Source organism: Prionailurus viverrinus, chromosome X (genome assembly GCF_022837055.1).
Source record: "Prionailurus viverrinus isolate Anna chromosome X, UM_Priviv_1.0, whole genome shotgun sequence".
Classification (NCBI taxonomy): domain Eukaryota; kingdom Metazoa; phylum Chordata; class Mammalia; order Carnivora; family Felidae; genus Prionailurus; species Prionailurus viverrinus.
In genome coordinates, this window is record NC_062579.1 from 20,182,636 (window position 1) to 20,254,724 (window position 72,089).

A 72,089-nucleotide genomic window follows, 5' to 3' on the forward strand; every position below is an offset into this window, starting at 1 on the left:
GAGTGGGGTAGGGGCAAAAAGCGAGGGAGACACAGAATCTGAAGCAAGCTCCAGGCTCTGAGCTGTCAGCACAGAGCCTGACGTGGGGCTTGAACTCACGTACCATGAGATCATAACCTGAGCCGAAGTTGGATGCTTAACCGACTGAGCCACCCAGGTGCCCCAGGTATTGTTTTTGAATGGAAGGAATACTGTTTTGTCTGTAAAAGATCAAATAAAAGGAAACGGGCTTAAATGAAATAGAGAAAGATTCAGTCATACATGAAGAACTTGTTAATCGTCTAACTGATGAACAGTACAATGGGCTCATCATGTAAGGTTTAGAATAGTTTTTTTAGCAGCTACATTTATAAATACTAGAACTTCAAGGGAACATATGACCACCCAATCTCTGCTCTTCTTTTTTTAGATCAGGAAAATAACACACATAGAAATTAAATTGCTTAACTCACTTTAGCAAGTCAGCAAGGACTAGAGCTCACAGTTCTTAACTTCTAGGCTAGCTCTGTCACCTTGCAAAAGGTACTTAAAACTTTTGTTTATAAGTTAATTTTTTTGTTTTTCATTTGTATAATGGAAATATTAATGCATAACTCAAAAGGACAACTATGAATATCAAATAAATGTGTGGAAACTACTTAGCATGATGATCATTTATAATAACTGCTCAAAAAGCAATAGGTTTTTTGTTGTACTGTTATCACCTTGTGCTTTTTCTTCTAAAAAATTCATCCAACAATAAAAAAGGAAAATCTACACCAATCTTATGGAAAGTCTAGGTCAGGACACTTTATTTTTTAAAGTTATTTATTTATTTATTTTGAAAGAGACAGAGAGAGCAAGCAGGGGAGGGTCAGAGAGAGAGAGAGAGAGAGAGAGAGAGAGAGAGAGAGAGAGAGACAGACAGACAGACAGACAGACAGACAGACAGACAGAGAGGCTCCACTCTGTCAGCGTGGAGCCCGATGCAGGACTCGAAGAAGATCATGACCTGAGCTAAAACCAAGAGTCAGATGCTTAACGAACTGAGCCACACAGGTGCCCCTAGGTCAGGACACTTTAAAATGTTAAAACTATATAGTTTTTCCTATGGGGGAAAATGTATGGTTTTAAATTATGCCAATGAAAAAACTGCCACTAAAATATTAGTGTATTCCATAAGTTACTACATGGAGGCCATTTCTCATTTTCATTTATTATTTCTTTCAAATCCAAAGACAAATTTCTCTCCTTGAAACCATACTCAAAGTAGGTTTTATTATCATCTCTACTTTATAGATAAATAAACCCAAATCTCCAAAAAGTGAAACAATCTTACTACTATTCTCTCTGATGTGTTCAGTTTACTCCTGGCATCTGAGGCCCTAGGCTGGTGATGAGAAAGGATAAGGAAAAACACATTGTTTTGATATATTCTAAATTGGCTCCCCCTTTTAGGAGTACAATTTGGGCCTATCTATCCAATTTAAAAGCACACACCCTTTGACTGAACAATTTCCCTTTTAAGGATTCTTTAATAAATGTACTCAAAATACATATGCAACAGATGTACTTATATACAAATAAAGATATCTGTGGAAAAATATGTTGCCACATTACAGCCTTTATAAGCTACAACTGAAAGATGGTTACATAAATTAGTGCTACTTGTACAATGGAATGCCATGTACTCATTAAGAAGAATGTGATGGCAGAATAGGGGTGAAAACAAGACAATATAAACGATTCATTCATTTGTATGTTCAGCAAATACTTGAGCTAATACTAAGTTCCAGGCTAGTGATGCAGCCATGAATAAGACAAAGTCTTTGCTTTATAAATTTTACAACATAGTGAAAGAAGCAAGTGTTAAACAGACAAACAAGCAAATATACAATGTATGTCATATAATGTAGTGATAAGTTTCATAAAGAAAACTTAAAAATAGAAACAAAAAGTATATACTGCTCAGAAAAATAAACAGAATTACATATGTGTATATACATATATAGTTACACATACGCATATATGCCTGAGATATTTTTTTTTTTTTTAATTTTTTTTTTTTTTTCAACGTTTATTTATTTTTGGGACAGAGAGAGACAGAGCATGAACGGGGGAGGGGCAGAGAGAGAGGGAGACACAGAATTGGAAACAGGCTCCAGGCTCTGAGCCATCAGCCCAGAGCCCGACGCGGGGCTCGAACTCACGGACCGCGAGATCGTGACCTGGCTGAAGTCGGACGCTTAACCAACTACGCCACCCAGGCGCCCCTATGCCTGAGATATTTTTGGGAGATAACATAAAACACTGTTGATAGTGGATACTTCTGCAGATAGGCCGAGGGATTAAATTATGACAGAAAAAAAAAATTAAAGTATTAATGCTTTGAAATTATAAATTTCTGTGGTATAAATTGTATACATATGACTTTTATCACACAGATATATTATTTTCCCAATAATAAGACAAGATAGATTAGAAGAGGTCAGGAGCTTGGATGCATACAAGCAATGAGCAATAGAATGGTCGTCACAGGTTTGAATATTTATCCAGGTTGCAAGCTCAAATGCCAGCAGAAACCTTCCAATAATACAAACTTGTGAATCAAGCTGGCAAAAATCTATGGGGAATTATAGAGCATGTGATGATCTGAGAACGCAGGAGTTAGCTACAGCCATTAAAATTTTTTTTTCAGACAAATTTAATAGTGTGGAAAGAGATAAAATTTTTAAATTCTCTGTCCTCATCTTACTAGAATTGTCAGGACTAGTTGGCACCCTTGCCTACCAAGGTTCACCCATCAGATCTTTGTAGGATGATCTGGCTGACACGTCAATTACATTAAATTGCTCATTGCTAAAGGGCAAAAAGACTTGATCATCTTTTTACTACAAGCACAATAAAATGCTATATTGTTACAATGATTTACAGAATCATCTGTGATCTTGCCCTGCCCACCTCTCTTTCCCCAGTTTTTCCACTCTGCCCTTTACTGTCACACAACAAACTGAGTGTTGCTCTTCTTCTCTCTTGAACCTGCACATTAGTGTCCTCTCTGATATAGAACAGCTAATATCCCTAAAATGTAACTACTTTGAAGTTTCTCTTGACTTAGATGGGAGCTACCAATTGAAAGCATAAAGGCTCATGCCCATTAATATCCCCATGTGTCATCAAGTACCACTGAAATAAGCATTTTTTTAAATGAAGGACAAAAACGCATTTCCCTGTGCCAAGCAATTTTTCTGTGTTTCTCTGCACATTTACCTGAAACTTCTTTAGATATATGCACATTTATCATTCTATCTGAATGACATTTAATATATTAAAGGAAAAAGCTAAAAAAAATCACATTTAAGATCCAAATCAAATTGTAGCGATTCATTAACTTTATGAATCAAACAAGCTTGTAGCTCTTCATAAAGCAGCTGATTTTATGCTATAAATTATTTGTATGTTAAATAGATGTGTTTTTTCTTTTTGCTTCATTTATTTCGGGAAAGTTGTTTTAAGATAAATATGGCTATTATACTGCAGGTTTCCTAAGCACATATAGAGTGAATTTAAGTCCATGTCAGGAAGAGCAAAAATAGACGTAATTGGATTTCATTAAGAAATAAAATAACACTTCAAATGTCTATATAAATCGTTAATATACACCAAAACTAGAGTATTGGTTGTTGAAATGGAAAGATGTAGCATTTCTGTGACAGATATATAAAAAAAATGAATAAATATTGATAGCTGATCTTCGTTGAGCCATCTATTTGCTTCTTTGTCCTGTTTTTTATTAAAATTATAAATGTTATTATCAAGATATTGGGTAAGGGAATATCCAAAGAATTTGCATGTGATAATCCTCAGAACAAGCTCATGATAAAGGTACTATTATCTTTATCTTACAAACAAGGACGTTCTCAGGAAGCTGTGTCCATAATTTGCCAAAAACTGCATGCCAACAAATGACAGAAATTGAACTCACTCTCAGACTGTCAAAATCTAAAACCCATGCTACTATGGGAACAGAGTGAAAAAGGGTAGGTCGTGAGAGAAAGTGAGTGAAATTCTCTTTTTAGACTTGAAACCTAGGAGATTGAAATATGGAGCTGTCATTAGTAGAAATAAGATTATTTAGAAGAAGAGAGGTCTGGATCTGAGTTTGGAGAAATGTTGATTTCATCATCAACATTCTGTTTGTAATGAGCTTCTGTTGAAGATATAGTTAATATAGTTTATATAGTTTAAGATATTTTCAAACAGCTGGAAATATAAGAGTATTGATTTAGAATATCATTCTGGGGGGAATGAGAGGTGTAGTTTATTTTAAGAACTAACATCTTCCAAATATCTTCCAAATAACATAGCTCTTCTCTTTACTTTATTTGTATGGACATACCTAGGTTTACTACAAAATTGCTTGTCACTGAAGGTGTTACAGTCAGATTTCTGGTTTCTGGCAGGTATATACTTAAAGTTGAACGTTAATATGAATGTTGAGGCAAAAAAAAATAACAGCCTGACATAGGACTTTCCACAGTATAGTGAGAAAGACAGGATGTATTTACCTAAAGACATGTAGGATGTTGACTTGATTGGCAGTTAAAATGAATCCTTGATGTACCAAGGTGTTTTATAAGAGGATTTAATGTATGAAGTGCCGAAAAAGTTTTCATTTTCTCAATTTGTTGTTTGTTTTCATTCAAATGTATTATTGAGAAATATTGTACAGACTAGATATTTTAAACAAAAGAGCACAGATGGATATGAAGGGTCCTTATCACCAAGATGTCATACAAAAAATGCTGTTTCTGCATGAAATTTTTCCTAGGACAGTTAGATTCTTAAATGGGTCCATGACCTAAACAATAAAGAATCAGAAGCATAGAGAAAAGTTTACTTCGGTGAGATATTTTATATCCCTAACCCAGTAGTCTCAACCAGGAGAGATTATGTCCACTATGGGTCATTTGGCAAGTCTGTCCAGACAACTGTCAGGACAGCAATAAGGGAAAGGGAGTTGTACTGGCATTTAGTGAGTGGAGGCCAGGGAGGCTGGCTAAGCATCCTACAGTGTGCAGGATGGTCCCCAATGACAGCGCTATCCAGCCTCAAATGTCAAGAGTGCTGAGGCTGAGAAACCTTGCTTTAACCATGCCAGGTCCTAGGATAATATAAAAGAGATGGGACTTCAATACTTCATTATGTAACATACGTGCCAGTTGTAGGAAGTAATTATTTTAACTAGATCATCGATAGTTATACTTCATGTGTGAGTTGAATTATGAGCCAGAAATGAGAAACCTATCATTTTACTAGAATCTTCTGGCACCAAATGACCCTCTCCCTTTAAAGACACCATGTACACAAAAGATATTTGAGAGGATCTTCTTGAATCTGTTTAAAATATATGGAAATTAAACTTCCATGTGCTTTGCTTCATCAGTAAAACTGTGGAACCCATTAACAAATCACTACAGAAACCTAGCTCTATAAATCAGGAAATTTATCAAGTGTAGTTACTACTGCATGTCTGTAAGTGTCTGAATTAACTAAAGAATTAAAGATTAAAACCAGCTTTTCATAAATTATTCATTTCTTATTCCAGTCTTCACATTAGGATCATTTAGATTGTTACCTGATGTATAAGCTCTACTTCCTTCTATTCTACCCTAATTAAGTAATATAATTTAAAAATAATTATTTTTCTTTGTTTGCTATGCTCCTGCACACACATGAACCTGTCCTACAACTTTATCATTATATTTTTTAATAATTTCAGTTATATTTATATTTAAATATCTCAATTTAGTTATGCTTAAATTTATTTGAAAACTTTAAAAATATTAACATTTCTGTCAAACTAATCTTTTTGTAAGATAAGTAAACTCAAATTTTAAAATAATATTCTACAGATAAATCTCAGGAAAGGCCACTTCACAGAGTTGGATTTTGCCTATGAAATGGGTTTTAAGTTGCTCTTTTTTTCCCCTTTCCTTCCTGGACCACACATTTGCATAGCACACAGGGCACAGAGAAGAGTCTGGAGATGTCGTTTTCAGACCAGGCTTTCTGTGTGAGCACTCAAACTTCTGAAACTTAAATGGCTTCCTGATCCTTCACATTAATAGGTCTCAGTTTCCCCCTGTGAAAATTACTGGTTTACATTTGATAAACTCTAAGGATCTTTCTGGCTCTAAAATTCTATGTTTACTTAAGAGAAGACTAAAGGGTGAACTTATTTTCTATGAAAGTTACTATTATTTTTGCTGGTTGGATTTATGTCATACATAAAAGTTTACTGCAGAGCAACTTTATTTTCCAATAGAAAATAAAATTATATAAACAAATTTTAAATTAAATAGAAGAAAAATAATTTTGAATCACTATTAGCATGGACTACAGAGAATAACTTTTTGGGAGTTATCAAAATGGATACAAGCTTAGGCTTTGAAATCAAACAAATCTGAAATGGAATCAGTCCTCTGTCATTAATTAACTAGGAATCCTTGAGAAGTCCTTTACCTTTTGGAGTGCCAATGTCCTCATCTAAAATATGGGTATAGGGGCGCCTGGGTGGTGCAGTTGGTTAAGCGTCCGACTTCAGCCAGGTCACGATCTCGCGGTCCGTGAGTTCAAGCCCCGCGTCAGGCTCTGGGCTGATGGCTCAGAGCCTGGAGCCTGTTTCCGATTCTGTGTCTCCCTCTCTCTCTGCCCCTCCCCCGTTCATGCTCTGTCTCTCTGTCCCAAAAATAAATAAACGTTGAAAAAAAAATTTTAAAATATGGGTATAACAGTACCTACTTGCAAGATCAAATGTGTTTAGTGCCTGGCATGTAATATAATCGTAGTAAATAACACTTATAAATATTATAAACTTTCTGTAATTAAGACAGTCATCAACATTTATGTCCTGATTAATATAGATGTTTTCATGCTTACTAGTAAGACTTTAGATAAAGGAAGCTCTGCAGCTTATTTTCAGTGTGCCAGGAACTATTATTCAAATTTGAAATACTGCATTTTAAAATTTACCTTTGAATTTGCATGTAAATGTAAATTTTTGTAATTCAATATTAAGCTAATATTGCCATCAAAAACTAAAAGGTAGGGCATGGTGGGGGGGGGCATACTACAAAGATTATAACCAAGACTGACTCTAGCTGTGGAGCCTTGAACAAAAGGCTTCACCTGTATATTTTTCAATAGAAGATGGTTTAGACTGGATATCTAAAAAAACCACTTTCTGTTTTAACTCATCATACTTAGTCTCCATATTTACTATTTGAGAAATAGTGTCAGTTTACCAAAATCTATATGGAAATGTTTCCTTAACAAGAAGAAATACTTTAAGGCACATAAGCTTAGACAAGTTATGAGCAAATAGCCCTCAAGATTTGCTTTACTTTTCTTCCTAGTTTTCCAAACAAAAGACCTCCAGATGATTGATAAGCCATTTCCTGTCAAGTGCAACAGCAAATCTTTTTGAGAGACTGTCAGTGGGTTTGATTCTTGAATCTCTCTTTAAATAGACTCCATAGGGGAAGCTTACACAAAGAACACAATGGCAGGGAAGACGTTTAGAGTCAAGTTGGAAAGCTTTGTGTCCTTTAGAAGTAGTAGCATTTTTTTTTTCAGTGTAAAATTAACAATTTCCCAAAAAGAAGATTTCCACAAGTAAACTGAGAAGCTCAATCTGGCATTATCAGTTTGTTGGGTCATAAGGGGTTGAGGAGGGCACCACTGCATGTGCTATGAAGAGTTTGAAAATATTTTCTTTTAAAAAACATATACAATATTCTTTTAACCTGACCTAACCCCCAATACTCAGTTAAAAGCTGAATGGCACTTCTTTTTGGGTAAAAATTTCCATCAAAATAAACTGAGGTCACATCTTGCACTAGTCTGATTGACAGGAAAAAGGCGTAGTAAGAACTTTATAGAGGTGAAAAAATATGCAGTGGCTCAGTTATTACATAAATGCTCAAGCAAATCTACTTATGTCAACTTTAATATTTGTATTGTATAACATTTTCCACTATTAATATAATTCTCTCCCTGAAAACCAGAGGTGTGGATATATGTAGTCTTTATGTTTCCTGATAGTTTTGGGGGCTGAGAAAATGACAATAATGTCCAATATATATGATAAAATTAGATACACACATATTCTATATACTTTTCAGAAAGTGTTCTTAGCGTTCACTTAAATTTGTAAACTAAGTGCAGAGTTGGAGGATTGTAATATTTTTCAGAAACTCTATAAAACAGCTGAATGGAAACAGACCAAAAACAGGTAAATTTTACACTAGTTTACCAACTATTCTGTTTTTTACTTATCCTTTACTAAACACAACTAAATATTTGCTATCAATTTGTCAGTTTCTACCAAAAACAAAAAACAAAAAACTTTTCTTACTAATAGATGAGAGGCAGGATTTGGATTGTGGGCCACATATTGGCCTCTAATGTAGAATGGAAAGGATAATATAAAAACTTAAGTTCTTGAGTAGGCAAGCCTTGATAGGATTCATTGTATAAGCATGTAGATTATCATTTGATAAAAACAGAATATTCACCCCACTTAATCAAATGTAAAGTGGAATATGGTTTCTGATGAAAACAGAATGGAGGATCTTGGTTGTAAAAGCATGTAGAACTTTTCTGATTGCTCCTATTTTTGCATTAAGGAAATAATTATTAAATAATTATTTCCTTATTATAAATAATATAATATTATAAATAATATTATAATATTATATAATATATATAATATTAATTATATAATTATAATATTATATAATATAATAAATAAAATTATAAATAATAATATAAAATAATATTATAAATAATATTAAATAATTATTTTGCATTAAGGAAATGTTATGCCATCCACCTGACCTCAATTATCCAATCCGCCTCTGGATTGAACATCTTCAGCTTTACTTACCCCAATTCTGTACACTGCTACCAGTTACATAATCACTACTTTCTACTTAAAAATGTCTTTTCTTTACCTATAAAGATGTTAATCATGAGTATGGCTTTATGAAAATGATGAATGAGTACCTTTTCCTCTACATCTAAGCTCTAATTTCCTTTGTATTAGTTTCAATATTAGGCAGGGAATAAATAGCAGCAAACATGGCCAATGGCAAGTAGATCTGACTTATATCATCGATAAAGGAAGTGCTTTAAAAAATTAATGTCTCTTTCCTTCTGTCTCAAAAAGAAATCCAGGATGGGGAATGAGTGGCTTGTCTTCAGGCCTGATGATGGAGTACACATATTTCTTGCTTGGGTCCTATGACTCTGTAATTTTTTAACTGATATTAATTGATGCAAATTTTTTTGGCACATGCTTCACACATTGCTAATTAAGCAGTTTATAATTAATGTATATGCTAATTTTAGTTGATTAAGACAGTTTACAAGTATGTACTTTGATATTGACACTTATGTGTATTTCAATAAAATGACAGTGACTTGGCCATTTCTGGCCTGGAAACCTATTATGTGCCTGAGTAGTCAAGGGGAAACATGGATGGTGATCCACTGATTGTATTTAATGCAATTGATATGTGAAAACTACACTTTTCTGTTTGTTACCTCCTAGAAAGCACATTCATTTTTTACCAGGTGAAAGAGAGAAAAATGCAAAATAATGCCTTTCCTTGGGTTCTGCTATAGCCCTAATTCTGCTTTTTATTGATTAGATACTTAAAAAGATAGATTGGACTAAGAAATCAAGCTGTTAGAATTATTTTGAACCCCTAATTGTACCAAACCAGGTTCTAAATATATGCTAATTCACTGTTTTTTCCCCACTTGAGATTGTTCTAAAAGTGTGCTTACCACTTCTTTTTCCCAGGTTTGTATATCCTAAGAGGACAAAGAAGCCTGCTTAGCAATTCCTTTCCCAGCCATTTTTTTCCCAGCTCTGAAGAACTGTTCTCTATGTATGCTTAGTTTAGTAGAGAAATGTTTATTTCCTTTGTATAAAGTGACTGTATTTCAACATGACCAAGATTTAGAAAGCATTTTGTTTTGGCAAAGGAGTACTTTTTTGGCAGCCAACATCATTAGAAAAGGTGCTGTAAGCTATGCAGATGATAAAACTAATAGCAGGGAGGATATAAACATTTAAGAAAAACCATGTTTTCTGAGAGATTGAATATAATGACAAGTGATTTCCAACCTGCCCATCTTACCTATTTCTCCAAATTTTGCAGTAACTGCAAATGTTGACAGCCTGAATTCTATTGGGTTTCAGGCATATTACCTCAGTCTTATTGGTAAAAAGCCTTCAGCCACCTTACAAAGCATGTTTAAAGTAGAGAAACATAGATAAAAAAACTTCAAAGGCATATATTTCTGGGTACAGACAGAATTTTCTGAAAATAGCTCTTCACCTGCATCCTGGGGACTTAAAGTGTTTTTACTGTGGTACCAATATTTTTCCCCTCCATAAGGCATGATGCTTCATAATTGCTGAGGAAAATAACATCTATGGGGGGAAATGGGAGTCATAAGTAACTAATATCAGAGGTGTTCTTGGTGAAATTTGGAAAAAGTAATAAAACATCAGGGCACATTAACTCAAAGGTTAAGAGTACAGATGCAGGATCCAGACTCACAAGCAGGGCAAAGGTACCTAATGTCTCTGGATGTCTGGTTTCTCACGTTTGAAACAGAGACATCAATAATAGCCACTCTACTATTATAGAGGTTATTATAAGGAGTGATGTTTTAGTATTTGTCACAAACGTAGAACACAGCGACAGTTAAACCAAAAAGAATGTGTGAGGGGAAGTTGGTGATACAAAAGAACAAGGCAGAGGAAAAGAGCTTGGGGGCATTGCTGCCTCAAGCTACAGCATAAGAAGAGTAGGAAACTCACAATTGTATTTTTGCTCCCAGGTCATTTCTGCCTCAATTTAACTACAAGTATAACCAGCCCTTCTCAGGTGCCTAATGCTACGTTAATTATATACTTTTCTTCAGGATGGATAGAAACATTTCCACTTTCTGTATCAGAGATTTATTATTAAACATTTTTAAACCACATATTACATAACCTTAAATGTTATGTTAAATGTGTTATGTTCCTTCTTTATTGGTATGATAAACTGGGATGCCAATAACTCAGTTACTTCTTATCTTCATTAAGAAATCTGATTAGACTTGCACTGAAACAATTTATTTTATCCTGTTAGGAAGTTGCACTATTAGAAAGGTCCATTAACTCTTTCATGATGTTGTGAAATCAGTGGGGAAATCTCTAATTGCTACAGGCACAGGTGAGTGCCATGAGTGCCAAATTATGCATGGCAGCAGCAATTTCCTAAAAGACTCGTGATTTCTTAGTGGTTAAAAGCTTTAATGTGCCTCCAGTGCCTAAGTCATTAACAGAGAATGATTTCGGCACAGGGAGAATCTAACTAAAATGTAAAACTTGTGAGGGCATTACAAATAATAGTGTACCAAATAAAAGTGCTTGAATATTGGTGTCAGATGCAAGCATTTTTCCCATTAATTCTGATGTCATGAAAGATACAAAGCACCTGAAAAGCACAGAGAGAAAACTTGTCATAAAATGGGACAAGAATGATCAGAAATAAATCAAAAACCTTTTCCTTATATATTAGCATCTTCTACACACTTATAAAATCTTTACTTTGAAAGAATTTAAAATAATACCATAGTTTCTATATTATTTTCTTTCCTCCTGTTACTATAAGCTCCTTTGGGAAATGTGCCATTCAGTTTTTAAAGTGGGAGAAAGTGAAATGAGATGTATTTCTGTGGCTATGGGACTTTTGATATCTGATTATCTTATTTTTATTTAGACTGAATTTATTCTTATAAAAATGTAAATGAAAATTTGAAATATATCCTTTTTTATTGCCTGTTATTTCTAAATGCCCATGTTCTCCTTTTAGTGTCTGTTGTAATGTGATTTTTTTGAATAGTCTCAGTCATAGTATACTAACCATGTATGATTCAAAATATATTTTCAATTCCATTCTTTTCATGAGAGCATAATATTTCATTCAATTGAAATGTCATAACTTAATCATTTCTAGATTTTAAAATATTCTATTTTTAGTCTCATAATAATGCTGTAATTAACATCTCTTTTTCCCAGATTCACTGGGAAACATTTACATACAATAAAATCAATCCATATTAAGTGTACAGTTTGATGAGTTGGGGCAATTGTATGTATTTGTGTAGCCATCCCCATGAACATGATATAGAACTTCTAAATCATCTCTCAAAATTCCCTAGCGACTCTTTGCCTTTATTACCCTTGTTCTTTTCCCCAGGCAACCATGGCTTTGCTTTATGTCACCATAATTTAACCTTTCTAAATACAAACAGGATGAAATACTATGTAGTCTTTTGTGTTTCACTTTCTAACTTAGCATCATGTTTTTGAGATTCATCCATGTTATTGTGTATATCAGTAATTTTTCTTTTTTATTACTGAGTAGTATTCCATAATATGGATATAGCACAATTTGTTTATTCATTCACCAGTTATGGGACACTTAGGTTTTTTCTCCCAATTTGGGGCTAATATAAATAATGCTACTTTGGAAATGTGTATATAACTCTGTGGTAGTTAATTTTGTGTGTCAATCTGACTAGGCAATGGGGTGCCCTTATTTTTGGTGAAACATTCTGACTGTGTCTGTGAAGGTAGTTTTAGATGAGATTAACATTTGAGTCAGTAGGCTGAGCAAACCAGATTGGTCTCCCTGATGGCAGGGGTCCTCATGCAATCAGTAAAGGCCTAATGTAACAAAAACCCTGACCTTCTTTCTCTTTTTTTCATTTTAGAGAGAGAGAGAGCACAAGCAGGGGAGAGGGGCAGAAGTAGGAGGGGGGACAGAGAGAGATAGAGAGAGAGAGAGAAAGAGAGAGAGAGAGAATGAATATTAAGCAGGCTTGAACCCATGACACTGAGATCATGACCTGAGCTGAAATCAAGAGTCAGACACTCAATGCACTGAGCCATCCAGGTGCCCCTTTTCTTTTCTTTTTCTTTTTCTTTTTTTTCTGATCCTCTTTTAAATAAGAGGGAATTCTAGCTGCCTGGCTGATTGAGCTGGAACAAAGACCTTTTCTAGCCTTCAGATTCAGACTGAAACATCCACTTTTCTTGGGCCTCAAGCCTGCCAACTTTCCAAATGAAACACACCATTGGCTTTACTGGGTCTCTAGCTTGCTGACTACAGATCTGGGGACTTTTCAGCCTCTGTAATTATATGAGCCAATTCCTCATAATATCTTTACACACACACACACACACACACACACACACACACACACACACATCCTAATGGTTCATTTTCTCTGGAGAACCCTGACTAATACAAAGTCTTTGTGTGAACCTATTTTAAAATTTATGTTGTGTGAATACCTAGAAATGGGTTTGCTAGGTCACCAGATAAGTGCATGTTTAATCCTAAGGTTTAAGTGACAAATTGTTTTCAAAATGGCTGCACCATTTTGCATCTCCATGAGCAATGTAATAAGAAATGCAGTTGCTTCATATCCTTGTCAAAACTTAGTATTTCAGGTTTTTGTTTTTAGGTTTTAGCAATTCTAGTGTGTGAGTGTGCTTTTAATTTGAATTTCTCTGATGACTAGTGATCTTGAATATCTTTTCAAGTGATTATTGGCTACACAGATATCTTCTTTGGTTGAATATCTCTTTAAACATTTTGCCCAGCTAAAAAAATTGTTTTTTTTTCTTAATATTGACTTAAATTTGTTCTTTATATACCTTCTAGATACATGACCTTTGTCAAAAAGAAGACTTAAAATATTTTCTCCCATTTTGTGGCTGGCAATTTCATTTTCTTAATCATGTTTGTCAAAGAACAAGAGTCTATTTTGTCTTTTATTTTCTTTTATGGATTATGTTTCTTTGTCCTGTTTCAGAAACTCTGTCAAAGCCAATATGACAAAAATTTCATCCTGTTTTCTTCCAGAAGTCTTATATCTTTATCTCATAGTTAGGTCTATAATTCTGTTGATACTCAATTTCATATATGATATGAAGCATCAGTTATATATTTTTTTCACCATACAGATGACCAATTATTCCAGTAACATTTATTTAAAAAAGTAAACTTCGGGGCGCCTGGGTGGCTCAGTTGGTTAAGCAGAGGACTTCGGCTCAGGTCATGATCTCGCAGTCCGTGAGTTCGAGCCCCGCGTCAGGCTCTGTGCTGACAGCTCAGAGCCTGGAGCCTGTTTCAGATTCTGTGTCTCCCTCTCTCTGACCCTCCCCCGTTCATGCTCTGTCTCTCTCTGTCTCAAAAATAAATAAATGTTATGGGGTGCCTGGGTGGCGCAGTCGGTTAAGCGTCCGACTTCAGCCAGGTCACGATCTCGCGGTCCCTGAGTTTGAGCCCCGCGTCGGGCTCTGGGCTGATGGCTCAGAGCCTGGAGCCTGTTTCAGATTCTGTGTCTCCCTCTCTCTGACCCTCCCCCGTTCATGCTCTGTCTCTCTCTGTCCCAAAAATAAATAAATGTTGAAAAAAAAATTAAAAAATAAATAAATAAATGTTAAAAATTTTTTTTTAAAAATTAACCTTCCCTGATTCAATTGCCTTCACGCCTATGCCAAGAACCAACTGACCTATGTATTTGGGTCTGTTTTGGAAATTTTCAATTTGTTTAATTAATCTAGATCTTCTATTATGTCAGTACCACACTATATTAGTTATTTCAGCATTATCGTATATTTTGAGTCAGGTGATATAAGTTTCCCAATGTTATTCTTCTTTATCAAAGGTGTTTTGACTATAGTAGATTCTTTTTATTTTCATATAGTTGTTATAATCAATCTATAAATTTGACAAGAATTTCATTGAATCTATAGATCAGTGAAGAACTGACATCTTACTGAGCATCCTAATTAATTAATATCTATGTGTGTTCTTTAAATTCAACAATGAATGTTTTGCAATTTTTCAGTATTCAGACCTTGCATACATTTATTAAATGTGTTTCTAGGGGCACCTGGGTGGCTTAGTCAGTTAAGCATCTGACTTCAATCAGGTCATTATCTCACAGTTCTTGAGTTTGAGCTCCACGTCGAGCTCTGTGCTGGCAGCTCAGAGCCTGGAGCCTGCTTCAGATTCTGTGACCCTCTCTTGCTCTGCCCTCCCCCATTTATGCTCTGTCTCCGTCTCTGTCTCTCTCTCTTTCTCTCAAGATTAAACATTAGAAAAAATTTTTTAACAGATTTCTAAATAGTTTATATTTTTACATGATTTAAGATGGAGTTTAAATATTATTTCTTAAATATTCATTTTCATTTTATAGAAATACAATTAATTTTTGTCAACTGGCCTTCTAAACTGCAGCCTTTGTTATAGGTACTCATTAATTATTGTAACTTTTTAAAGTTTTTTCCAGTTTTCCACATCCATAATCAGATAATGTGCAAATATAGTTTTGCTTCTTTATTTCCCAGTCAAAAGGTGTGGCTTTTATTTTTTATTCAATCATTCAATTTCATGTTTTTGTACTGTCCGTGTCTTACAGTATAATGCTGAACATAATGGTGGTAAATATTATAAAAGGTAATACTGTTGAACAAATTGGACATGGGAGAGAGGAAAAAGGAGAATTTATAAGCTAGTTAATTTCACTATTGCTCATAATAAGGTACCAACAGATAACATCTAAAGAAAAAGAAGACTAAGGATATTACAAAAGGTATGCAATTCATGGTAAACACTAGAACAAAGATTTTTTAAAAAATTCCAAATACTAAGAGGAACTGCAAAACACTAAATGTATGAAAAATATATACAAGAAGACATAATTGCAGATCAAATAACAAAGCAAAAAAAATCAGCAGCACCCTTAGTAAACACAAAGTAAAGATTAAAACAAAAAATGAGAAGTAATATGAAAAATAATCAAAGTAAGGGAATTTATTTTTATTTTTTTTAACTTTATTTATTTTGAGAGAGAGAGTGTGCATGAATGAGTGGAAGAGAGGCAGAGAGAGGGAGAGAGAGAATCCCAAGCAGGGTCCATGCAGTCAGCACACAGCCAGACAAGAGGCTTGATTTAACAAACCATGGGGCCGTGACCTGAGCCGAAACCAACAATCAGATGTTTAACTTACTGAGCCACCCTGGGTGCTCTGACTAAGGGAATTTAAAACTCATTTACAAGCTACTTAGGTAGTACTATGTTAAAAAAAAAAAACTAAACTAAACTAAACTAAATGAAATAGACAATTATCTACAAAAATAAAATCTACCAGAATCATTACAGAAGAGAAAGTTGAAACAGACAAATTTCCTTACAGAAGTAGAGAAATTTGTAAGTTTTATAATACCCCTTCTCTGCAAATAACAATAAACTCAGATAGTTTTTTTAATGTTTATTTATTCTTGAGAGAGACAGAAACAGAATACGAGTGGGTTAGGGGCAGAGAGAGGGAGACACAGAATCCAAAGCAGGCTCCAGGCTCTGAGCTGTCAGCACAGAGCCCGACGTGGGGCTCGAACTCACAAACTGCCAGATCATGACCTGAGCCGAAATCGGACACTCAACCGACTGAGCCACCCAGGAGCCCCTAAACTCAGATAGTTTAACATGAAATTGTACCAAATCCATAAAGAACATATCATTCTGATTGTAATTCACCTATTCAAGAGTACATAAAAAGACAGAATTATTTAAAATTATTTTCATAAAATGTTAGTAATATTTTATCCATAACTAGACAAAATGACAAAAATAAAAACTATGGAGTAAATTCTCATTTATCTCTCACTAATGCATCTCACTGATGCAATTCAACACAAATTCATGACTGCTTTCTAAAAATGTTGAAAGGGGATTTTTGACTTGATTTAAAAACAAAACAAAACCACTGTGATAAAACAGAATTCAACAGATATTTCATTAAAATGAACACATAGATATAAATATATTATGTTTTTGCACTGTCTGGATCCTCCAGTATAATGCTGACCATATACATATATATATGTTATATATATAACATTAAATATGTAAACTATTTTATTTAATTATGATACATTTCAGGTGATCCAATTGAAATCAGGAAGAGAACAAAATGCTCACTGTCACAACTGTTACTTAAGATAATATAAGATGCTTCAGCCAGTGGGGCATCTGGGTGGCTCAATCCTTTAAGCGTCTGACTCTTGATTTCAGCTCAGGTCATGATCTCATCGTTTGTGAGTTTGAATCCCGCAATGGGCTCTGTGCTGACAGTGTGGAGCCTGCTTAAGATTCTCTTTCTTTTTCTCTCTCTGCCCCTCCCTCCCTCACTTGCTCTCTCTGTCTGTTTCTCTCAAAAATAAATAAACATTAAAAAAAAAGATGGTTCAGACAGTGAGATTAACAAGAGAAAGAAATTAGAGGTTAACAATGTAAAATGAAAATATAAATGTATTTCAGATGACAGATGACAAGAAAGTGTTCCTGTAGTTCCAGGATAATGATCTGAAAATCTATTAGAAACAAGTTATTGGGATATAAAATTAGTATTGAGAAATCAATAGATAACTTCTGCATAAACAAAATCCATTAAAAATTTTTTAAAAGACTCCATTCTTTAAAATAGCAACAAAAAAGAGAATACATCTAAAAACAAATCTGAAGTGAAACCTATATGTTTTCTGAAGGACCTACATAGAGTTGAACAAATAGAAAACTATGCTATGCTTTAGCTAGGGAGATTCAAAAATAAAAACACATCTATTCCCCCTAAAATAAATTTACATATTATAAAATTTATAAGTGGCAAATTAATGTAATCCCTAGTATCAACAGTTTTGTTGTTGCTGTGTTTGTTTTGTTTTCTAAAATTAAGAAAATATTGCTCAAAGTTTATATGGGAAAAAAACTAGTCAAAAGTAGATAGCAAAACATTGTTTAAAAAAGTAAACTAAGGGGTATTAGCCAGACAAAATTTAAAGTATATTATAAGATGTTAATAGTTAAAACCATGTTATATTTGCATATAAATACAGAAAAGAATGGAAGAAAATGGAAAGTTCAAAAATTGACTGGAATGAACATGGAAATTAGTATATGACAAAGGTGGCATCTAAAAATCAGTTGGTAAAACTGAATTTTTAAAATAAATCTTTGGACAAATGGGAGAAATTTAGGAGAAAAAAGATAATTTTTAGATCTCTTTCTCACAGTATACAACAGGGTTAATTCCAATTGGATCAAAGATTAAAAAAAAATAAAAGAAACCCAGCAAGTATTAGAAATAAATATAGAAATAAATAACTCAGGCTACATCTACACAGTAGAATATTATGCATTTGTAATAAGAATGAGTATAGTCTTTATGCACCAAGATAGAGTGATCTCCAATAAAATTTTATCTTTTTCCAATAAAATATTAAAGTGAAAAAACAAGATGAAATACTATATATGCTACTAGTTTCCTAAGAAATAAAGCTAGTCAATATACTTTCATATTTACACATATTTGTAGAAAATACTGATGAGATAAAACAAATCTAATAAAAATATTTATCAGTACAGTGGAGTAGAATGGGTTGGAGACTTGGGATGGTAAGAAGACTTCTGAGCATGTAGTTTATGCTATTTTGACTTTTGAATCATGTACATATAGTACATAGTAAAAAAAATTAAATGATAAAAAAGTAATCAATAGGTGTATGTCCCTGCTCTCTACATTTGAAGTACCTTTTAAATAATAGTTTACATGGACATTTCTACTTTATTTTCAGTCATATGGTTACATGGGGAAAGAAGTTACTGATAAATTTGATATTACAGCATTTATATATCTCCCAAATAGAAGACAAAAGAGTTCTATTAAAGATCGTGTCTCACCTTTTTGTGAGGAACAGTGTCCCTTGTGTACTTCACTGGGATAAACTGAGAAACTGAGTTTGTGCCAGTTTGGAATACAGAAATTATTTAATTTTCTGCTAGGAAGAGCAAGGAAAAAAAAAAAACTTTTTACTCCAACGGTAATTGCAGTATAATTCAATAGGTCACCTGTCTAATAACTCTGTTAGGATCTATTAAATTAATCAGGAAGCAGAAAAGCAGGTTATAAAAACTCATTTCATCAGTTCAATTTTAAAAACACAAAACATGTAGGCATGTTTAATTCTTCACTGTTATGGAATGGATTTTCCAAATAACAGAACTATATTCACATTTATTACCAACATGATAGTTCATTGCCTGATTTTAACAAATACAGTTGATCTGCTTGCATATTCTATGTATATTTCTATTTTTAAATTAACCCATCTCACAGATACTATAAAATAGGAGGAAAACAAGTAACAGTTTAGCCAAGAGGATCTGTCTTGGAAATAAATAAGTTTATATACTGTATTTCTGAGAAAATGTAGTAACACTTTGTATATTTACACATATTTAACACTAAGTAATTAGTAAGGGAAACAAACAAAATATTAATGCTGTTGTTGGATTCAAACAAATACTGCAATCAGATTCCATTTTTGAAATTCCACATTTTAAAAAATAAGACATTGAAGGCATCATGATTCTGGATCTCAAGCTATATTACAAAGCTGTAGTCATCAAGACAGTATGGTACTGGAACAAAGACACACAGATCAATGGAACAGAATAAAAAACAGAGAAATGGATCCACAAATGTATGGCCAACTAATCTTTGACAAAGCAGGAAAGAATATCTAATGGAAAAAAGACAGTTTCTTCAGCTAATGCTGTTGGGAAAACTGGACAGCAACATCCAGAAGAATGAAACTGGACCACTTTCTTATACCATAGGCAAAAATAAATTCAAAATGGATGAAAGGCCTAAATTTAAAACAGGATACCATCAACATCCTAGAGGAAAAACAGGCAACAACCTCGTTAACCTTGGCACCATCAACTTCTTACTAGACAAGTCACCAAAGGCAAGGGAAATAAAAGCAAACATGAACTACTGGGACTTCATCAAGATAAAAAGCTTCTGCACAGCAAAGGAAACAATCAACAGAACTAAAAGTCAACAGATGGAATTGGAGAAAATATTTGCAAATGACATAGCAGATAAAGGGTTAGTATCCAAAATCTATAAAGAACTTACCAAACTCAACACCCAAAAACCAGATAACCCAGTTAAGAAATAGGCAGAAGACATGAACAGACACTTTTTCAAAGAAGACATCCAGATGGCTAACAGATACAGGAACAGATGCGCAACATCACTCAACATCAGGTAAATACAAACCAAAATCACAATGAGATATCACCTCACACCTGTCAGAATGGCGAAAATGAATAGCACAAGAAACAACAGGTGTTGGCAAGGATGCAGAGAAGGGGGAACCTTGTTGAAATGTTGGTGTGAACGCAAACTGGTGCAGCCACTCTGGAGGTTCCTCAAACAGTCTGGAGGTTCCTCAAAAAACTAAAAATAGAACTACCCTATCCAGTAATTGCACTAGTAGGTATTTACCCAAAGGGTACAAAAATACAGATTCAAAGGGGTAGATGTACCCCAATGCTTACAGCAGCATTATCAACAATAGCCATACTATGGAGAGAGCCCAAGTGTCCACCGACTGATGAATGGGTAAAGAAGATGTGGTATATATACACAATGGAATATTACTCAGCCATCAAAAAGAATGAAATTTTGCAATTTGCAATGACGTGGATAGGGCTAGAATGTATTATGCTAAGGGAAATAAGTCAGTCAGAGAAAGACAAATACCATATCATTTCACTCCTATGTGGAATTTAAGAAAGAAAACCGATATGGGAAGGGGGGGAGGAGAGAGGGAAATAAGCCACAAGAGACTCTAAATGCTGGAGAACAAACTATGGGTTGATGGAGGGAGGTGGGGGGGAATGGGCTAGGTGGGTGATGGGTACTAAGGAGGACACTTGTTATGATGAGCACTGGGTGTTGTATGTAAGTGATGAATCACTGAATTCTACTATTGAAGCCAATATTGCACTATATGTTGGCTAACTACAATTTAAATAAAAATAAGATACATGATAATAAGTTGTACTACATGTAACTTGCAGGACAGAAGGACTCCATTCACAAGGACAAACTGCCTGGATCAAGTCTGAATCTTCAGCTGCATCTTTCAGTAGCCTTGTAAGATTCATCCTCTGACAGTTAAATTTGTAATATGTAGGAAAATGCAATCAAATACTAACCTCATTTCTAAAGGACATGCAAAATGTCTAAGGGATGCATTTCCTTCTAAAATACTTCAAAATGCTCTTTAGTATTAAGATAAAGGCTCAGATGAGCAATCCTCAAATGAAGACTACAGTGAGAGTAAATAGCAACTGGGACTGAAATTTCTTTCTCCACCCAAAACCAGACTTCTCTGCATTAATTATAAATAATAAATTTGACCTGCTGCATGTAGATGCTGGCATTTTAACAAGATAATATGTTTACATTTTAACTCTTTATTTTCAGATTTTATGTTTTATAAAGATCAAACATTGCGTTTTAAATGCCACTGAAAACACAGACACACGCATACACACTGGTAGGGTGACAGATAGAATAATAGAACTTTCAAATTAAAAGTATTATAAATGAACTAAATTTAATGCCAGAATATTAATTTCTTGGAATAATACAAAGTATATTATGAAATTGCTCAAAACGGAATGTTGCCAATATTTTAAGTGTAAATATATAAGATAAAGTCAATATCTATAAATATTAATAAATATAAATCAGAACCTCTGTGGAAAAATAAAATACTGCAAATATGAATGTCATTTCCATTAATTTTCCATCTATCCCATAGCTACTTTTGAAAAGAACAAGAAGAATGAGTTAGCAGCCTAGCTTAGCAGTTTTGTATCACCTAACTCGATATAGTGCTATCCTCTACTTGTGTACTCTACTCAGTCTAACCAAAGCTTGGTAACTTCTATATCACCACAAAGACCAAAGGCTACCCTCTATTATCACGTGCCAGCGGCCTTTAGGACATCCCTCTCCACTCCCTCCCTCTATAATATATTTTCTCAGGGGTAGCTAAATGATATTATCTCCTTTATCAGTTGTCATAACCTTTACTTTCTTTTTAACCTGAATGAAATCTGGGAGATGAGTTCTTAACAACTCTCTTTTTCCAGACTAATTCACAGTCTTACTTAAGATCAAATATTATGCACTTCCTTTCTTTATATCATTGGCTAAAATCAATTATGTACTTACTACTTACTTTGTGCCAGTCATGAGACATAGATTGTCTCATGAATTTCTAGGAATACATTTAGGTAGGCACGAATTTTTAAAGAAAATTAAAAATTTTAAGTATTACTTGCACAAAACTGAACAAATCCTATGTGAACAACATTCATTATTTACAAAGTGAACACATCAACATAAAACTTACAGACCCAGAAATAGTAAGTTTCCATCACTCAGAAGCCCCATCATATCCCCGGCCTTTTCCTAAAAGATAATGAGTATCCTGACTTTCAAGCAAACGATTATTTACCTATTTTGGAACATTTTACAAATGAAATCACATAGTATGTATTCTTTTATATCTAGCTTCTTCTTTGCTCATGGGTTTGTTATATTTATCTGTGATGTTTTATATAGCAGCAGTCCCTTTTTCTTTGTCACATAGCATGTCATTGTTTGAAAAGATGACTAATTTATCCATTTTCTTGTTGGGTGATATTTGGGTTGTTTCCAAATTTGTGATATGAGTAATACTTCTATGAACTTTCTTTCCTATGTCTTTTAATGAACATATATGTCCTTTTCCATTGGGTATATACACAAGAGTGTTATTGTTGGATCAGAGGATACGCATATCTGTAAATTTAGACTGCCAAATAATTTTCCAAAATAATACTATTAACATATACCCTAATAAGAAGTATATGTAAGTTCCATTTATCCACATCCTTGCCAATAATATTGGGCATTTTCAGTCTTTTCAATTGTATTCATTCTAGTGAACTAAACATTGTAGATTTAATTTGAATCTCCCTAGTTACTAATGAAATTGAGAATCTTTCTATAGGATTTTAAGCTATTTTTGTATTCTTCTTTAGGGAGGTTATTAAAAAATCTCTTGTCTCATTTTTCACTTGGATTTTCCATCTGTTTTCATTAATTTTGTGTATTGTGGATACATTGCTTTGTAGTTACATAGGATTTAAATGTACTGGCTTCTTAAGTCTTGAATGGTGTCTTTTGATGAAGAGAATTTCCTACTTCTAAAATAGTCCAGAGATGCCTGGGTAGCTCAGCCAGTTAAGCATCAACTTTGGCTCAGGTCATGATCTCACGGTTCGTGGGTTCAAGCCTGGCATCAGGCTCTGCACTGACAGCCCAGAGCCTGGAGCCTGCTCCAGATTCTGTGTCTCCCTCTCTCTCTGCCCCTCCCTGGCTTGTGCTCTGCCTTTCTCTCTCCGTCTCGCCTTCCCTCTCCCTCCCTCCCTCTCTCTCTCTCTCAAAAATAAACATTAAAAAACATAGTCCAACATGTCAATCTTTTCCTTTATTATTGGAAGAATCTTCCCCTTTCCCCAAACACATGAAGATAGTCTCCTATGACACATTTAGTGACACCTTTTTCATAATTTGAGGCTTATGTGTGTGGTTATGCTTCTTGCCTTTCTGTTTTGTTCCACTGATTTATTTGTCTCTGTACCAACATCACAATATCTTAATCATAATATTGATATCTATGGGTATAAATCTTCCAACTTTTTCCTTCTTCAAAGTTGTCTTAGCTATACTTGAATTCTTCATAAATTTTAGAATCATTCCTCAGTTTCCACATTCCCCTTAGCCCCTACACATACATATACACACTTCGCTTGGAATTTTATTTTGACTGTATTTATTTTAGACATCAAAATTGGGAAAACTGACATATTTTCAATGATAAATTTTCCAGTCTATGAACATGTATGTTCTTTCATTGATTGCCTGACTTTAAAAAATCTCCATTGACAGTGTTTCATTCAGTTATGGTTTTCTGTGTAGAGATTTTGGATATCTTAGTTATATTTAGTAGTAGGTATTTGGTGTATTTTGTCTTTTTTTGGAATTTGGTGTCTTTTGATGTCATCATAAATTTTATCATTAAAGTATTTCACATTCTAATTGTCACTTGCATATAGAAACACACTCGTAATGACCTGTTTTACCTGGGCTCTCACCAACTTCATGGAGTAGTAATCTGTTAGCATTTCATTTCAGATTCACTCAGCATGTCTCACATCTCCTGCCTTGGGCTTCTCTACTAACTCCAAACATAGGGTGCAACAGAAATACACAACACAGAAATGTAGATGAGTTATTACCCTTTAGGGAGGTTTAACCAAAGAGTGGTGGAATCTCAAGGATAAAAGCTTCTCAGTTTGATACCCCAGGGGAACACCTCTGAGGAACATTGAATACAGTCTCCCAGATGATCCCCTGGATGGAGCAACCAGTCACTTGTAGTAGTGGCCAGCTGAATAATACATTTTTTTAAAGATTTCCCCCCCTCTCCTTCCTTCTCTGCTTGGATTCCTTTGTTCCTCACTTCTGCTTCCTGAGGTACATTCCCCAATGCAGAACTCACACATAAGCCTTTTCTCCAGTCTGCTTTCTTGCCAAGAAATCTCACCATTATGCTTAAGGGAAAGTCACAGACCTTTCAAATGGGCCATATTGTTCTAAATAGTCTCGCATCTGGCTACCTGGCTGACCTCATTTCTATCTACTCTGAATTTTTTGTAGAACGGCTGCTGCAGCCATTCTGACTCCTGTGCTTCCTCAACTATTCCAAGCACCTCTCTTCTCAGCAAAGTCATACTTGATGCTTTCCCTGGAATATATATCTATATATCTATATACCTATCTATCTCTCTCTCTATATATATATACACACATACATAACATACATGTGCCCTACTTCTTTTCCTCCTTGAAGTCTATGTCCAATCAATACATCTCATGATGTCTTCTTTTGTCCAGACTTTGCAAAAAACATAACCCCTATCCCAGCATTCCTATCCTCATCTCCTGCTTAAGTTTCTGACTTAGCATATCACCTAATATTAATATATCAGGACATGGTGTTTTGTCTTCCTCACGCTTTTATCTGTTGCATCTATAACACTGCCTGACATTTAGTAGGCATTTGATAAATCATCAAGTGAAATATTTTGAAAAAAGTGTGAAGAGCATGCTTCCATTTATGTAGAGGGTACGGTAAGAAAATGTCCGAGTTAATAACTATTGAAAGAGTAATTTATTAAATTTAAATTAAAACATCAATTTTGAAATACGTAGAATATAAATTCCTTAGATGCAGAAAGACAGGTCTATAATGCACCTCAGGTTTAGCAAGATAAAAATAGGAAGGTTTCAATTCTCTAGGTTGAGAGAATAAAGGAGAATAGGAGGAAGTGGCTTTAGGGAGGTAGAACTTATATGCGATATAACTCACCCATTTTAAGTCTATGGTGTGATGAGTTTTAACAATACTTAGTCATATAACCACCACAGAAACCATGCTATAGATTATTTCCATCATCTTCTGAAATTTCCTTCATGCTACTTGGTGTTCAACCCTGTCCCATGACCCTGGCTCCAGGCAAGCGATGACTGATATTTTTTTATTATTTCTTTTCAATCACTGTCCTAAACCAATTTTGCTGTACTCCTAGCTGGATGTGAGATGAAAAATACCAAGTCTTAAGAAGTATATCCAAGGGTACCCAAAACAGAGGACTTCATGTTTGGGCTAAGCACTGCAGGAATGGATCAGCCTCCCTTGACGATTCTCACTGGTGACTTTTGTAGGGATTAGCTATAAGATTGTAAGATTAGTTGTCAAAAATGTCTCTATATGGCAGTGGTAAAACAAACATTAAGGAACTTATCAGATAATCCTTATTTGGATTTAGAAGTTGGACTGACCTTCCCTCCCCATGACACCTGGCAGCATTTAGGTTTTTATAAGCAATATGTTTCCAACAAATTGGACATGGGGGTTGGTTAGGGCAGGAAAGAAGATACTGGATGTTCTGTCAATTTAGTCCCATGATATATGAAACTGCACATTTTATTTTCGAAAAAACCTTAAAGTTTAACTGTATTTGCAATTCAAGCCATGGAACATGATCACAATATGATATTCATATATTTAAAGTAAATATATCATGATGAGGGCGTATATTTGGGATGTAAACCTTTGGTTTTTAAGCCTTAATATATTTCATTCCATTGACTTTAGCCTGGCTTTAGATTTTAGCTCTCAGTTTTACATCACAGGTTTTTTAATGTCATTATTCAAACAGTTGATACAAATGCTGAAATGTTTAGAATCCAGTACAGAGGCTTGAACCTTGTGAGCATAAAATTTACTTTAATAATAATGACAACTAACCTTTACATAGTGCTATGTGCTGTGAAATATTCTGAGCATTTCAAAAGTATTAATTTATGTAACAATTAATTAATATAAATTGTATTATTTTTTAATCACACAATGCTCTTTTGAGATAGTTGCAATAATTAATCCCACTTTACATCTAGGGTTGCAGAGGCACAGAAATGTTCAATAGCTTGCCCAAGATTATATAACCAGAAAAGGGCACAGTCAAGATTCAAGCCCAGTCCCTGGATTCCACATTTTTCAATACCGTATTTTGAGCATATCTATTGTGGCAATTTCAGATCTGATAGCACACATTATTGCATAGTCTTAACTTCACCTTGGCTCAGAAATATTTTAAAGGTGCTGTGAAGCACCTTGCTTAGCTTAATATACACATGCGTCCCCATATTACTTTTCTAACACTGCTGTAATAAATGACCACAAATTCAGGGGCTTAAAACAACACAAATTTATTATCTTATAGTTCTGCAAGTTAAAAGCCTTAAGTGGGTAGGCAGGGCTGCATTCTTTCTGGAGGCCCTAGGAGAGAGTATATTTCTTGTCCGTTTCTAGCTTCTAGAGGCCGACTACATCCCTTGCCTCAAGGCCCAGCACTGCTCCAACCTGTGCTTCCATCATCACATCTTTTTCTCTGACTCGGACTCTCCTGCCTGTCTTTTATTATAAGGATCCTATGATTACATTGGGCCTATCTGGATAATTCAGGACAATCTCCCCATCTCAAGATCCTGAACTTAATCGCATCTGCAAGTTCCTTTTTGCCATGTAAGCTAATATATTCACAGGTTGGTGGGGAGGGGTATTATTCTGCCTACCACAATTCCCCTGTTCATATGAAGAGGGAACTCATCACTTGGAACAATCATGTTCCATGGTCATGTGCTTAAAACATTTGTGTCAAATAACAGCCGTGCATTGTGTCCCCACAGCTTCAAGATTATTTAACAAACCTTGGACAATCTCATCTTCAAATGCTTTTTATTACTGCCCTTATACATAAATCATCAGCCTGATGAAAATGTGTCTGTTCATGTTTTAAACGAAACAACAAGCTTTGTGTATTTTCAATCCTGAAACTTTTTAACCTTTGCCAAGAGGACTCTTCCCCTTCCTCTTGCCAGTTGTTTTGTCTCTTTTTTTTTTCACACTTTTAAGTTGTTTCCCTAACTGCCCACACATTTTGGGACCCATCTATTCTGAACCTCTTTGATTATAACTGTCTTTACAGCTCGCTTGGTGAGCCGTAATGAACACATGCTATTTGAGTGACTTCCCTTTGGAATGTAAGTGGTGTAACTAAAATGAATGACAATATGTACTATTTATTTTTTTAAACAAACTCACTAAATCTTTCCTGTTCCAAATGAGCTCTATCTTTAAAAGTAGTCACCGTAGGGGCGCCTGGGTGGCTCAGTCGGTTAAGCGGCCGACTTCGGCTCAGGTCATGATCTCTCGGTCCGTGAGTTCGAGCCCCACGTCGGGCTTTGTGCTGACAGCTCAGAGCCTGGAGCCTGTTTCAGATTCTGTGTGTCTCTCTGTCTGACTCTCCCCTGTTCATGCTCTGTCTCTCCCGGTCTCAAAAATAAATAAAACGTTAAAAAAAAATTTTAAAAAATAAATAAAAGTAGTCACCGTGGAGAGTGATGCATTTGTTCCAAAGAATAGGACATCACGCTACATTTGTAGTCTCATTTTTTAAAACTGACTTTAGGGTTTATTTAGAAGCCATATAAGAAAATCAGCTATAATGCTTCACAGCTTCAGCTTGTATTTGACTAAAATTGGCCATAGAAATCATGTGCCCTCTCATTTGCATTTTTTAAACTGAATCAAAGCAACCAAATACTACCACTCACCTTTTTTCCCATCAAGTGGATTCTTTCATTTTTCAAGTACTTTATAACCCCTGTTTTCCCCAACCCCGCACAACATTCTCCAGTAAAAGTTGAACTCAAAAACATGATTAATGTCAGAAGCTAAAGTGGGGATCACCGAACTCACCCCAAATCTAAATCTTGAAGTTGAATATTAATGGAAAGTGAGTCAGTCAGGGAGATGATAAAAGAAAGAAAAAAAAAAAACAACTTATAAACAGAGACTTGATGTGAACTGCCCTGCAGCGAGTCTATGTATCCCAACAGTGCATAGAAAATAATGCCGGGTCCAACTAACACACAGATTCAGTGGTGAAAGCCAACACCAACAAGAAGGAAGGCCACCACTTCTACAGAAGGCAGGCCCTGATCACTGTGCAAGCATGCTTACTGCATGTTGACAAGAAGCCCAAGGCTACTCACTATGTCTGAGCATCAAGGCAAAAGCATGGGCAAGAAGGCAAGAGAGCCAGACTGTTTTGTTACCTTCTGAAGTCATTTTAAGTTGTCATAATACATTCTTTGTATAATGTTTCTTTATTTTCAATCACATGATGTCTATTTAATGAATTGTGAATTGCAAAAATGCATGCTTGCCGAGAAGCATTATTCTGAATTTGTCATCAACTCTGGTTGGGGCTTGTAAAGTGGGAGGATGTGACAGGAGATTTGGTCAGTTTCTGTGAATAAGTCAAAAGCTGTATCTCCTACTTTCTACCACACATTCACATTAAGAGCGGGTTCACCAGATTCCCTCAGAATGGTGGAAGTAATTCAACTTCCCACATTATGGATGGAATTTAGAAGTAGTGAATTTGAAAACAAGCCACTGTGCAACAGCCAAATTAATAGCACTTGGTTGGCAGTAAATTGGCATCCACTAAAAGAGCCTTACATTTAGGACAGCAAAAATCCAAGAATTCTGTTTAATTATTTAAACTACTAAGACATTAAAAATGAACACTAAGACATCAAAAGTATTAAAAACAAATACTAAAATATTAAGGCATTGAAAACAAATATTAGGATATACTGTGATCTCAGCTTAATTAGAAAAGACACTATGTAACTTTAAAACCGCCTAAGGCCCTAGAAGAGGCTCAGATCCCACAAGCATTTGAAATTTATCATATTCAAAATGAAACCAGAAATCACCCCTTCAAACCTCACCCCTTTCTATCTCTCCTATCCACCGTGAATCGGGGTCACATAAGGTAGATGACCAAATTCCTGGTGTTCCTTTTCTTTCTTTCACAGTCCTTGTCCAGTAAGTAGGTCAACAGCATTTCAGTCAGTCAACAGTGCATTCAGAACATCTCTTGAATCTGTGTTTCCACTGCCTTTAAGTTCAAGACTAGATCAGCACTTATCTGCAATATACTGATAACCATTTACTTAGTTCTTTCATTTATTCTCAACAAATCTTTACTGGGTACCTATTTTGCACACTCTACCAAAAGCTGTAGTTATAAAGAATCAAAAGCTGTACCTCCTTTCAAGTAACTTACTCTTCAGAAGAGGAAACTAGACACATAAAAAAATTATAACTGGTATTATATATATTGGCCGAACAGTCTTCTAGATAGAATGTGAGAGACTGTTCAAATTAGTTTCCAAACATTTAAACTTGCCTCCGTCCAACTTTTTTCCCACCCTGAGATTAATGATTATAAAGTGCATATCCAATTCTTGCTTAAATTATTTAAGTATCTATGCATCACCTACTAGATGGAATCCAGCCTGCTCCCCATAAGTTTTAATGAGAAAGTAGCAGTTCTCAAAGTGTGTTTGGGGACGCTTTTGAGGGTGTGTGTGTCCCTGAGACCCTTTTAGTAAGTCTGAAAGGTCAAAATTATGTTCATGATAATCCAAACTGTTATTTACCTTTGTTGCCCTCATTCTTTCACAAATGTACAGTTGAGATTTCCAGACACTGTGATATTGCAAAATTGCAACAGATTGCTTGAAGAAGTACAAAGGAGAATCCAGAAGTTTTTTATTAAGCCAGACAATAAAAAAAATACATGATATTGTGAAACAATGCCAATTGTCTCATTAAATTTGTTTTCCTTGGGAAAAATTATCTTTTATAAAAATATATTATTTATGTTAGTATGTAATGAGTTTGTTATTCTTGTTTTAAATAAAGAAATTAATAGATATTTAAATATTTCTAAACTTTCATTTCTAGAATGGCAAATATCAGATGTAAATCACATAAATACAAGTGCTTTGGGATTCTCAATAATTTTTAAGAATACAAAGAGGTCCTGAGGGCAAAAAGTTTAACTGCTACAATAAAGCATTCCAAGTTCTACGCTGGCCTTGCCTCATACTGTTGCTTACACTTACTCGGTGCTCCAATCATACCAAAGCTTTTCCATTTTCCTGAATCTATCATGATGTCTCCTCTCCCTCGTCAAAGACCGTGTGTTCATCTTCAACTGCTTCCCGTGTCTTCCCACCTTGCAGCATCCCACACAGAAAAGTGACGGAGGCAGAAGGAGGAGGAGGCAGAGGAGCTTGGACATGAATACAGGACTCAGAAGAAAATTCATGTTAGGTGGCTGTGTACTCTTCTGTTGTTCTTCCTTCAATGTTATGCTCAAATATCTTTCCTGGAGCCCATCTAAGCCCTATGTCTACCTCCAAACAGTCTCCCTTGTCACTCTACTTTCACAGGACCCTCAGTTAATAATTTCATTAATATACATTTTGCTATTTTAATTATTTGTTTATAATGGAGATTTTTCTAGGATATAGGATTTTTTTTCTCTCTTGATTCCAAACAGCATCTTGAAGTTTCTTGGCTTCCTAATCATTTGAACAGGTATTAGTAAAATCTAGGAAGCACGTGCAAATGTAAGTTTTGCCAATACCTTATGAAATCTTCACAGAAACATTTCTACTAATCTTAGTATGCGCTTCACTTCATGACACTGGTTTACAAGTTTGTCCCTCGATGGGACGTTATTTCTATGAGTATAGAAAACGAGACAAACCCATTACATGAGGGAGGTAATATGGCATTTTAGAAATGACTGTCTCTTGAATCCCCAAACCCATTGAGGTAATCAGATAAAGTCTCCTCTTAGATTTCCACTTTCAGAATCATATTGATTCTGCCATATTGCTGGTCTGTAAGAGTGGTTATAGTAATGCCCTGGGGTATTCAAATGACTCTGGAAGGTTTCTTCTAAAAAATATTTCTCCTAGAGTAGGAAGTCCTCTTAGATTTAGGAAATAGCTTCTGGGAAAATTAAGCTTATCAGTCAGCCATGTCTTAGAGTGAGTTACTTTAATCTTTTAATCAAATTGCCTTTGCTTTAATAGCACAGATTATAGTGCTCTGGGTCATCCTGTCCTCCTAAGCTTCATATATACTTACAGGCCATAAGGTACTGAAGCAAAAGTGAACTCTAGTCCTCTCTGGTTGAACACACTTGCTGATGACAGCAAAAGTTGGCTCCACTGGGGCTCCCAGTCTGCTGACCATATCAAATTTGTCCTCTTTATCTTCCCTTGCCTTGTCCTTATTTCCCTTTTTTTTAAATAAATTCTGTGGTCCATTATAATAATTTCATTATGTAGAATCTAAGCTCCCTTGCCCTTCCCCTCACTTTCCCTTATCCTCAACTAGCAAAAGAATTCATAAATTTTAGTTTGAATCCAAGTATCTGCCTACTCTACTCCTCGACTGTCTGAAATAGAGAAAAACAAATAACTATGCTGTCTCATTTTACCTTTACGGTATAAAACCACAGGTGAACCCACTCTGTTTACAGGGAATAATTCTTTATTCCTCTGCTGGACATTCTCCCATTCTTGGAGTTGACTATTGCACACCTTCTGCCTTAAAGATCAGCACAGCTTTAATGTTCCTCATTCATAGCTGACACCCTTCTTTCCTTATTCGCTGGGAGAACAGCAGCAATTAGAAGAGCATATGCACATTCTTCCACCACGAAATCTAACAACCCACTTGTCTCTGTCCTAAATATTTTGTCTCTCCTCCTATTACAATTTCTTCTACCTGTACATTGAATCCTACTCCTTCTCTCTGATTCAAGACCTCCCTCCTGAAAATTCTCCCATCTCCCCTGCATTAGCAGTTTTCACCCTACTACTAAGTCACTGTTACTAGCATATAACATTCTGTGATAAGTTAGGTTTAGATAAAATTCCCTTGATTCCACTCCATCTTGGAGTTATCACTCCAGTTCTTTTCTCCTCTATGCAACAAAACTCCTGTTAAGAGTTGTCGCTACCCACTGTCTTCACTTCTTCCCTCTCCTTTCTCTCCCCAGACTTCTGGGGTCAAGCATTTGTTCTCACAAATGTTATAAATCAGTTCTAACAAGTTACTGTCACCACCCTGTTACCAAATCCGATGGTTGCTTCTTAGGCCTTATCTTAATCTGTCACAGTCGATCACTCCCTCCCTTGTGAAATAGTTTCTACACTTTCTTCATATTTTCATGTTTCCTCCTGCAAAACTATTCATGCGTTTGGCTCCATATGGTTGGATTCTCTTTTTCTTCCTAAAATAAATATTCCAGTGCCCAATCCTCTGATCTTTGCTCTTTTCTCTGTTTACTCACTCCCTAGGTGATTTCCTTTATTCCCAGTGGCTAATGACTTCCAACTTTGTTTCTATATTTATAATCTCTCCTGTAAACTTCAGACATCTGTATCCAATTGTCAACTCATTTTTTTTCTCAATGTTTATTGGGTATTTTTATATTTGTCATAAATAAAACAAAACTCTTGATTCATCTATTCCCATCTCTCTAGCCCTCATTTCAGTTAAATTTCACCACCATTCACTTATTGTTCCTAGTAAACACTTGGGAGTTATCGCTGACTCTTATGAACCCTCCAGAAACTGGATAGTTTACATTTGCCCATCCAGATTTGTTCTTGTCCCCTTTTTCAAAACAAATGTTTTAATTAAACAAATATTTTATTTATGTGGGTTTTTTTTTTGGTAAGAACACCTAATATAAGATCTACTCTCTTGACAAAATTTTAAGTGCCCTATACAGCTTTGTTAAATGTAGATCCAATGTTGTACACCAGATCTCTAGAACTTCCCATTGCAGTTCCATATGAATTTGAGGTTTGGCTTTTCCATTTCAGAAAAAAATTGACTGTTGGAATTTTGATAGGGATTTCATTGAATCTATAGATCTCTTTAAGTAGTACAGATATTTTAACAATATTAAATCTTTCAATCTATTGACATGGGATGTCTTTCCATTTATTTGTGTCTTTAATTTATTTTACCAATGTTTTGTAGTCTTCATTGTACAAGTCCTTTACTTTCTTGGTTAAATTTATTATTAAGTATTTTGTTCTTTTTGGTGCTAATGTAAATGGGATTATTTTCTTAATTTCCTTTTTAAATAGTTCATTGTTAGTTACCCCGATACCAAATCCAGACAAATACAGTAGAAGAACACGGTAGGCCAAAATTCCTATTCTGCATGAAGATGGATGCAAAAATCTTCTACAAATAACTAGGAAACCAAATTCAATAGCACATAAATCTTTATCATCTGGGATTTATCCCTGGAATGCAAGAATGGTTCAACATCAACAAATCAATGTGATACATCACATTAACAGAATGAAGGATAAAAATCACATGATCATCACAATAGATGCAAAAACTTTTTGATAAAATTCAATACCCTTTCATGAAAAAAACACTTTTAACAAACTAGGTATAGAAGAAATTGGCCTCAACATAATAAAGGCCATATATGAAAGGCCCACAGCTAACATCATACTCAATGATGAAAACTTGGAAGATTTTCCTCTAAGATGAGGAAAAAGGCAAGGATGCATGCTTTAGATACTTGTATTCTACATAGGACTGGACCTCTTAGAGAAATTAGGCAGGAAAAAAATAAATAAAAGGCATCAAAATTGGATAGAAAAAAGTAAAATTATCTGTTTGTAGATGATATGATTTAATAAATGGAAAATTCTAAAGACTCCACATGTACACACTCTCCCTCCCCCTCTCTCCCTCTCCCTCTCTCTCTCTCTCTCTCACACACACTCACACGCACACACACACACACACACACACACACACACACACTCACAGACACACATGCACACATACACTGTTAAAACTAATAAATTCAGTAAAGCTACAGGAGACAAAGTCCTACCTTCTCCATAAGACTCGGTAGGAAATACAAGCAGGAGAGTAGGAGGAGAATAAATCTGCAGAATTTGTTTCCCTGGCTCCCTCCTTATGGGTTCACTGAGGGATTACTAATGACAGCTCCCATCAGGTCACACTTTCCACACTGCCCTTTCTGTCTCAGGTTTTTGATAACTGCTCTTTCTCCTCCCTACCTTTAGGCCTTACAGGAAAATATCTCCCTGTTCACAATAATCCTGAGGTCCTGATCTTTCCCTTATGATTTCCCTACAGCCTTCTCTCACTTTTGTAAAAATCCCGCTTATTGAACTGCTTCAGATTGTCCAAATGATATGTGTTTCTTGCCAGTAGCCTGATTACTCTACCTCACGTGCACATTCAACTCATCAATAAATGCTGTAATTTCCATTTTCAAAGTATATTCCAAAGCTAACCAATTTTCACCACCTACACTATCCACACCCTGGTTTAAGCCACCTTAACTTCTCACCTGCATTACAGCAACAGTTGGGTACTTCTGCTCTCTCTTCCCACACCATTGTATTTTGACAGCAACCAGTACCATCTTTAAAAAGTAAGTAAGATAATGCCATTACCCTGCTCATGAGCTTCTAAACAGTTTCCAGTACACACACAGAATAAAATAAATATTAAAATTCCTTATGACAAACAACAAAGCTCTGTTCAGTTGGCCTTTGCTTCTTTTTGTCCCATTGCTGACACTGTCCCTAATGCTTACTTACTTATATTGTTTCAGTCACAGTGGCCTCCTTGAGATTCCGTGAGCATTCATATTTTGCTACTTTATTTATTTTTGTACTACTATCTTAAAGCATTTGTACTCGATATCATTCTACAGAGAACGTTATTATCTTAGATATTTGCATGCTCCATTTCTCTTTTCATCCAGCCTTCTACTTAAATGTCATCCCATTAAAAAAAAAAAAGACTTTCCTTGAACACACTAACTAAAATAACAACTTGCAGTCTATATCTACTTACACAACTTTATGTCTGTCCATAATATTCATCACGGCCTCATATGATGTATGTATGTATTGACTTGTCTATTGTCCTTTTTTGCCACTATATTACACACTCCATGAGTGAAGGGATTACCCCTTTTTATTCAGCCCTTGTAATAACAGGACCCAGAACATTACATTGTGCATAGAAGTTCTAATAGATTTTTGGTGAATCAATGGGAGTGAAAATAAACTAAATGGATTAATTAAATTAAAAGCAAACTTATGGGGCGCCTGGGTGGCGCAGTCGGTTAAGCGTCCGACTTCAGCCAGGTCACGATCTCGCGGTCCCGGAGTTCGAGCCCCGCGTCAGGCTCTGGGCTGATGGCTCGGAGCCTGGAGCCTGTTTCCGATTCTGTGTCTCCCTCTCTCTCTGCCCCTCCCCCGTTCATGCTCTGTCTCTCTCTGTCCCAAAAATAAATAAACGTTGAAAAAAAAATTAAAAAAAAAAAAAGCAAACTTAAAAGAAAGCTTAAATGGAAAGCCAATTCATAGTCAAAGTTTGCTTAATGAGCATGTAGAAAAAAAAGTCAGATTAATACAATAGCATCAGGCTAAAACAACCTGATTCGACCTCTAACACTTGAACTGTTCCTTGTAATGGGGGACAAAGACATTTCCTAGACCAATTAATAAAGATTCCTCCCATGGATAATGCCAGGATCGGATTACTAGGGTTTGATGCTCTAGTTTTCCTGTTTTTGTGCCCCATGGTCAGGCAAGAGACCTTCTTAATGAACATTATCTCTTAAAAAAAAAAACAACAAAAACCTCCTATGCAATACATCAAACTTAGAAAAGGATATATAAATGTATATGCCAGACAATAAGTAATAAAAGGAATAACAACAAGCCATAAATATTACCAAGAATTTTTGAAGTTCCCTCTCTACCAGATTTTAACTTCTTCCTCTCCTGTAAAGGTAATATTTATCCTGAAGTTTGAGTCAATTATTTTCTTGCCTTTTAAAATAGTTTAATTAATAGGAAAACTATAAAGATCTGCACAAAAATGAAATTATTGACTATTCTTTCACTTGTGTTTCCACTCATCATTCTAAGATTCATCCATGATGATGTATTTGTTCATTAATCTTCACCTTTGTACATTATACCATTAATAGGAATATATGCCTATTTATTTATGCATGTTTCTCTTGATGGGCTTTTGGGTGGTTTCCTGGTTGTTGTGCTACTCTTTACAAACTGCTCTGAATATTCTTTTACGTGTCTTTCCATTACTACCACCTTGGAACCATTCTCTTTCTTTAGGAGACTTTATACTTCTATGTTTAATCAATTTTGCATTGATCTTGCAATTACTCTGAGGGAAATCTTGTTTTCCTCATTCCGGCATTCTTAGTCAGCAGTTTACTGTAGTCCTTTGAAAATTTACTGACATTACCTTAGATAATTCACTTGGAGAGGCTCTGAACTTAACACGGCCTTGCCAATTAACTGTCTCTGAGGAGCTGTTTTCTTTTCCTAAAAGCCCCCTAAGAAGTCTCTGAAATATTTGAGGAGATGTTTAAAATATTTCGATAGTTCTGACATCACAAAACAATTTTTTTCTTTCATTAAATTGTGTTGATATTCCTTAACTATCCTAGATCGAATTAACTCAAAATAAATATATAGTCTCTGGTGAAAAAAGAAAAAAATTGTGCTTCTGTCTCACAGTGGAGAAGCCGTTACTCATTTCAATGTCTACTTTAGATTGACCAGTTGATTTCGTCCTTGATTACATTGTTGGACTAAATTACTCTTCTCACTAAGAAAGTCTGCCAGATGTGACAAATAAAAATACAGGACACAGTTAAATTTGCATTTCAGATAAAAAAACAATGAGTATCTTTTGGTAGATGTATGTCCAATGCGGTATTTGGGATCTACCCATACTAAAAAGTATTTTTAACTCTAAAATGCAATCAACTAGGAAATGTTTATTTTATTTATGCCATTTCTACCAATTAGAGCTGTCAAGTTTTCCGTAAAGCTGTTTGATTTGCTGGAGATATTTTGTGTACGTCATAAACTGACCAGCCGTGTGGACCTTGGCAATCTTTGACTGTGTTTGCCTATTTCTTCATTTCATACTGTACGTTCTCTTCAAGCAAAGCACTGAGAGTCTTAGAGTAACTGTTCTGCCTAAGGTTTATCATTTTTGCTGATAATTCTCTAAGAATGTTTTTCAAAGTGCAACATGTTTCCGTCTTCAAAAGAACAGAACGTACTGGGCGAGACAGCTGTGGGGTTGGGGCTGAAGGTCCGGAAAAGGCTGAGCAGTCCTGAGATACCGCGATATTAGACAGTATGAAGTGTCTTCTGAACCTCGTCAGCTCCCATACTTCCAAAGGCTTCAGCCGGATAATCGCCCCCCCTCCCACTTTGGCCTGTGGCGGTGCTGGCGTTGGCATCTCCGCCCGAGGCCTCGAGACTTTGGCCCGGCCGGCCGAAGCAGCCCTGCTCTCTTCCTCGGACTTTTGGGACTTTTAACCTCTCCAGACCGGCTGCAGTCATCATCTTTCAAGATGTCTGATAACGGGGGCTGCACAGATGGCCTGCAAGACTCAGAGAGAGGCCTGCTCAATAGCCCTGAGGAGCGGTCTGAGGTAGACGCCAGCGGGGAGACATTTTCCGACCCTGCGCTGAGCTTGAATGTGATCGGAGATGGTGGCGTCCCCAGCCCAGAAAGTCAAGGCACTGGTGCAGAAAGTTCAAGTGAAGATATCAACTTGGAAAGCACGGTAGATTCCGACCGATTCTTCATCTGTGAGGAAAACCTACTCCAGTCGGACCCAGAAGAGGGTTCGCTAGGAGAGGACGAACACGAGGACCAGGGAGAGGAAGAAGCGGCGGGAGAACGGCCCCAGGTACTGTGCCCTGAAGCTCACCCTGATCGGTGTTTATCCGCTGAGGATCAGGCCCTGGAGGACTGGGTGTCCTCCGAAACCTCTGCCTTGCCCCGCCCTCGCTGGCAAGCCCTTTCTGCTCTCCGCCAGCGGCAGCTGGGTTCCAGTGCCCGCTTTGTATATGAGGCCTGTGGGGCAAGGGCCTTTGTGCAGCGTTTCCACCTGTTCTCTCAGCTTCAAGGCCATAATGGTTGTGTCAATACGGTGCACTTTAACCAGCGTGGCACCTGGCTGGCCAGTAGCAGCGATGATCTGAGAGTGATAGTGTGGGATTGGGTGCGTGAGCAGCCAGTGCTCGAGTTTGCGAGTGGCCACAAAAATAATGTCTTTCAAGCCAAGTTCCTACCCAATTGTGGTGATTCCACCCTGGCCACGTGTGGCCGTGACGGGCAGATACGCATAGCGGAGCTATCTGCCATACCACACTGCAAGAATACTAAGCGTGTGGCCCAGCACAGGGGAGCCTCCCACAAGTTGGCCCTGGTGCCAGACTCCCCTTTTGAGTTCCTCAGTTCAGGCGAAGACGCAGTTGTTTTTGCCATTGACCTCAGACAAGACCGCCCGGCTTCCAGAGTGGTGGTAACCAAGGAGAGGGAGAAGAGAGTGGGGCTGTATACAATATACGTGAATCCTGCCAATACTTACCAGTTTGCAGTGGGTGGAAGAGATCAGTTTGTAAGAATTTATGACCAGAGGAAAATTGACAACAACGAGAACAATGGAGTACTCAAGAAATTCTGTCCTCATCACCTAGTCAGCTGTGATTGCAAAGTAAGCATCACCTGCCTGGTGTACAGCCACGATGGCACAGAGCTCCTGGCCAGTTATAATGATGAAGATATTTATCTCTTCAACTCCTCGGAAGGAGACGGAGCCCAGTACGTTAAGAGATACAAGGGGCACAGAAATAATGCCACAATCAAAGGTGTCAATTTCTATGGCCCCAGAAGTGAGTTTGTGGTGAGCGGCAGTGATTGCGGCCACATCTTCCTCTGGGAGAAATCATCCTGCCAGATTGTTCAGTTCATGGAAGGGGACAGGGGAGGCACCATAAACTGTCTTCAGCCCCATCCTTACCTACCTGTGATGGCGACCAGTGGCCTAGATCATGATGCCAAGATCTGGGCACCCACAGCTAAAGCTACCAATGACCTGGTTGGCTTAAAGTATACAATGAAGAGGAACAAGCAAGAACGAGACGAAGATCGCCTGCACCACACTGACCTGTTTGATAGCCACATGCTTTGGTTCCTGATGCGTCACCTGACACAGAGAGGTCTTCACCAGCACTGGGGAGCTCCTGGAGCTGAAGTCATGGATGCAGAGTCAGATATGTCTTCCAGTAGCTCCAATTCATCTGAGGAGGAAGAGAACCAAGACCATGTGCAGTGCCTGCCATCCTGAAGGCCTCATGCCTGTTCCAGCTAGATAATGTCTCCGTAGGCTAGACTTTAAGTTTAAAATTGAGTTCAACTAATAAATTTTCCTCTTGTCTTCTATTTTCCATAATAAAAACTTTCTCTTCTATCTCTTTACATTCTTCCTCCTCCATTCCTTTCCTCTCACTTGGTTTCTTTACTCCTCCCTCTTTACCCATTATATCTCTGCATAAGAAAATATGTAAGTTTTTTTTTGCCTCTTTTCCTATGTTTTCTTATGGCTAATCTCTTATAACTGACTTCTAAAGGTTCCTAATAATGGTTAAAAATAATTAATAGCTTTATTGAATCTTTCTTCTTATTTCTAGTTAAAAATAATGAATAGCTTTATTGAATCTATCCTCTTATTTCTGACATTCTGAAAACTATCACCTTTTTTTTCATATTTAGCAGTTTAAGGTTAATTTCTTCAGTTGAATTGAAAATTTCAGAAATGTGTTTATTCTTTGGAAGTAAAGTAAAATAAAGCAAACCATGGTCCTGTTCCTTTAATGCAGACACTTGGCCATACACAAACACCCATGCATACACACACACAGACTCTGTCACAGAAAAGGACAAGGGGAGAAAACGTGCACAGGTAAATTCCTAACAAGATAATTCATGCTTCTGGAATAAACATTTGGGGTTATTAACATTTTCTGAATCCCTATGTTAATATTGATTAATTTGAGCAGACAAGGTTGGTAAAACTTAAACTTAATCACATGGCATTGTTTACTCTGCACTCTCAATTCTCTTGAAGTTACAGGGCTGAGAACTCCCACAGGATTGCCTTCCAGGAAATCCTCTTGGGGCAACCATCTGTAAGATACCAGCCAGAAATATAAGGATTCCTAATATTTGAGAATATATATTTGAACTGACTTTAAGAGCAACTTAATGTTGCAAAAAAGAGTTTATCCTTACAGATATAAACTGTTTGATACCATTGGAAGAAAAATCCCATTAGACATCCATGAATTGCTAAAAATTCTCTTCACCTGCTTGTACGAGGTTACATTGCTTTTAAAAATATTTTGTTTTAAGCCTTATTTAATGTAAATTTTGGGTGCTGGATGTTCAGTTACTGTTCAATAATAATATTCATTTTTGTTTTACACCAGTAATTTGTGTAAGTTACCCCCAACACTCCTTCTTTCCTTTGATAATACTCCTTAAAGTGGATATTATCTCTGGACCCTTGAGAATAGGTTGAGACATTTACATAATGAAATTAGACTTTGGAATGGAAAGTAACTTGGCCAAAATTCCTGTTCACTGAGATTCAAAGTCAGGAACAACTGCCTTGGGATCTGGGAAGCTGGGGCAGCCCCTACCAAGCTCTGCTGTAAGGAAAGAACCTTAAAAGTCCTCAAAGAACCTAATGAGTCTGAACTAAGCACTGTGGTTTAAAACAGGATATAAAGAAACAAAATTATAAACTAGTTTATATATTTGGGGCAAACCCTGCACAATTGGGTAGGATTAATACTAGCAACAACATCAACAAAATATTGAAAAACACTTGGAATTTCTAGTGACCTTGAGTGGCAGTGAGAACAATGGCAAGAGCAGATTAATTATCCAGGGTTTTTTTTTTTCCACTTCCTGTTGGAAGCAGTTCTGTGGGTGGGAGTGGTGAGGCAGTGCGGGGAGGGGGGTGTGGGAAGGGAGTACTGGTGTGGGGGGGTGCAGGGTGGCGGGAGATGGGTGCAGGGGAGCCTGGTACTGGGAACTGAAACTTTCTTCAGAGTTCCCTGCATCATTCGGAGATTTTTGTGCTACATGAGACATTTGAAGAGAGATTTGGAAGGCAAAGGTAAAGTAGTAGTTATATATTTTTTTTATGCTCAGAAAGTAGAGGTAGGGGCACATTGTCACTGATCTGCTGGCTTACCTTACCATGAGGCAGCTGCAGGGCCCACAGCTATACCAGCCTGCCTTGTATCTTCCTTTAGCTTCATCAGTTCCACAATAAAGAGTGCCCACTTCTGCAGGGCACTCACTCATCCAAGTTGGAGGTTTGGAGACAGTGAAGGATCAATACACGGGTTCCAGTCTGTCCTTGTGAGTTCCAGCTACTCTGCTTGGATTCCAGTCTGTCCTTGCTTCCCTCCACTTCACATCCATCTCTTCTTCCAGAATGCTGTACTGACTTTAGGCTCCATCACCTGAACCAGACAAAAACGTTATGAAGGCTACTTAACCAGCTCCCACAATTACACACTATGAGGTCTCTATTATATAAGTCACGTGTTAACTTGTGTATCACTCTCCCCCCTACCCCCAGTGTTTCTGTTTCTCTTTTGGAATTGTGATGGGCGCATCCACCCCCACCTGCTTTGGACTTGAGTAAGTCTCCAGATTACTTAAACAATTTGCCATTTGGAGGAAGTCCTCTAAAGAGGTTGGATTTGAGTAAGATAGATGATAGATACATAGATAGATAATAGGGACTCAAATAATTTATTTGAAAAATAAAGTTATGATTATAGGTGAAAACCAAGCAGGTAAAGTAAGTCCTAGAAAAGAGAAGTAATTGATATACTTTTAATTTATGCAAATCCTGGTCCTATTGATGTATAGAAGAGAGCAATATAATATCACTACCAGTCTTCCATGAGGTGGCAGGCAAAGCTAACAATTCTATCAAATAAGCAGGCAAAACTGCACCTTTAAATTTAAATTTTCAACACCAATTATTTTCATTCCAATATGGAATTTCTATAGGACAGTTCTATGTAAGCCCTCATGGCCTTTATGAAGTATTATAATTGTCTCCTAATTATGCACAGAATTTAACCACATAAAGTTGTGACAGATGCCAAACTATACTCTTAAAAAGAAGTCTCCTGGCATACATTCCTTAAAAAGACAGATGTGGAAAAGAATAGACATGAAAAAAATATATAATGGAGCCTAATTGCTAAATGGCAGGCCAAAAAATTTGGGGTGAATTCTGTTAGTCCAACAGCAAATTTCAGCACGTCTCACTCCACGATGTCCTGCGCCAAAAGCAAAATGCAATAAAGTTACAGTAGACTGGATCTTAGCCATCCTGTGATCAACTTCTATGAACTTCACTATCTTAATTTTCTTTGACTTCAGTCTCTTCAACAGTAGGGTGATAGGTTTAGATTTTTATATGTAGTTTTCAGAGCCTTATGGATTTCTCTACTGGATGGTGAAAGTTCGGAGATGGATGTATGACAGACCAGGTTCACAAGGAGCTTAGTATACTAATCTCAAGCTGTGTTCTATGGAGAATCAGAACATCCTTTCATCTATATAGGTGTCCATAGTCTCACTTTGGACTTCTGCCAGCTATATCGCAGCCGTGTTAGCAACTCAAACCCCTGAAATTAAATTGTAGGACACTGAGGAGAACTAATGAAACAACAACAACGATGAACCAAAGAAAAACAAAATCTAAAATACAAAATATAAAAACAGTAAATGGCGTAGGGTAAGCACTTCTAGCCTCTGCTACACATTGATCAGGATGATGACATTAGCTGAAAAGGTTATTGCTCATGAATCTCTGTCTAGAATCAAAGTCAAATAATAGCCAAGTCTGCATGATTGGTTCTTTTTATTATTCTGATAAAAAGCTATAGAGGCGCCTGGGTGGCTCAGTCAGTTGAGCGTCCGACTTCAGCTCGGGTCACTATCTCGCGGTTCATGAGTTCGAGCCCCGCGTCAGGCTCTGGGCTGATGGCTCAGAGACTGGAGCCTGCTTCCGATTCTGTGTCTCCCTCTCTCTCTGCCCCTCCCCCATTCATGCTCTGTCTCTCTCTGTCTCAAAAGTAAATAAACATTAAAAAAAAAAAGCTATAACAACCCAGATATTCTAGAAACTCTCTTCCTCAGCTGACAGGTATGACCAACACTGTGAAGGACTGAGACCCATGAGATAAAATCATAAGATCTTTAGTCAAATAAAGAAACCTTTCTTTTCTACAGTGAATTGCTCTCTAAGTAAGAGAAAACATTCGGGTCTTAGGTGTTACCCACTTAAGACTAATAAATGATAATTGATAGTCACACTCATAAATATTTTTTTTTTATTTTTTATTTATTTATTTATTTATTTATTTATTTTTTAATTTTTTTTTTCAACGTTTATTTATTTTTGGGACAGAGAGAGACAGAGCATGAACGGGGGAGGGGCAGAGAGAGAGGGAGACACAGAATCGGAAACAGGCTCCAGGCTCTGAGCCATCAGCCCAGAGCCCGACGCGGGGCTCGAACTCACGGACCGCGAGATCGTGACCTGGCTGAAGTCGGACGCTTAACCGAATGCGCCACCCAGGCGCCCCCATAAATATTTTTTAAAAAAGCTTACAGGGGCGCCTGGGTGGCTCGGTCGGTTAAGCGTCCGACTTCGGCTCAGGTCATGATCTCGCGGTCCGTGAGTTCGAGCCCCGCGTCGGGCTCTGTGCTGACAGCTCGGAGCCTGGAGCCTGTTTCGGATTCTGTGTCTCCCTCTCTCTGACCCTCCCCCGTTCATGCTCTGTCTCTCTCTGTCTCAAAAATAAACGTTAAAAAAATTTAAAAAAAAAAATAAAAAATAAAAAATAAAAAAGCTTACAATTATAAATTCTTGGTAAGTAAGGGTACCTGTAATTTTTTTAAAAATTTTTTAGTCAAATGGGAATACATTTACTTTAATATCATCATATAGAACCAAATATTTTCGGGGAAAGTTATTATTACTATTTTTGCATATGCTTTCTCTTAGTAGTTTCCTCTCCTGGAAATATATATATGTGATGGAACTACTCTGTATGGTACTGGAGTGATAGACATATGATTCAACACATTTGTTAAAATTAATAGAATTGTACATCACAAAGAGTAAACTTTAATCCTTACCAGGATGTCAGGAAATTTCAGAATGTAATACACACTATGACAAATGAATCTAACTCAATTAAAAATTTAAGACATAACTTCACTGAAGCAGGTGGGAGAAAAAAAGCTGGCTAAATAACTTTATCAAAACTAAAGACAAAAGGAACCATACATAAGGGGCGCCTGGGTGGTTCAGTCGGTTCAAAGTCTGACTTGATTTCGGCTCAGGTCATGATCCCAAGGTCATGGTATCAAGCCCTGTGTTGGGCTCCATAATAAGCATGGAGCCTGCTTAATTCTCTCTTTCTCCCCCTCTTCCCTACTTTTCTCCCCTGCTCATACTCTCTCTCGCTCTTAAAAAAATCCTGTACAGAAAAACTGTACTCCAGTTGGCAAATTTGTTTCTCATGAGGATTCAGTGTAAGTAATAATTCTCCACCAACCTTACATACATATCTCATGTTGAATAAGCAAGTAAATGGATGGTGGGAACTAGGTTTCTTACTGTCAGAGAGGGAAATTATAGATAAGCAGGGAGGGAAGGCCAGATGAACTCTGTGGTTCTGAATTAGAGTTGGGAGATATCAGTGTTAATTCACAATTAGTTTAGTATAATATATATAAAGATGGATAAATGCTGAAATAATTATAGAAATGTGTGTATATATGGGTTATTATACTGATAAATATTTCATAGCTCTCTTCACTGAGAGGCCTTGGGACCCATGATACCCCTGTAGTAATGAGCACCACTACCACCTGGATCTTGATTTATAATACCATCTTCCAATGTACAGAACAAGGGATCCTTGGAGAAATATCTGATTCCAATTCTAGGGCAGAAAGTATACAAGATAACCCTGGAGCATCTTGTAGTTCTGGAAAGCAAGGAGGTGGGATGAGGATATATCAAAGTGGCACATGAAATAACTGAGTTCCCCATGGCCAAATCTAGAACAATTTGATTAAAAAAATAATAATAATATGGTATTACATTATGACCTAAAGCATTAGACAAATATTCATGAGTCTATCTTGATATAAAAAAATAAATAAAGTGAGGATAAGAGACAAAGGTCCCTGCAGAATAATTCCAAATAGTATAAACAGAGATGGAGTTTGATTCTCCTCTCGCTGTTAAGTGTCATGTGTCCAAAAGAACAGAGTATAGAAAGAAAAAAAAGAGTAACTTTACAGTAAATAAATCCTACAAATACCACTTAAACAAGTGATGGTGGTTAATATTACCAGTGATAAAGTTGCATTAATATCATGTACCTCAAATATGATACAAGAAGAGCATTCATATCCATGATTGTTCTTCCCCAAAACCCATAACCTTGGTCTAGCCACGAGGAAGATATCAGACAACCCCAAATCAAGGAATATTCTACAAAATACTTAGCCAGTACTTTTCATAAATTTCAAGGTCATGGGAAACAAGAAATGGCTGAGAAAGCAGAGGAGTCAAAGGAGACTTTGTGACTAAATGTACCGTGGTATCCTAGACAGGATCCAGTAACAGAAAAAGGACACTAGTGGACAAAGTGGGAAAATCTGAATAAAGTCTGCAGTTTACTTAATAGTCACAAACCAATGTTGGTTTCTGAGTTTAAACAAATATACCAAGGTAATATAAGATATTAACATTAGGGGAAACTGAGTGAGGAGTGTGTGGACACTCCCTGTATTAACGTTGAAACTTTTTTTCTATAAATCTTGAATTATTTCAAAATAATTTAAAAAATTAAATGTCAAAAAATCCACGGACAATTCTCTAACTTTAATAGCCACTGAACTGTGGTAATGTTTATCTTATCAGTAGAAATAATTCAGTTTCCTCTGCTTGTCTTGTGATTCATGCCGAGTAACTTTCATTACTTGTGACCTTTTGAAAATGTTCTTTCTTTCATCATTTCTCTGACTATTTTGTTTGATGATGTGCTTCTGGTAAGTTGCTGCTAATAAAAGTGCAATAAAAAGTGTAAATTGAAATAAAGATGAAATTTTAAAGGACAACATTTAGCAAATTCTCAAAAAAAGGAAATTTTCTTAAAGAGAGACATTTTACCAAACTATAAAGTACTTAGTATTTAGGAACTGCATAAATTATCCATGAATAGCTGCTTTCTTCACACCAGTGATAATATAATAGGAAATTTACCTCTGTAGTAAGGAAAATTCGATGGACGTCTTTAGGACAGAGATGGAGTAGAAACAAGATTTGCATTGGTTGAAGGGTATACAGGAGGAGAGCAAGTAAGAGTGAGTGTAGGCAAGTCTTTCCAGAAGTTTTGCTATGAAGAGGAAAAGGACAATAGAGTGATAGCTGGAATAAGATGTATATTTAAGACATCATTGCTATACTTTGTTTTTATGATGAGGGATATTAGAAAAAATTATACTGACAATAAAACATGAGAAAGAAATGAATGATGAGGGAAATTGTGAGAAACTCCAGGATTCAAGTCCTGGAGGAGATCTGATTCAGAAACAAGTGGAGGAATGCCTCTTCCTAGGATCAGACCATACAGTAAGAATTCAGTCAAAAAAACTGACAGGTTTGGAGGCAGGAAGGGGTGGGGGAGACTACTGTTATTGCTTTGACTCTCTGTCCTATAAAATATGAAGTAAGGCCATCATTTTAGACTCTTGGGGATGGAATTTTGTAGTTTTCAAAGAGAAGACAACTGAATTTCATTTTCTCAGAAAGCAGGAAAATGAATTTCCTAGGGAAATACAATTTTTTCAAGGAGTTAAGTTTTTGAAAAAAACTGTAACTAAAGAAATTTTCCTTGGCTATCACATTAACGCCATTGTATTCATAATTCAAATACAGCTTCGAAGTACATAAGAAATGATGTGGAGCAAAATGTCACTCCACTGGAAACAAAGGAGGTGACTGTCTCATTTAGATAACAGGTATTATCATGGCATCCATGATTTCTGTGCAGCCTCATGCCAACTTGATCTAAGATCCAAACTGAAATCTGCACTTTCCACCAAAATGCTTTAAAACTTTCTCTTAAGTAGGGGCCCCTGGGTGGCTCAGTTGGTTAAGCGTCCGACTTCACCTCAGGTCATGATTTCACAGTTCGTGAGTTCGAGCCCCACATTGGGTTCTGTGCTGACAGCTTGGAGCCTAGAGTCTTTTTCGGATACTAGGTGTGTGTGTGTGTCTCTCTCTCTGCCCCTCCCCCATTCACACTCTGTCTCTCTCTGTCTCTCAAAAACTAATAAACATTAAACAAAATTAAAAAAAAAAACTTTCTCTTGACTATACCTACACATGTACATAGAGAAAGTGCTTACAACTTCAGGGTTACATAAATCTAGGCCCTTCCTAGAGTGATCAAGTTGGAAGCCTTCTGCAGAAAACCACAGTGGAGAGCCATGATCTACTACACTTTTTGAACCCTAGTTTCTTTTTTTTTTAAGTTACAAAGACAGGAGAGGGGCAGAGAGAGAGAGAGAGAGAGAGAGAGAGTTTGAGAGAGAGAATTCCAAGTAGGCTCTGCATGAGAGAGAACAAAGCAACTGTTAAACCCACGAACTATGAGATCATGACCTGAGCCAAAACAAAGAGTCATACACTTAACCAACTAAGCCACCCAGGCGCCCCATAACCCCCATTTCTAAAACTCAGATTAAAACTTGAGAAACGTCTGCAATGAGTATTAGATGTCTAGACATGAGAAAATGACCATTCCAACATAGTCTAGCATGGATGTATAAAGAAAAAATCAGCAAGACAATCCCCTCAATTTCTAAGTGAGTACAGACATGTTTTAAAGTACAGAATGGGGTCTAATGGGATTGCCATTAAAGGTTGAAATTGTCCACTGAAATCAGAAGTCACTTTAGGGCAATTGCTATACTAGAGCAAAGACAATAAGCTATTACTCTTAAGTGAGTGCAGGAGTCACATATGAGCTTTTGGTAAATGGTCACTTCGTTAAACTCTCATATTAGTTCCAATTATTAATTAAGGAGATGCTTTCAGATTGTGTATATGTGCTATCACATCATCAACAATCAGTCTTTAATGTATTTTGCACTACCTGTACTTGTTTCTCTTTCACTGCTTCTGGCATTTGCTGGGATCTCCTAAACAAAGCTGAATGATAGGGATGTATTGGAGCACATCCTTTTTTGTTCTTACCATTAATGAAAATGCTTCTAATCTGTAATCATGTTTTTTTTTTCATTCTTGGCATATATCTGTGCCTCAGCTCTTCTTTCTTATTTATATTTGCCATTTTTTTATACATTTTATCCATCGTTTCACAGTGCCAGGTTTTGGTTTTAGTGTAGGAGAGATTACTGGTGTGTGTTTGCTTTGAATGGCTTATCTTCTACCTCATTAATTTCTGCACTTACATATGCATTATTTCAACTTATTTGGGTTTTCTTTTTCTTTTTTTATTCTTAAAGAGAAAACTCTGTTCCTTATATTTAATTTTGATTTTTCAAATCAAATCCATTTTAACTCTATAAAATTTCTTCTGAGTATGATTTAGGCCACTTCCCATAGGTTCTAATATGTGGTGTCCTCATTCTTTTCTAAATCGTCTGTCACATTAGCTATAATTTTCTCATTAAAACAAAACTAAAAACTAAACTAAACAAAAACTAGTACTTTAGTTATTTTCTTATGATGATTAAGAAGTAATCCATTTTTATGATAAAATATCCAAACAGTGGAGAACCGTATAAAGTAAAATTAATTCCCCACCTCTTCATACTGTTATTGGAGGAAAATAGTATTAACAACTTCTAGAATCTTTTTGCAAAACATATTTTATGCATATAAGAGCACATGTATCTCTTTTTTTACACAAAAGAGGTCTAAATTAGTTATCCATATCTGTGAAACACATTAGCACAAAATTTAGTATCTTAAAACAGCCAACTTATTTTTTTTTCACTTTTTCTGTGCATTAGGAATCTGCATGTGACTTAACTGGGTCACCTAACTCAGAGTATCTCACAAGGCTTCAATCAAGGTGTCATCCAGGACTGCAGTCATCTCAAAGCTCACCTGAGAAAGGAGCAATGCTTCTGAAGTCACTCATGTGGCTGTTGGCTGGCTTTCAGTCCTTGCTAGCTATTGGTCAGAGACAACAGTTCCTTGTCAAGTGGGCCTTTCCATAGGGTAGCTTACAAGAAGGTAAGTGACTTCCCTCAGAAAATAGGGAAGTACAGGAGGGTGCAAAAAAGATACTACAGTCCTGTAACCTAATCTCTGAAGCAACATCCTGTCACCTCTGCCACATTATGTTCACTAAAGTGAATCACTAAACACAACCCACTTTCAAATGATAATACCAGGAAGAGGGAATCAGTGAAAGCAGTATTAGAGGCTGCTTACCACAGGATCATATTATGCCTTTATCCCCTCAAAAATATCTTTTATGTCCTTTCATGCTGTTATTTATCTAATGCTTTTCAGTCACCACCAGCATGATGGGAAAAAAAGCAGTAAACAAGCAAGCAAGCAAAAAAATAAATACAAAAGTAAAGAAACAAATACATAAATGAGAACTCAATGTAGTGAATATATTTAGGTATGATTACTCAGCATATGTGAGAAGTTTATAGTTATTGGCATACCCCTCAAGGTCGCAAACTCATTTCAGATTTGGCCAAGTAGTGTAACGGACTACAAGATCTTCCTGAGGATGGAATCGAGGGTCACAGAGAAAAATAGATAAGAAATAACAGACACATAGATCAATGGAACAGAATAGAGAACCCAGAAATGGACCCACAAAATGCATTGCCAACTATTAATCTTCAACAAAGCAGGGAAGAATATCCAATGGAAAAAAGATGGCCTCCTCAGCAGATGGTGTTGGGAAAACTGGACAGGGACATGCAGAAGAATGAACCTGGACCACTTTCTTACACCATACACAAAAATAAATTCAAAGTGGGTGAAAAACCTAAATGTGAGACAGGAAACCATCAAAACCCTAGAGGAAAAACAGGCAGCAACCTCTTTGACCTTGGCTGCAGCAACTTCTTACTATACATGTCTCTGAAGGCAAGGGAAACAAAGCAAACATGAATAATTAGGACTTCATCAAGATAAAAAGCTTCTGCACAGAGAAGGAAACAATCAAGAAAACTAAAAGGCAACTGATGGAATGGGAGAAGATATTTGCAAATGACATAGTGGATAAAGGGTTAGTATCCAAAATCTGTAAAGAACTTACCAAACTCAACACCCCAAAAAACAAATAATCTAGTGAAGAAATAGGCAGAAGATATGAATAGGCACTTTCCAAAGAAGACATACAGATGGCTAATAGACACCTGAAAAGATGCTCAACATCACTCATCATCAGGGAAATACTAATCAAAACCACAATGAGATACCACCTCACACCTGTCGGAGTAGCTAAAATTAATAAGTCAGGAAACAACAGGTTTTGGAGGTTGTGGAGAAGGGGAAACACTGTTTGCACTATTGGTGGGAATGCATAGTGGTGCAGCCACTCTGGAAAACAGTACAGAGGTTCCTCAAAAAATTAAAAATAGAACTACCCTATGACCCAGCAATTGCACTACTAGGTAAATATCCAAAAGATACAAAAATGCTGATTTGAAGGGGCACATGCACCCAATGTTTATAGCAGTGCTATCAGCAATAGCCAAATTATGAAAGGAGTCCAAATGTCCATCGACTGATGAAAGGATAAAGAAGATGTGTCATACATATGCAATGGGATATTATTCAGTGATCAAAAAGAATGAAATCTTGCTATTTGCAACAACATGGATGGAACTAGAGTGTATTATGTTAAGCAAAATAAGTCAGTCAGACAAAGACACATCATATGATTTCACTCATATTGACATATATTGCCAATATGGCATAAATTTTTCATAGTATTCTCTTTTAGTTGTATTTCTGTGGTTTTGGTAGTGATCTCTCTTCTTTCATTCATGATTTTATCTATTTGAGTCCTTTCTCTTTTCTTTTGGATAAGTCTGGCTAAGGATGTACCAATTTTGTTAATTCTTTCAAAGAACCTGCTCTTAGTCTCATTGCTCTGTTCTACTTGGGAGATGATCTATGAAACTGCAATAAGCAATTGTGTTACAGGCAGGAAGGGCAAAGTGGGGGAAGTAAGAAGAAGTAACACCTATATCAAGAATCAAAATCTTTCCCAGAAGTGCCTAGCCAACTTCTTACATCCCATCACCTCCCCAAATGCAAGTGACCTTGACAATTTGTATATTTTAGCTGATCATATGGTCACATGTAACCTCCATAGTTCCTATTAGTAAGGAGAAAGGAAATGGGAGATCAGATACTGGGTAGACTTACTGCTATAAGAGTGCCACGAATGGCTCATAAAGCAAGGAATTGCCAACAGTGCCAAGGAGAGATGAAAAATCAAGCCAGTTAAAAGTGGAGAAACATCAATCAATTTTAAGAACAATAAGATTGTTAGTGACCATGGCAAGGAAAGGTTCAATGATTGTTGCAGCACAAGTCAAAAGGAGTAAGGTAAGGATAGTACTAAGAGGTGAACAAGTGAAGACAAAGCTTCTTAAATAAAAACAGGTTTTATAAAAGAATAATTTTATAGACTGCACATGTGCTCAAGGGAGTTTTGGAGGGTGATGAGAATATTTCTGGATTGTGGTGCTGGTTGCACACATTCATAAATTCCTTAAAAACATCACTGATTTGACACCACCTGTGAATTTTATGGTATGTAAATTATACTTCAATAAAACCTAAAATAAAACTAGTGATAATAATTTTTACAGAAATTCGTCTGTGAAGGAAACAAGAAAGATGTGGCATTTTTTTCCTTTGTTGGTAAATACAAACTCTTGGTTTCATTTTTATTTTATTTATTTAATTTGGGGGGGGTAGTTTTTATCAGAATCTAAGTTATTTTGAAAAAATGAGAATTTTGTTTCTCTTTGTCAGGGAATCAAAAAAAGAAAGGTAGATTATGATACAGCAACAACTTGTAAAGGTATGTGAAGTAAGATTTGAAAAGCCTTTCCCTACTTGGCCTGTCTTCACTACTTCCCAAAGGTCATGCATTTATCAGCTTGGTGTTCTATCTTTTTAAAGTTATATGTATATACAAGCATATGCAAAAGTGGGTCCAAATTAAGTGGAGCCTAAAGTCTATAAATATTATGGCTTTATTAACAAAAGGAATACAAAATTATATATTTATAAGTCGGTTCAAAGGTGTGTGTGTGTGTGTATGTATACACTCAACCCCCCACAACTTTCCCTCCAGTAACCATCAATTTGTTCCCTATAGCTAAGAGTCTGTATTATTCAGCCATAAAAAAAGAATGAAATCTTGCCATTTGCAATGACGTGAATGGAGCTACAAAATATTATGCTAAGCAAAAGAAGTCAGCCAGAGAAAGACAAATACCATGTGATTTCACTCATATGTAGAAGTTAAGAAACAAAACAAATGAACAAAGGGGAAAAAAGAGCAAGGCAAAATGTGTATGTGTGTGTGTATTTATACTTATTTTTATATTTATATTTATGCTTATTCATTTTGAAAGAGAGAGCATGAGCAGGGGACGGGCAGAGAGACAGGGAGAAAAAGAATCTGAAGCAGGCTCTATGCTGATAGCACAGAAACTGATGCAGGACTCGAACTCATGAACCATGAGATCATGACCTGAGGCAAAATCAAGAGTTGTACATTTAATTGACTGAGCCACCCAGGCACCCCAAAAGTGTGTGTTTGTGTGTGTGTGTGTGTGTGTGTGTGTATTTTAAGGGTATATATTTTTTATTTTTATTTTTTTAACGTTTATTTATTTTTGAGACAGGGAGAGACAGAGCATGAACGGGGGAGGGGCAGAGAGAGAGGGAGACACAGAATCGGAAACAGGCTCCGGGCTCGGAGCCATCAGCCCAGAGCCTGACGCGGGGCTCGAACTCACGGACCGCGAGATGGTGACCTGGGCTGAAGTCGGACGCTTAACCGACTGAGCCACCCAGGCGCCCCAGGGTATATATTTTTTAATGAAAAGAGAAATCACAAGGAATTTCTAGAGCCTTAACAATTCAGATTCATTTCTTTTGAGGTCTCTTTAGATAATTTTCTAGAAGTGCTTACAGAGAAATACTTTCTGTGCAAACTGGTTCCGAGAATGTGCTGCAACTCCAAGCACTCCTACAAACCTAGGGACTCGTGCAAGAGAGAGACCCTAAAGCTTAAGCTTCATCACTCTCAGAAAATCTGCCACTGGGTATATGCAGTGTGGGTAGCCAGTGTATAGAGCTTAGTTGTGCAAAAAAATACAATTATTTTATTTTTCTCATATCTACTTTATTTTTATTGAAGATCTCCATTCTATTGGAGTAGTGGAAACTTGTTCTAGTCAGTTGGGGCTTTATCCTTTTTCTTAGAGATTTGGTCAAAATTCACAGAGACTTAAAGGTGCAAAGGAATGAAAACAGATAATGCTTGGTAACACCTTTGAAGATCTGAGTGTCTAGGCCCATCATATAGCCAGTTTTTCTCCCTTGGTTCTTTCTTTCCCAGGGCTTGTTCCCTCTCTCTGGCACACTCCAGTACTTGGACTCTTATGTAGCAGGTTATCTCCAGAATAGCTCATACAACTTGTTTATAACACACATGTGTGCCTGATAGGTCAACAGCAGACCAGTACTGGTCATTCTCTATTTTGAATACCACTCTATTGTTTTCTCCTTACCCTCAAACTTATAAGATAGCTTGTGTAGAGACAATTTTAAAACTGAAGAAATTCTGCTCATTCCTATGGATTTTCCCCCATTTTCATCAATGCTGAACATGTTCTCTATCTAAGGACTTTAGATTTTAGGTGTCCATATCCAGAAGAAACATGAAGACTCTTTTCTTTCTCATTCTTCCCATGGAGCTATGAACTTAGGAATTTGAGTGGGGTAGGGGGACAGAATGGGATGGCATGAAAAGTAGTGGATAATTACGAGGGAAATAATTAGTTAAAATTTAATAAGTAATCTAACTGTATGTTTTCCAGCATATAAAAGATATCATCAATTATACCATTACATTAAATATACACAATTTCGTTTTAAAATTTTTACCACTTGATTACATACATTAATCTATGCAGTATCTTACTGATTTCTTTTTCCGTATCACAAAGTTTGAGGATTAGCTGATATCACGTGGAGAATATAAAGATTCTGTTGCATCACTTTAGGACCCCAACAGTGAAGGCATAATATTACCCCTTTTTTAAATTTAAAAAAAGTGTTCATTTATTTTGAGAGAGAGAGCTCAGGCAGGGGAGGGGCAGAGAGAGAGGGAGAGAGAGGGAGAGAGAGAGTCCCAAGCAGGCTCTGAGCTGTCAGCACAGAGCCCCATGCGGGCCTCGATCTCACAAACTGTGAGATCATGACCTAAACTGAAATCAAGAGTCAGTTGCTTAACTGACTGAACCACCCAGGTGCCCTTATATTACTCCTTTGATATACATTGAGAACCTATTATATGACAAACAATGTTCCAGGCGATGCAAGTGCAGGGGTTTGCAAAAAAGTCTCTGTCCTAATGAATCTTTGATTTCACTGGGAAGAAGGATAATAAAGAAGTATACACATTTATAATGTCAGGCAGTGCAGGTAAAGGTTATGAAGAAAAACAAGCCTTGTGAAGGATTAGAGAATGAATAGGGTAGTCAGGGAAAGTGTTTTTCAGGAGCTCTGAAAAATTAAGAGTGGGCCCCGTGACCATCTGGAATAAGTTCCTTGAGGGAGGAGCAGGTGATGGAGGTACTGTGAGAAAGGCAGTCTCTGGGAAGAGCGAAGGCGGGCTGCAGGAATGGGAGATGGAGAGAGGTGTCAGAGCCAGATCACGCGATCAGCTCCGGTATTGTAGGCTTGGAATAAGTTGATAGGCTTTTGAGAGTTTTCTTTTTTGCTTTTGTTGCTTAGCTTTGTTTCTTAACCACAATGTCGTATTTTTCATAAACAGTGCATAGCGTCATTATATTTAGGACTGACAACTTAATCTCAAGGCATACATACTGAAGTATAACCAGGTCTCATTTGCATTCTGAATTTAATAAAAATAGGATGAAATATAAATAAAGTGTATAATTTTAAGACTAGCAGTTTATAGCACATGAATTTGGTCACAAACATGTATTTCACTTAGAATATGCCGCACTCTATATCAAGCAAATAGGCAATTTCTCCAGCCTTTAATCACATTGCCTGACAGGTGACAGACATGTTCTGTAAAAAATGTAATAAAAAACCTTTAGAAAACATATTTTTCTTAAAAAAGAAATTTTCGAGTCAGTGTAGTTGGTGCTGAAGAAAGATTTAGGTTCAGAGATCTTTGTCCTAGTATGATAAAAGAAAATTTGACAAAGTGTAAATGCTCAGCAATAAGGCAATAATCAATATATTGTGCTATTTTGTATCATGAAGTATTACCGTGACAGTGAATGTTCAATATTCAACATTCGAAGTTTAAAATAAAGGAATGAAATCTCTGTGTTTTTTGTTTTCCCTTTCAGGTTAACCAAGCTGTCAAGTTTGATTCTTCAAAAAATTCATCTTTTAACTTGACAAATCCAACATTTGCTTTTTCCAATGTTACTATTATTGATCTTAAATTCAGAAATACCAACACTAGTCATTGATTCATTTGAGGCCTTTTGGGATACTTCCTAGATTACTTTTGTCTACATGTACTTCATTTTATTTTATAACTTGGAGAGCTGAGTAAGCAGTCATAAGGACTTCCTGTCCCCGTTAAAGCAAAATGTACTATTAGTCCTGTCTTTCCCTCAACATTTGTGGATATATGTATCCAAAAAGCATGTCAAGGCCACATATTTCTGAGTTTACTCCCTTCTGATTAAACAACAGAATATTCTTTCAATAGCTCAGTTTTGAAGGGAGAAGATCTCACTTGTTATCAGTTTTATTTGCTCTTACTCGATTTTTCCTTTTTTTTCCAGTTGTCAAGTCATATTATATTGAAGATATGAGTGCCATGCCAGTCTCTGGAAGTATTGTTCTACCTTATCACTTCATTCCAATCTTATTTTATCTCCCTCTCTGTATTAGAAGTAAAATTGCCAAACATCCATTTCTGAAATTACCACTATATTTAACCATTGATAAATTTATAATTTAATGATAATTTATAATTATAAACTTATAATTTTATTTATAGCATAAATGAAAGTTACATATTTTCTTAGATGTTTGTATGTTATTGGTAGTAGAATGTATGGCTCTAAGAAAAACAAAAGATAAATTTTAAGTTTTCTTTCTCTGAAATGAATAGTAAATTGACCATTCAATATCTGTGTAAACTGTAAATATGTTATTGCTAAATTTGCCTGCATCTGTGCCATATGTTCTGGCATTAAATCTTGGAGTGATAAAATCAAAAGACTAAAGGTTATAATATTTAGTAGTATTACCTACGAGAAATGCACTAGGAAATGAAACAACAATGAGGAAAATCGACGTAATTACTTCTTTTTCTGTTTTGGGCAGTATTTCACAAAAAGAAGGACTATAAAGTAGATGTAAGATCTCAGCTCTATAGATATCTGTACCATGAAGACTCAGCTATAATTAGGCATCTGCACCAGAGGAAAGTCAGAGAGATTCTTCACGGCAGAATATTTCCTATGTAATGTATAATTTTAATTTTCCAGTAACTGCTTAAGTGACAATGAAAGGTAGTATGTGTTATAATGGTTAACAGAACAGCCTTTGGAGCCAGCCTTCCTTAGTTCAAATCCAGGATCTGTCATTCACTAGCTGTTTGACCTCTCTGCCTCAGCTTCTCATCTGTAAAATGGGAAAGGCAATAATATACTTTTAAATGTTTCTTTGTTTTTGAGAGAGAGGGAGACAGAGGATGAGCGGAAGAGGGGCAGAGACAAAGGGGGACAGAGGGTCCAAAGAAGGCTCTGTGCTGACAGCACAGAGCTCGATGTCGGGCTTGCACCCATGAGCCGCAAGATCATGACCTGAGCCAAAGTTAGGATGCTTAACCAACTGAGCCACCCAGGCGCCCCTGGAATGACAAAAACATTATGCATTTCATAGAGTTTTCTCAATGTTAAATGCGTTACTAATGTGTATGAGCACTGGGAACTATGGCTGACAATGATAGTGTTCTTTAAATATGGGCTATTATTATTATGACCCCTCTTTTTGTCACCCATTCATTTTTCTCATATTTCAGGAGTATTACCTCATGGTGTGCTGGAGAAAATTTCAGAAAACAAATCAAACAGAAACACAACAAAATATACTGCTGTAACAGACATTAGAAGATTTCACTGACAGTAGAGAATTATTCTTATATCCAATTCCAAAAGCATCTAAGCAAAAAGGCTAGCTTTTGTTTTGTTTTAAAAGCTCAGTTTAATGTAAATCTGGTCAGAATAAAGATGAAAGAATATAGATTTGGTTAAACTACAAAAACACTAAAATGTTTGGTCTCCTTTCCCATTCATCATCTAGAAGTAAATTATGTCATGATATGCCTTTATTCAATGCTCTTGAATTTTCTCCAGTCTTTTTATATAATCTAAATTTCAATATCAGGGATTATTTTTTTTAATTTTAATTTTTTATTTATTTTTGAGAGAGAGAGAGAGAGAGAGAGAGAGAGAGAGACAGTGTGCACGTGGGGGAGGGGCAGAGATAGAGGGAGACACAGAATCTGAAGCAGGCTCCAGGCTCTGAGCTGTCAGCACAGAGCCCAACATGGGGCTCGAACTCACAAACCATGAGATCATGACCTGAGCCAAAGTTGGATGCTTAATCAACTGAGCCACCCAGGCGCCCCTTGACTGGGGATTATTTTAATACAGGCATAGCTATAACTGACACATGATCTTATTTTGTGTTTTTAAAAGTTCTTGGGACCCCAAATATAAAGTAATTTCTCATTTTATCAATTAATATGCTAAACCAACAAAGATAATTTATGTGGTGAGCTTTATTCTAAACATACTGCCTAAATAAGGTATAATGTTACTTTCATCTGACATGATGGAAAGGAAATATGTCACATCAACTGGTTTTTTAAACCATATATTGTATGCATCCTCATGGAGATTTTATTCTGGTGTCCAAAGTTTCCTGAAATTTGATATGTATACTAAAAAATAATTTGTTAAAATTGAGTAAAATTAAATCCCATTGTAACAACTTTACATTTTTTATATATGTATTTGTTCACTCTAATTTAAAACTAATAGAAAATCACAGTAAAATTTTTTGAACATTGCAGCCACTATTTCGAAAAAAATAACCCTAACCTAAAAATCACCTTACACAGAAAGCAACTTATTGGCAGTAAATTTATTTCTAGATTATTGATCTATCCATTAATTTCTCTGAATATTCATATTGCTATCTCATCTTGGGTTCCTAACAACATATAGTCATTTCCCCCTGCTTTTCTAAAATTAAATGTTATTCCATGACTATTTCTATGCTATTCTTTATTCTCAGAAAACTAGATTATATGGGTTCCATTATAATTTGAGACTCCAACCTTGTGTGCTTTTTCATATTTCTTGGACTATCTCCTTCTTTCACTTTCTTGGGTGGTGGACAAGCTATTCCTTCCTCCCTTTTTTGAATTTGCATGAAACAGTACATTGTGAAGAGCAGTATCCAGTTTCCAGAGTGTGCACCAAATTAGCAGGGGATTAGCTACCCTTTGGTCAACTTTGGCCAATAGGAAATAAGAAACAGAAGAGAGCAGGGCATATAAGTACCCCTTTTTTCTGTCTTCAGTGGGCTATTCTCAGGACTGGTTACCCTTCAAGAGAGGTCTCATATGCTAAGTGAACATGCCTCCAGAGCTATTTGATCTCTTTGTGGCTTAGCTGAACCAGCAGCAAAAGCAGGAATGTACTGTTTGACATTGCTTTAGATCTTAACTCATTTCCTTTTTTTTCCTTACCCCCACTGCACTGGGCTGACACCTCCCAAGTGAAATTTAAGCAAACTAATCCTTTCTTCAGATTCAATTTTCTTAAGAAAATTAATTTTTCTTAATTTATTTAAACATTTTCATTTATTGGAGATGCTATTTCTGTTGTTTTGCTGTTATAAATTTTTAGCATAATAACATAATGGTTATTCTGTGCATGTCATTGACTGCATTTCTTTGTATTTCACAGGACTGATGAGAAATGCCCTTGTTAAGGCTCTTAAAATATTCATTGTAAATGGATATTTCAAAAAGGTTATGCTTTTACATATACATACCCACAAAAAGTTAAAAGAATGTTCATTGCTGAAAATGTGTTTTTAACTTTAAAATTTGCTAATCCAATGTTCCTAAGTGGCATTTATTACTGAGACTGAATATTTTTTCATATATTTCCTGGTCATCCATATTCTTTCATAAACTGTGAGTTCACATTCCAATTATTTACATGAAAGTTAGTTTCTGTTGCTTTATAAATATTCTTTGATAATGACAGCATCCTTTACTGATTTTGACAAAAATATATTTCATATGTTTATATTTGCCCTTTTTATGGTGTTTAAAAATAATTACATTTAACAATATATACCATTCTGTCACCTCCCATTGTGCTCACATATAGAAAATTTTTCCTCACATACTAAATATGAATATTTGCATATTTTTCATGAAAAATAGGTCTCTATTTATTACTTTTCTAAGTATCCTGGCAATTTTTACTTAATAATATTTCCTTTCCTTACAACTCTTCTAGTCTGTGTCAGGAACTTCTCTTTCTTTGTCATAGTACATTTGTTCATCATTGGACTGGTATACACTTTAATTAAGATAGTTTTAGATACATCTAGGTTCAAACCTTATCAAATTATGTTTTATTATGAAGATAATAAATGTACATGTTAAAGAAATTATTACAGAAAAGACTAAAATAAAAAAGTAAAACTGTCTTCCTTTCACTCACACACAATTTAGAGTCATCCACAGTCAATGGTTTCTGAGTTTAGTTCTCATGGTAATTATCATTCTAACTTCAAAAATAGTTTTATTTACCAAATATAAAATATGTACAGTTTCCATTGTCTCTTCTCCATGGAAGTAGAGGATGTATGACATTTACATTACTTCCCACCTGTCTTCAGACTATTTTTAGTCCTTCTGGTGGTCTTGTTTTTTTTTTTTTGTTTGTTTGTTTTTTAATTTAAATCTGCCTGAATTTGCATTTCTTAATATCTCACCTCTAGAAAATAACTCCCTGTTTTATTTTTTATTATTTTTTTAAATTTATTCATTTGAGAGCCAGAGAGAGAGAGAGGGGGAGAACAACGGGGGAGGGGCAGAGATAGAGGGGGAGAGAGAGAATCCCAAACAGGCTCCGTGCTGTTAGCACAGAGCCCATTGTGGGCTTGAACCCAGAAACCGTAAGATCATGACATGAGTTGAAGTCACAAGTTGAATTCTTAACTCACTGAGCTACCCAGGTGCCCCAATAACACCCTGTTTTTAAAAGAGAGAGTTATAATTAATATGTTTCCTCCTTTGTACCCCTCTTTTCCATACTTCATAATTTTTGTTCATCATGTATTTTTGATGTGACATTTATAACATTTACACTCGTTTCTCTATAATTTTAAAAGACTTTCTCTATGTGTTGATATTAAGGCATAAAAAAGCAATAAACAGTACTTTCCATTCAAATATCCAAATGTATATCATAGAATTAAGTAGTAAAACTGACCAGTCTTTGAATCTATTATTATTTTCTGTGAAAGGAAAAGAAAATACAATGCACATTTAATGGGTTTCCTTTAAATTTATTTTTAATTTTCTTTAATTTTCTAGGTCATACTCTGATGTCAGTGTTTTTTATATTACGTGTTGCCATTTTTCTTGGATATCTTGTTTTGCTGAAATGTCTTTTGGGCAACTTTTTCATAGGTATTACATTTCTCTGTTCTTAAGTGTCTGAATATATATTTATTTTACCTTCATGCTTTGGTGAATGATATAACTGGGTATAGAATTCTAGTTTCAAATATTTTTCATGAAAAATTAAAGATACTGCTTCATTTTTTTGAACATCTTGTGCTTTTTTTAAATATGAAATTTATTGTCAAATTGGTTTCCATACAACACCCAGTGCTCATCCCAAAGGGTGCCCTCCTCAGTACCCATCACCCACCCTCCCCCCCACCCCGCATCAACCCTCAGTTTGTTCTCAGTTTTTAAGAATCTCTTATACTTTGGCTCTCTCCCTCTCTAACCTCTTTTTTTTTTTCCTTCCCCTCCTCCATGGACTTCTGTTAAGTTTCTCAGGATCCACATAAGAGTGAAAACATCTTGTAGTTTTGATGAAAAGTTACCTCCCTACACTTCTTTCTTTGCAAATAAAACTTCTTTTTCTCTATTAAAATCTGTAGGATTTTTATGTTTTTTAATTTCTATTTATTTTTTAAATGTTTATATTTTAGAGAGACAGATCACGAGCTGGGGAGGGGCAGAGAAAGGGAGACGCAGAATCCTAAGCAGGCTCCAGGCTCTGAGCTGTCAAAGAGTTCAATGCGGAGCTCAAACTCACAAACCGCGAGATGATGACCTGAGCCGAAGTCGGACACTTAACCGACTGAGCTACAGAGGCACCCCTGTAGGATTTTTATTTTTAATGTTGATGATGAAATTTTCTAAGTGATGTCTTATTTTATTTATCCTACTGGGAAGCGAATGGACCCTTTATATCTAAACATTTATATCCTTCCATAATTCTTTTTTCAGTTGATTAGTTCTTCCTTTCTCTGGAGTTACCGTTTCATACTTTTCCTTCACTTTGTCTCAATTATCCTGAGAGTTTTCTAGATCTACAATTCAAACATAAGTTATGTACATTTATAATTTACTCAGTCCATTGAATTTTAAATTTCCAAAAATGTAGTTTACATCTCAGATCTTTTGGTTTTCATGGCCAACTATTCTTGTGTCACAGAAGCAATCTCAGTTGTCTCCCAGGATGTGAATTAGATTTAATTTATTGTCTGAATTATTTTTCCTCTGAATTTTTTGATCCTTTAATTCTGTTATTCTGTTTGTTCTTTTTTTGTCCATCTCTTCACGTTTTGTGTTTTCCTCAAGTGTACTGTCATAAATGTTGATCTATTAATATTTGTAAATGAAGTAATGCATTAATTGGCATCGGTACATAGCATGCTGGGTTCCACAATGGTGGTGGCCATATTTCTCCAATAGAACTTTTCCATAATTAAGTCTGACCACTGATTCTGTAGAAGTAAACATGTTTTACTCTGTGGCACTTATTGACCTCTATGTGGATGGTGAGCAGGCAAACAGGCCCAAAGTCTTCCTTCCTAACTGCTAAACCAAAGAGCTTTACTATGAGAACAAAAATCACAAATAATATTTCTAGTTTTTGTCCAACACCTTCCTTTTCATAACCCCTCAAGGACTGTCTCAACTTCAGTTTAGCTTCCTTCCCAAGTCACAAAATATTTACTAGTAACCTCATCCCAGAACAGACTATTTTATCTAGAATTTTTCGTAGGCTTCATTCTGAGGGCAAAATTCAATAAAGCCAGCTGTTGTGTTTATGAGCCGTAGACAGAGGAGCACAAACATCCCGGGTGTTATCAATAAAGTTTCCTAAAATAATTATCTTGAGGATTGACCCACAGCTCAGCCTGGCTTAGATTGTTGTTGACTCTTAGCTTAGTCTTCCCAGGGTTTCCTTGAGAAGATCTGCTTATTTGTGGTGTTAGCTTTCACTTCTGGCACTTCTGAATTTGCTATCAGTCTGAGCTCATTGGCTTTCTACCTACCAATAATCACCTTATCTAAAAATATAAAGTCGTCTTAACTGACAATTTTGTTATGATTTATATACAGTATATATAATATACAATAGCAGAGACCCTGGAAAATGGTGGTATAATTCAGTTAGTCTTGAGGCCTGAAAACCAAGGGAGCAGATGGTATAAATCCCAGTTTAAGGGCCAGAGAATACGAGATGAGATATTCCAGCTCATTCAGTGAGGCAAGTTTGGGGAGGGCAAGTGGTTAAAAAGCTGAATTCCTACTTGCTTTGCATTTTGTTCTAATCAGGTCTTCAACTGATTGGATGATGCCCACCCACACTGGACAGGACAATTACTTCACTGAGTCCACCAATTTAAAAGCAAATCTCATTCAGAAACACTCTCACAGACATACTCAGAAATTATAATTAATCTGGTCAGATAACTTGACACCTAAATTTAACCATCACAAGCCTGATATGAGTCTCTATTACTCAAGTCCTTAGGTCTCAACATAAAGTTGTATAGAGTTTTTCATGAAGTTCACATTCATTTTTTATAGTCATACCCAAATATTACCAATTTTTTGTTATTGTTATGGATGGAGTGTTTTTTTCATTATATTTCTATAGTATTTTTGATGATATATAGAATTTTTCATAATATTTACTCATTTTTTGCTCTCAGTAATAAAATGCATTTTAAGTCATGATAATTTTTTTCAGATAATTTTCTGAGTTTTTGTCTAGACAATAATACCTTTTGCAAACAATATAATTTTCTTTACTACTTTCCAATAGCTATATTTCATTTTGTTTGTCCACATTATTCCATAGGCTAGGACTAGCAGAGCAATGCTAAAAAATATAGTAGGAACATCACCTTTGTATGGTTTCAGAATCAGAGATGCAAATTCAGTGTTTTATAGTATAGATAATACAAAGGTATTCACTCTTGTGTTAAGCAAAGATCTTCATATTTTCAATTCAGTCATTTAAAAATTTTTTTAAATGTTTATTTAGTTTTGAGAAGAGAGAGACAGAGCATGAGCAGAGGAGGAGAGAGAAAGAGGGAGACACAGAATCTGCAACAGGCTCCAGGCTCTGAGCTGTCAGCACAGAGCCCGACGCGGGGCTCGAACTCACAGACCGTGAGATCATGACCTGAGCCGAAGTCGGACGCTTAACCGACTGAGCCACCCAGGCGCCCCTTAAAATGATTTTCTAATTGTTTACTGCTGTCCAAAGGGGGAATCAAAGACCCCAAAATTCATGCCTGTTGGTCTCTGTCCTTCACTTCAATCAGATATCTTTGGCCTTCAAGAAGGTATGTTCAATAATTTTGCCCTGTATGTTATTTTAAGTTAGGTAAAGTTTATTTTTTAAAGTGTATTTGTTTTGAGAGAGAGAGAGAGAGAGACAGAGAGACAGAGAGACAGAGAGGCAGTGTGTGCTGGGGGGGAGGAGAGGGGCAGATAGAGAAGGAGAGAGAGAATCCCCAGCAGGCTCAGTGTTGTCAGGGCAGAGCCTGACCAAGGGCTTGATTCCATAAACCGTTAAGCACAAATTAATTTTAATTACCTACTCCACCGTTTCTAGAAGACTGTTACCTCATTTGTTACATAGCAATATCAATATAAAGAACTTGTAGGATCATACATCATTTTCCATCTTGTACCATACTAAATCTACTTTATTTAAGGCCATCCTGTTTTCCCCAGTTTGAAGCTCCTATATTTCTGTACTCAGTATCATGGAGCTTCCCAGCTGCTGATTTTTCATTCAATACGTGACATCTACTAAAGCCAACCAAAAGGAGAAAAGAAGCTCAAAGTAGAAAGGTTACTAGAATCAAGCTTCTATCAATATTTCTGTTGTCTGGGCCAGTTGTTTTCCCTTCTCTATGCCTGATTCTTGTCAGATTTTATTTGTCAAATAAACTCACCCTACTTGGCTTTAAATTGGGCCCCCTCAACACAGATCTTCAATTTTTTCCTTCCCTCAATTATCCACAAACATCTTGGAACCATGTTGCTTCTCAAACATTCCAAATATTTTTGTCTTCTAGCCCTTCTAGGACACTGCCTTCAGTTCTACTGGTCCATGGAACCATAAGTTGAAAGCAGAGACATCAACATTTCCTTCTGCTCCTCTTTATATCTAATAATTGCATCATCCAACTTAAAAAGCACCTTAATATCTAGTAAATGAAATAACATTATAAAAAGGGAGATTCACCAGTTTGTATATAATGATTTGTGTACCTTAATTCTCAACCTGAAAGTTTAAAGTGAATTGTCTCACACATACCAGAAAAATCATTTAGCTTAATTCTGTTTATGTTTAGTAAACAATATATAATCAGTAGTAACAAAAGAACACTTTATGAGGCCATGAGTGTTAGAAAACCTTTCCTACTTTAAAAGTATGTATTTTCATCAAAAGCCCTCAGGATATATGAGTAAACACAGAAGTATCATATAATAAAAAAAGTAATTCTCTACCATATTATTTTTTTACTTTTAATATGTGATCCTATATTTTTAATATGCTTTTCTTAGATTAGTCATGTTAACTTTTTAAAAGGCCCATTTTCATATTTTATAGGGAAGGCAGACTGAAATTAACAAATGGAAGTGTATTTTAAAATCAGATTCATTTGCTAATACTTTTCGATGAAGAATCAAAAGAAATTATCATGTAAGAATACATGGATAGCTGGATTATCAGCATTGTTTAAGTGAATTAATTTTGTTTCTTTATTTTTCAGCACAGGATTACAAATAATTTGGTTCCATATCCCTTTATTTATTGAGCTAGATTCGTTTTGCATCTGTACTTTCTTTCAAACATTAGCCTTTCATCTTTATTTAAATAATCAAAGACTTTTGCTAATATATCCAACTTATCTAGGACTTAATCTCATGTCTCTGCTTTCAACTTATATTTTAGTCTTTTCTTGTAATTATGACTTTGGATGATTTTTTGTCCAATCATCTCATACTTCATAAACCTTTGAACAGAGGTAATACCATAAGTTAGTTTACCTCGGAAAACTTACTTTTATTTGAAGGTTCAATTTTGAGAGAATTTGGATTTATGATATTATGTATTATAATAATAAACTAATTATCACGAATTACAGTTTTTTAATCAGTAATTTTTTAAGTGGGGTCAGCATGTAACTTCTCATAATACGTGGAAGGAAATAAAATCTGAAATATTTCAGAAGTGTATTTGAAAGTTACTTTGATGATTGTAGGATTGCCACAAAAAAGAAACAATCGCTGCATTTATATATATATATATATATATATATATATATATATATATATATATCAGAAACTTACAAAGAAGGGAACCTGAGTGGCTCAGTCGGTTGAGCGTCCGACTTTGACTCAGGTCATGATCTCGCAGTTCATGAGTTCGAGCCCCGCGTCGGGCTCTGTGTTGACAGCTCGGAGCCTGAAGCCTGCTTCGAATTCTGTGTCTCCCTCTCCTTCTCTGCTCCTCCTCCACTCATGCTCATTCCTCTGATGAGGAAATAGAAAGCCATATCTTGGAGAAGACAGAAATTCAGAGTTGAAAGCAATACTTGCAATGTTGTATGTGACCCTCTGCAGGTGGCTAAGAGGCCAACAATGGCTGAGGTAGTCTGAAAGGTTAAGTGATCAAAAGATGAATTTAATTTCAGATCCTGCCAAGATGGACAACAGTTTTGTAACCTGTCCTTCATTTAGGTTAGTTCCTGGGATCCTGTAAACTAGGACTAACCATGAACCAGAAAGAAACCTGCCCTTGCATGGACCAAAGCAGTTTTAGGTCGTCTAGTCCCTAGAAAATCTCAAACTCTACAATTGGATTATGGTGATCTTAGATTACTAATGCCTCCAAACACTTGGCAGTAGAGGGGAAAAAGTTCCCTGGAAGCTGTAGGCACAAATACATAAAATCATCATATCCATGTCCAGAACACAATAAAATGTCTAAATAGGTATCCAAACAAATCATCTGTACACAATAAAAAATAACCCAGTACATGGGGAGACACGATGATTGACAGTCCCACAATAAGAAGAGATACCATATATAACTGACACACAGAGACTATAAATCAGCTATGCCATCCATGATCATGGAGGTAAGTGCTGAACTTAAACTATTCAGCAAGAAACAGCAAAGTGTAAAAAGTAGCAAGACAATTTCAAAAAGAACCAATCAGAAATTCTAGAACTAAAAGATACAATGACCAAAATTAAAAAGGTAAAGGGTAGATTTTACGGCATATTTAATTCAGCTGAAAAACAAAACAAAACAAAACTATCGTGATTTGTAAGATGGGTCAGAAGAAACTACACAGAATGAATCAGGAAGAGAAAAAGTAAATGAAATACAGAAGAAAGGCTAAGAGACAGAGAATACAATGAAAGATTTTAAATTCATTTAAAGGGAGTTCAGAAAAAGAGAAAAAGAAAATGTAACTAAAAAAGGGCTATAAATTTTCTAAAACTAATAGAACATATCAGCCCACACATTCAAGAATCCCAATGAAACCCACAAAAGATAAAAGATATTCAAGAATATGTACAATATATCTGTGGAAAATCAAAGCAAAAAATAATAACATCTTTATAAAATTCACGGGAGTATCACATTTAAAGGATCAACAGTTTAAAGGGTAGCTGTCTTTGTGACAACAATGAAATCCAGAAGCCAATAGAATTATAGCTTCAAAGTATTAAAATAAAATGACTACCAACATAGTATTAAATGTTCTATAAAAATACCTTTCAAAAATGAACAGGAAATAAAGACATAGACTGACAAAGAGAAATCACGATAATCCTTCAGCAACCGTACCACAATAAAGAAAAAAATACAAAGTGTTTCTAAGCTGAAAAAAAGAATCCTAAATGTAAGGTCTTGAGATGCAGGAAGGAAGCAAAACTGTAAATATGATTAAATCTGAATCAACATAGAGTACATGAAATAAAAATAACAATAGCTGCCAGAGCTAAAAATTAAAGAATGAAACCCCACAGAAATAATATATACATAAATCAAAAACAGAATTAATTGTAGTTAAAGTAGACTACATTTCCCACATTTACTAAGAAGAGGGTAAAAACCAACAAATATTAGTCTTTGGTAATTCAGTGGTGCATGTTGTAATTTCTAGAGACAGAGGAATTGAAGAAATAAAGAATATTAAACTATAAATATCATAGAAAGGGAAAAAGAAATAACAAAATGTTCAACTCAAAAAAAAATGTAAAGAATGAGAAAAAGAGATTCATCAAACATCTGGGACAATATGAATGCAAATAATAAGCCAGTATTTGTAAACCTAAATATACTAGTTTATTAAAGAAATGTAATGAAAGTGCTAATTAAAGGAAAATAGATTTGGACCTGATTTAAACAATCAACCGTATGCTATTTACAAGGGAGTTATCTGAAACAAAAGGATACAATAATGTTGAAAAAGCTTAGAAAAAGTTTTACCATGTGAATGCCAATGAAAATAAGTCAAGCATAGCTATATTAATATTAGATAAAATATATTTTAAAAGCAATTTTAGATATAAAGATTATTTCTGAATGATCAAAAGTTTGATTTCCTGGGAAGATGCAAGTATTTTAATCATTATACCTCAAATAATATGTATTCTGCGTACACAGGCAAAAATTGACAAAAATATAAGAAGGCATAGAAAAATCTATAAAAATAGTGAAAGATTTTAGTATACTTCTCTGAACTGATAGATCAAGCAGGTAAAACATTTATAAAATACAGAATATTTTATGATTTTTAAATTTGATGTTTAGGGTATACAGAGAACATTTTACCCAGTGAATTCAACACACACATTTTTTCAGGCACACAAGGAACATTTAAAATCACTAACCATATATACCAGGCCACAAAATAACTTTAAAAATTTTTCAGAGAATTAACGAAAATCATAGTCACTAATCATAATGTAATTAGGTGAAAATATCAATAATAAATACATCAAAATCTCCCTTAACTTTAGAAATAGATAAATACAGCAAACCTGGATGGCTCAGTCAGTTAAGCATCTGACTTCAGCTCAGGTCATGAGCTCACAGTTCCTGAGTTTGAGCCTTGCATCAGGCTCTCTGCTGTCAGTGCAGTCTGCTTCAGAAATTGTCCCCCCTCTTTCTGCCCCTCCCCCTCTACCCCTCTAACCCCACCCCACCCCCCCCCCCCCGCCCCGCGCGTGCTTTCTCTTTCTCAAAAATAAATAAAAACATTTTAAAAAAAGAAATTGAAAAATACATTTTTAAATAAACCACGGAGAAAAGGAAAAAAACAAAACAGAGATTAGAATGTATTTTGAAGTGAATGAAAATAAAAATATATGAAAAAATGAAAAAAAATGAAAAAAAAATATATGTTGAAAATACTCAACATATATTTATAGGGAATGTTACAATTTAAAAGCCATATTTTAGAGAAGAGGAGAGGGTAAAAATTGATAAGTTAACAAAAGATAGCATCCATCTCAAGAAAATAGCAAGAGAAAAGCAAAATAAACCCAAAGAATAAAAAAAAAAATAAACAAGAAGAGAAAAATCAATGAAATGGAGTTCAAATACATAATATAGTATCAACAAACTAAACGTTAATACCCTAAAAAGACTAATTCAGTGGATAAATTCTTGGCAAGAGGGATCAAGAAAAATAAAGTGAAAGCATAAGAAAGCCACTGTTAGAATGAAAAAGGAATATCACTACAGCTCCAACACACATCCAAAATACTGTACTACAGAAAACTTATTAAACTAGATGGATTCCCAGAAAAGTGCATCTTCCTAAAATTTACATAAAAATAAATAGAAAATCTGAATAGTAATGAAATTAAACAGAATCAATAATTTAATTTCCCTCAAAGCAAATTCCAGGACCAAATGGCTTCATTAAGGAAGAAAAAACCCAATATTACATAAAAACACTTCCAAAGAATAGAAAAACGGGGGACATCTCAATTCATTTTATGAGAGTAGCCTAACTGTAACACCAAAACTTGACAAGGACATTATGAAAAATAATATTATAGGTAATTAGCTTTCATAAGCACAGATGCAACAATCTTAAATCATCAGAAAATTAAATACAGTGATAAATAAAAAGGTAAATTAAATAATAAATAATAAATAAATCTAGGTAAAAAAAGGTAACACATCATGATCAGTTGAGGTTTATTCCAGGAAAGTAAGATTTCTTTCACATTAAAAATATCAAATATTTTACTCAAAAAATGACAGGACCAAAAGGAGAAAATCACATATATCAATGAAGAAAATGTATTTGACAAAAGTTAATAGTCATTATTGATAAAAACCATTAATCTAGAAAAGGAAATTTCCTGAATTGAATAAAAAGGATCTAAATTCCTACAGCAAACATTCTAGTTATAGTGAAATATTGAAAGTTTTCCCCTTGAGATCAGAAACAAGACAAAATAGGCCTATTAATAACACTGTCATCACTTATATTTAACCTTTTGAAGGCCACCCTAGCTACTGTAAGGAAGCAAGAACACATACATAAATACATACATTAATGTGTAAGGATCTAAAAAAACAATTAAATGGTTATTAATTGTCATTAATAACCATATAGGGTTCTACATACAATTTTAAAAGTTATCTATAGACAAAATATTTAAAATTAATAAGTAAAAACATCAAGGTTGTGGGATACAAATTGATAGAAACAAATTGGCTGTATCTTTATATTATGGTTTATAAACAAAAATGAGATTAATAAAAACATTTACAAAGTTACCTAAAAACATAAAATACCCAGAAATAAGTTTAATAAATATGTACAATATGTCCTTACAAAATATAGCTGAGAGAAATTAAAGAAGAGCTAAATACAAAAAAAAGATGAACTAAATAATTATTCATTGATTGAAGAACTAAATGATTTAAAGATGTCAAGTCTCCTCCAACTAAATATGAGATTAAACGCACTCCCAATCAAAATTTCTGCAGTTTTTTTAAAAATGGAAATTGACAAACTGACTCTAAATGTGTATAGAAACCTGAAGGGCCAAGTACAGCCAAGGCAATCTTGAACAAGAGCAAAACTCAGTAACTTATACCACCAGCTACCAAAAATGATTACAAAACCACAGTAACGCAGACAATATGGTATTTGCAAAAGAATAGTAAAATAGGCCAACAGAAAAGACTGAAAAGTTCTAAGATGACCCACATATATATGACCACTTGATTTATGACAACTGAATGCAGTAGAGAAAGAAGTGTCTGTTTGTAAAAGGTCCTGGATGAAATGAACATTTATGAGAAAAAACATAACTCATCATTTCTAACACATATAATAGAAAAATCAGTTCTACATGCATTGCATACCTAACTGTGAAAGTTAAAACAATGTAGTGTTTAGAAGAAAATGTGGTAGAACATCTTTATAACCATGGAATAGGCAACAATTTCTCAAACAGGACCCCAAAAAAATAATAATCAAAAATGAGAAAACTGACAAAATAGACTGACATACTTTTGGTATTGAAATACACTATTAGGAGAATGAAAAAGCAA

The 72,089-nt window shown here is 35.6% G+C and overlaps 1 protein-coding gene across 1 annotated transcript; it reads left to right on the forward strand.

The window, feature by feature from the left end:
• The first annotated feature begins 37,839 nt into the window (after positions 1-37,839).
• On the forward strand, positions 37,840-40,237 carry LOC125157391 (DDB1- and CUL4-associated factor 8-like). Its single transcript, XM_047844060.1, has one exon. The coding sequence runs from the start codon at positions 38,035-38,037 to the stop codon at positions 39,817-39,819; it is 1,785 nt and encodes a 594-aa protein (XP_047700016.1). The 5' UTR covers positions 37,840-38,034; the 3' UTR covers positions 39,820-40,237.
• The last annotated feature ends 31,852 nt before the right edge of the window (positions 40,238-72,089 follow it).

Excerpts from the sequence above, each read along its gene's own strand:
- LOC125157391 (XM_047844060.1), top strand. The coding sequence starts at position 38,035 with ATGTCTGATAACGGGGGCTGCACAGATGGCCTGCAAGACTCAGAGAGA.